The 58,706-nt window shown below is 44.5% G+C and overlaps 2 protein-coding genes across 2 annotated transcripts; one reads left to right on the forward strand and one right to left on the reverse strand.

Annotated features, from left to right (window-relative positions):
- Positions 1-8,831: 8,831 nt before the first annotated feature.
- WNT8B (Wnt family member 8B) lies at positions 8,832-27,181 on the forward strand. The gene is made up of 7 exons (XM_054729371.1): positions 8,832-8,900; positions 9,692-9,765; positions 23,677-23,710; positions 24,472-24,610; positions 25,415-25,540; positions 26,297-26,439; positions 26,636-27,181. Exons 1-7 carry the CDS (start codon positions 8,832-8,834, stop codon positions 27,179-27,181), a joined length of 1,131 nt encoding a protein of 376 aa, XP_054585346.1.
- A 3,841-nt stretch (positions 27,182-31,022) lies between these two features.
- SEC31B (SEC31 homolog B, COPII coat complex component) lies at positions 31,023-58,075 on the reverse strand. Its single transcript, XM_054729146.1, has 25 exons — positions 57,994-58,075; positions 57,500-57,623; positions 51,190-51,385; positions 50,885-50,980; positions 49,852-49,995; positions 49,347-49,489; positions 48,385-48,484; positions 48,093-48,254; positions 47,429-47,563; positions 44,585-44,815; positions 42,550-42,624; positions 42,200-42,298; positions 41,752-41,848; positions 41,074-41,252; positions 40,734-40,860; positions 40,215-40,360; positions 39,311-39,484; positions 38,520-38,681; positions 35,775-35,952; positions 34,546-34,860; positions 34,227-34,285; positions 33,555-33,701; positions 32,929-33,039; positions 32,404-32,475; positions 31,023-32,170 (listed from the first exon to the last, which is right to left on the reverse strand). The coding sequence occupies exons 1-25, from the start codon at positions 58,070-58,072 to the stop codon at positions 31,991-31,993; spliced, it is 3,531 nt and encodes a 1,176-aa protein (XP_054585121.1). The 5' UTR covers positions 58,073-58,075; the 3' UTR covers positions 31,023-31,990.
- Positions 58,076-58,706: the final 631 nt, after the last annotated feature.

Genomic DNA, 58,706 nt, shown 5'->3' on the forward strand with positions numbered 1-58,706 from the left:
CTAAAGGTGGAGTTATTGGGTCAAAATATATTATTAATATGATTAAAGTTTTAAATTCATGTTATCAAATTGCTCTCCAAAGGTTGAATTATTTTGCATTCCTACCAGCATATATAAAATGACCATTTGACGAAACAACACATTTATTAATATTGGATCTCATTATTTTACACCTTTGCCAATTTGATGAATAAAGGTGGTATCTCATTATTTAAACCTGCCCTTTTTCTTTTCTTTAAAAAAAATATGTATTTTATTGATTTTTTACAGAGAGGAAGGAAGAGGGAGAGAGAGTTAGAAACATCGATGAGAGAGAAACATCGATCAGCTGCCTCCTGCACACTCCCTACTGGGGATGTGCCTGCAACCAAGGTACATGCCCTTGACCGGAATCAAACCTTGGACCCTTGAGTCCGCAGGCCGACGCTCTATCCACTGAGCCAAACCTGTTAGGGCCTGCCCTTTTTCTTATAATCAGTAAAGCTGAGTATTTTTAAATTTTTAAAAAAATTTTTTAGAGTGATGATGGGAGAGGAAGAGAGAGAGAAACATCAAGAAACATCATCTTAGGGAAACCAAGATGGTGGCATAGGTAAATGCCTGTACTTGCTGCCTCCCACAACCACATCAAAATTACAACTAAAATACAGAACAACCATCATCCAGAACCGCTGGAAAGCTGGCTGAATGGAACTCCTATAACTAGAGAAGTAAAGAAAGCACACTGAGACTGGTAGGAGGTGCGGAGATCGGAAGGGACTGGTCCGGAACCCACATGTGCTGCTTTTTTAATCAGGAAGGAGATTGCCTCTGCAGAGGCACCTGGAGGAGCAAGGGGTCCCAGCCCCATACCAGACCCCCAGCCCAGGATCCCAGAGCTGGGAAAAGAAGTCCCCATAACTAGGGGCTGTAAAAACCAGTGCAGATTGGAGCTCAATGACACAGAGGCTGCTGGAGACCCAGCTGTTCCTCTTAAAAGGTGGGCACCACAAACTGAACTTATAAGGTCCTACTTCCTCTGAGCTCCAGCACCAGGGCAAGATTCTGGGGGACACATTTGTGTGGCATTGGGACAGGAATTTGAGGGCAGCTTTCTCTCAGACAGAGGTAATCACAGGGATCATTGTTCCTGTGCAGGGCTGACTGGCAGCCATTTCTGTTTGCTCCCCCACTGGTGATTACCTAAGACCCTGCCTCATCCAATTTACAACCCCACCCAAGCTGCCTGCAGTGGCTTTTGCATATGAATGGCCTGTCCTTGAAAGTCTAAAACAAGCTAAAGCTGGGGCAGGGAGCCCAAACCTATCAATAAAAGGCCCAAGACTTGGCACCAGCACCAGCCTGCCTTACTTCATAGCTGGGCATTGTCTGGGCACTTCCAAACCTGATACAAAGAGAATGAATCTGCAGATCTCTCTGTAGCTCCTGCTGGGTGGCCCCAGGCAGTGGCTGACCTTGTATCTCCTAGGAGACCCAAGAGCCAGTGTACTCAATGGTCAGTGTCAGACCATACCAGATTACAACTCTACATTTCCATAAGCAACACACTCAAGTGGAAGACTCAGTGAGCACCAAAGCCCCACTGAAGCAAGTCCTGCTCCATAGGGGTGTCTCCTGCATAGCAGCTCTCCCACTATAGTCGTAGCTGGTCCTCACAGCAAATTGCCCTGGAGGTCAATTCCTCCCAGTGACATCAACAGCAGCAAGTCTCAACTACCACAAGACTGTGCTTATAGCCCACAAAGGGATGCACCTAGAGTTCCCAGCTCGGGTGACTGGGGAGGCTGAGCCACTGGGCCCTATAGGACACCCACTAGACAAGGCCACTCTACCAACTCAAGGAGTCATAGCAGCTCTACCCAATACTTAGAAACAAACACAGGGAAGCAACCAAAATGTGGAGACAAAGAAACATATCACAAATGAAAGAAATGGAAGAAAGCAAACTACTGGATATAGAGTTCAAAATCACAGTTATAAGGTTACTCAAGAATCTTCTAGAAACCTCCAAGGGACTTAGTGAGACTTTCAAGGATCTTAGTGAGAAGGCCAAACACATGGAAAAAGACCAGTCAGAAATTAAGCATACACTGACTGAAATAAAGAATAATATACAGGGATTCAACAGCAGAATAGAGGATTCTGAGAATCAAATCAATGATGTGAAATATGAGAAAGCAAAAAACACCCAACCAGAAGAGCAAAAAGAAATAGGAATAAAAAATATGAAGATAGTGTAAGGAGCCTCTGGGACAACTTCAAGCGTGCCAACATTCATATTATGGGGGTGCCAGAAGAGGAGAGAGAGCAAGGTATTGAAAACCTATTTGAAGAAATAATGACAGAAAACTTCCCCTACCTGGTGAAAGAAATATACTTTACAAGTCCAGGAAGCACAGCAAGTCCCAAACAAGAGGAACCCAAAAAGGGCCACACCAAGACACATCATAATGAAAATGCCAAGGGCTAAAGACAAAGAGAGAATCTTAAAAACAGCATGAGAAAAAGCAGTTAGTTACCTACAAGGGAAGGCCCAGATGACTGTCAGCTGATTTCTCAACAGAAACTATGCAGGCCAGTGGGGAGGAACCAAGATGGCGGCAAAGGTAAACAACTAAACTGCCGCCTCGTACAACAATTTCAAAACTACAACTAAAAGACAAAACATCTACCACCCAGAACCACAGGAAAGCTGGCTGAGTGGAAGATTTACAACTAAGAAAGGAGCACAAACGCTGAAAAGCTGAGGTACGGAGGTGCGCGAATCGGGCTGGTGGCAGGCGACTGGGCGGGCGGCTTTTTTTCAACCCAAAGGGAGACAAGCTCCTGATCACTCTGAAATCCAGTTTCTGGAGACACGTGGGGGACCCAGACGCCTATGGGGAGAAGCTGGACTCTCGGCCATCGGGTCGGAAAGTGAGAGTGACTTTTTTGCGGAGGTGTGCCCAGCAATCATTGTTTACTGTGCTGGAGCGCGGGACGCAGGGACTTGGAAACACGGAAAGGCAGAGAAGGCTGATGGCAGCCATCGCCGTTTGCCACGCCCTAGCCTAGTGATGCCCTGAGACCCCACCCCACCCCACCCTGAGACCCACATTCTACAAACCCGCCAGGCTCCACACAGTGGCTTTTGCATATAAATGGCCTGTTCTGTGGAAGCTTACCAAATAAATTGCAGCTCCAGTCACACTGCTCCAAAACCGCCCAAGCAAAGAGGAGAAAACTGTAGTTCTTGCTGTAGCTCCTGCTGGGTGGCCTCAGACAGTAGCTGACCTGCACCCCATTGAAGATCCAGACACTCGTGTATCTAGTGGTCAGTGTGAGACAACACCAGATTTCAACCACTCTCATAAGGGACACATTCAAGAGGCAGACTCAGTGAGCACCAAAGCCCTACTGGAACAAGTCCTGCCCCATAAACGTGTCTCCAGCACAGCAATTCTTCTGTTATAGACACAGCAGGTCTTCACAGCCAATTGGCCTGGAGGTCAATTCCTCCCAGTGACACCAACAACAATCAAGACTTAACTACAACAAGGCTGTACACACAGTCTACAAAGGGGTACACCAAGAGTGTCCACCTCAGGTAACTGGGAGGCTGACCCGTTGAACCAATAGGACACCTAGTACACAAAGTTACCCTACCAACTCAGGGAAGCAGCAAAAATGAGGAGGCAAGGAAACAGATCACAAATGAAAGAAATGGAGGAGAACAAACGAATGGACATAGAGTTCAAAAACACGGTTATAAGGTTTTTCAAGAATTTCATGGAAAAGGCCGATAAATTTAGTGAGACCCTCGATGATATGAAAAAGGACCAACTAGAAATTAAACATACACTGACTGAAATAAAAAATATTATACAGAGACCCAACAGCAGACTAGAGGATCGCAAGAATAAAGTCAAAGATTTGGAATACAAAGAGGCAAAGGACACTCCTCCAGAGAAGTAAGAAGAGAAAAGAATTCAGAAAGTTGAAGATAGTGTAAGAAGCCTCTGGGACAACTTCAAGCGTATCAACATCAGAATTATGGGGGTGCCAGAAGAAGAAAGAGAGCAAGACGCTGAAAACCTATTTGAAGAAATAATGACCGAAAACTTCCCCCACCTGGTGAAAGCAATAGACTTACAAGTCCAGGAAGCACACAGAACCCCAAACAAAAGGAATCCAAAGAGGACCACACCAAGATACATCATAATTAAAATGCCAAGGGCAAAAGACAAAGAGAGAATCTTACAAGCAGCAAGAGAAAAACAGTTAGTTACCTACAAGGGAGCACCCATACGATTATCAGCTGATTTCTCAACAGAAACTATGCAGGCCAGACGGGAGTGGCAAGAAATATTCAAAGTGATGAATAGCAAGAACCTTCAACCAAGACTACTCTACCCAGCAAAGTTATTATTCAGAATTGAAGGGCAGATAAAGAGCTTCACAGATAAGAAAAAGCTAAAGGAGTTCATCACCACCAAACCAGTATTATATGAAATGCTGAAAGGTATTCTTTAAAAAGAGGAAAAAGAAAAAAAAAGTAAAGATAAAAATTATGAACAACAAATACATATCTATCAACAAGTGAATCTAAAAGTCAAGTGAATTAAAAATCTGAGGAACAGAATAAACTGGTGAACATAATAGAATCAGAGGCATAGAATGGGAGGGGATTGATAATTCTCAGGGGAAAGGAGTGTCTGTGTGGGGGGTACGGGAAGAGACTGGGCAAAAATCATACACCTATGGATGAGGACAGCGGGGGGAGGTAAGAGTAGAAGGGGGTGGGTGGGAACCGGGTGGAGGGGAGGTATGGGGGGAAAAAAGGAGAAACAATTGTAATAATCTGAACAATAAAGATTTATTAAATTAAAAAAAAAAGAAACTATGCAGGCCAGAAGGGAGTGGCGAGAAATATTCAAAATGATGAATAGCAAGGACCTACAACCAAGATTACTCTACCCAGCAAAGCTATCATTTAGAATTGAAGGTCAGATAAAGAGCTTCACAGACAAGAAAAAGCTAAAGGAGTTCATCACCACATAATTATTTCAGAATTATATGAAATATTGAAGGGTATTATTTCAGAAGAGAAAGAAGAAAAAGATAAAAAATATGAACAACAAAATGGCAACAAATACATACCTATCAACAATTGAATCTAAAAGTCAAAATAAACAAATAAGAAATCTAATGAACAGAATAAACTGGTGAATAAAATAGAATCAGAGGCAAGGAAATGGAATAGACTGATGATTCTCAGAGAGAAGGGGATGGGGGTGGAAAAAGATTAAACAAAGATCTTATATGCATATTTGCATTACCTATGGACACAGATAATAGGGTGGTGAAGGCCTGGGGTGGGGCAGGAACTGGGTGGAGGGAGGCAATGGGGGGAGAAAGATGGACATCTGTAATAATCTCAACAGGAAAGGAAGGAAGGAAAGAAGGAAGGAAGGAAGGAAGGAAGGAAGGAAGGAAGGAAGGAAGGAAGGAAGGAAGGAAGGAAGGAAGGAAGGACAAACCCTAACCGGTTTGGCTCAGTGGATAGAGCGTCAGCCTGCGGACTGAAGGGTCCCAGGTTCGATTCCGATCAAGGTCATATACCTTGGTTGCGGGCACATCCCCAGTAGAGGGGTGTGCAGGAGGCAGCTGATCGATGTTTCTCTCTCATCGATGTTTCTAACTCGCTATCTCTCTCCCTTCCTCTCAGTAAAAAAATCAATAAAAATATATTTGAAAAAAAAATACCTCACTGTTTCTCTTTCCAAACATTTAAAAGAAAGAAAGAAAGAAAGAAAGAAAGAAAGAAAGAAAGAAAGAAAGAAAGAAAGAAAGAAAGAAAGAAAGAAAGAAAGGAGGGAGGGAGGGAGGGAGGGAGGGAGGGAGGGAGGGAGGGAGGGAGGAAGGAAGGAAGGAAGGAAGGAAGGAAGGAAGGAAGGAAGGAAGGAAAGAAAGAAAGAAAGAAAGAAAGAAAGAAAGAAAGAAAGAAAGAAAGAAAGAAAGAAAGAAAGAAAGAAAGAAAGAAAGAAAAGAGGGGGAAGGAGGGAGGAAGGGAGAGAGGGAGGGAGGGAGGGAGGGAGAAAGATCATCTATTGGCTGCCCCCTGCACACCCCTACTGGGGATAGAGCTCACAACCCTGGCATGTACCCTGACTGGGAATTGAACCAGCGACCTCTTAGTGCATGGGGCAATGCCCAAGCGACCTCTTAGTGCATGGGGCAATGCCCAACCAACTGAGCCACACTGGCTAGGCAAAGCTGAATATTTTTATTCCTTCATTTTTGAAGAGCTTCTTCATATGAATTAGCCATTATAAAATTGGGTTGTTTTTTCATCCTAATGGTTTATAATAACTCTTTATATATTAAGGAAATTCACTTTTTAACATATATATTGAAAATATTTCTATTGATATTTTTATTTTGTTTCTAGAGAGGGTTTTTTTTTGGGGGGGGGGTGGGGGGATACCTGGTTAAATCTAAAAGGATTCTTTTACCTAAATATTAATTGTCCTCAGATCAACTTTAATAATAGATTTTTTAAGATACTTTGGAGAACAAGAGATTCAATATTAACAACTGAATCTTGACTACTTAATGAGCAAATATTCTACCATAGCAGCCTCTGTGATACTAAATAGCTATCTAATTCCATCCTCCTTTATTCACTACCACAGGTCGGACTTTGTATCTTCTCACCTGGATTTCTGCAACTGGCCCTAGCCTGTTCCTACCTGTAGTCTTATCTAAGCCATATGTCATCACTGCAAAAAAAAAAAAAATCCCCCCCCCCCAAAAGTCTGATATATAAATTGTATGGCACATATCTGCTTAATCCCCTTTGATGGTGCCCAGCTGCCTTCATGATAAAATCCAAACTCCCTAGCACAGGCCCTTCCCTACCAGCATCCCACCTGATTTCTTGGGCCTTCCTTCTATCTCCATGTCATACACATTCCAGCCATAACAGACTCATTATAGTTCTCCAAACATACCTGTTGCTTCATAGATTTGTAAAACCTACTGTTATTCCTTCCATGTGGAACCCCCTTCCTCTCTGTCACTACTGGTAACTCATTTGTTTTTTTTTGTTTTTTTAAGATTCAACCATGTCTTTGCATCTTAGGGGGCCGTTCTGCCTCTCTTCCGTTCCTTTAGGTATATGGCCTTTCTGCTTTCATAGTGCTTCTGGCATTTCTCTCTCTTAGCACTTTTGAGCATTTACTAGTCTGTGTCTTCCAAAAGACTACAAATGTGGTGACAGCCTCCTCTATCCCCATAATTCAGGGTCCTACACAGGGTCTGACACATCAGAGGCCATTAAGTTGTTGCCAGTTAAATACACAGACAAATGAACATTTCCATGTTTTCTCAGGAAAAAGTTAATATACCGCCATCAAAGTTTTACATAAGGATTAAACAAAATAGCAGAGGAGAGAAATAATAATTTAAAGAGTAGTATTACTTAAGAGTATTCAGTACTTGCTTTTCTGCCCTGTGCCTTAGGAATTTCCACATTTTTAGGTCTCAAATAATAATATCAAGCAAATATCTTCAGAAGATAAACTAGGGTAGAAAGAAGATTAAGAAACTTGGTCATAAATGTTTCAATATATCAGTTGTTGATACAAAACTCCAGGAGACCTAAGAACATCTTCTGTTCAAATATAGAAATATTAAATGTTATTGAATAATGTAATATAATTCATTTTTAGAGGAATAATGCAAAGTCGTTCCTTTTTACATGGAACCCTTGATTTGAGGATACCGAGAGGAAATTGCAGAGCTAGATTTTAGAAAAGACGAGAGGAGCTTAAGAAGATGAGATAAACTTCAAAATTGCTAAGAGACTAGATCTTAATTGTTCTCACAGTGAAGTTATACACCTTAAGTATATACAATTTTTATTTGTCAATTATACCTCAGTAAAGTTGGGGTGGCGGGGAGAGAATGACCTAAAGTTGTTTGTGTGGGAGTCAAAACTGCCCAAGCTCACCTTGCAATAAAGAATCCAAAATAGTCCTGCCAGAGTGGCTCAGTGGTTGAGCATCTACCTATGAACTGGAAGATCAAAGTGCAATTCCCAGTCAGAGCACATGCCTGGGTTGCAGGCTCAATCCCCAGTGTGGGGCATGCGGGAGGCAGCCAACCAGTGATTCTCTCTCATCATTGATATTTCTATCTTTCTCTCCCTTCCTCTCTGAAATCAATGAAAATATATTTAAAACAAACAAAAAAAAGAATCCAAAATAAAGTTTGGTCTAGAAGATTCCAAGTGGGTAACAAAGTTACCTGGTCAAATATTTAGGTGAATACCCCTAAATCATATGGCCTAAATAATCTAGATAATTAACTAATATAATCATTCTTATTTTCCAGGTCAGTTTGCCAGAGTGGGTTGTGAAGCAAGAAAAATAAGGATAAAGTGGAAAATACAGAGACAGACCATTGTCTCTGGGGAGCCCTGAGGAAAGGCAATGTGGATGCTAAAGTAGGAAATGTGGCTATGTGGAAGTAAGCTGGGGGCCCTCTGAGGACCCTGCACTGTGACTGAGGTGACCCATCCTCTCTACTGGGATAGAAGGGACAGCAACTCAGAGATGTGTGAGCTTGGACGCCTACTGGCTTCACCACCTGAGTTTAAGAGGATAGGAATATGGCTGTCTATTGAAATCTCATCCCTTCTTTGAATTTCAAGTTCTGTCTTCTTCAGAAAACCTTCCCTAAATCAGCCTATATGATTTATAGTCAGTTTGCAGTAATTTAATACCTTACTAAATTGCATCTGTACATTATCACCTTACTAGCTTATAAAGGTCTTCAGGGCAGAAATCATGTATTGGGGTTTTAAACATGTCCACAATGCCCAGGGTAGGATTGAGGATGTAATAGGTGTTCAACAAGTAAGTGTCTGATGGTAAAGTTGAAAGGAAGAAACCAAGTGGGTAACAAAGTTACCTGGTCAAATATTTAGGTGAATAGCCCTAAATCATCCCATTCTAACTTAGAGGAAGAATAGCAGAGATGGTTGGGTCCCATTCCCATATTCTCAAATCAGAGGGCTGGGGTGCACCTAGTACTTTTTTCTCTGAAGAGGGCTATCCTAAATGCAAATGACGTCTCAAAGCCCTACAAAGGACAACCGGGAAAGCACAGTCCCTCGTAAATCCCCTTGGGGACCAGGCTCTCCTCTCTGTGCCCGAGTCTGCACGGGAGTGTGCATGGTGGGGGAGGTTGAGGTGGGGTGGGAGGGCATTGGCAAGAGGGAGGAGAGAGACTCCACGCAGTGATTATGTGGAGGGGATTTGCTATGTCTCTTTCCTCCCCTCACCCCTCCTTCTTTGTGTCTTTTCTCCGTGTTCCTCTCTTTGTCCCCTTTTCCTCGTCCCCTTCTTCTGCATTTGTCTGGGAGGATCCTGGAGTGTTCCTTTGATCGACTCAATCTTTCTCTGGCACTTGAGTTCTGATTGGCTGAAGGACTTAGAGGGGGGAAAAACTTTAATTAAGTAGATAATCTCTTCTTTGGAAGTTTGGCAGCTCCATTTCACCTCCCCTTAACTCTGTTTGGGATCGCTTACACACCAAGGAAGTTGGGGTTCGAGGAGAATTCCATCCCACTACCAGGAGGAGAATACTTCCCATCTTAGCACTCTGTTTCCCCAGTTTTTAGAATTTTCTATCTCTGTTACTCCAGAGGATTGTGTTACTTATGAAGCCTTCTGTGCGCATCTTTCTTTTCATCTGTGTCCTCCAACTCAGCCATACCTGGTAAGTAACCTGGAACTTAGAATTAGGTAAATGCATGTAATATATGGGAAAGAGCTCATTTTCATTTCCAGGAATGTAGGACGCGTGGGGATCTCCCCTAGGAAAAAGTGTTCCAGGGAGTAGGGCTCTTCCAAATTTGTGGCTGATTTTAGTAAATCCTTAGACCCCTACCAATAAAAGAATTAAAAGGTAGGGGTTCCTATTTTTCTAAATTGCTATATCACAAATATTCTACATTTTGGGGTGGGGAAAGACAGTAGCCCTTTTTTAAAAAATCAAATCCTGATTTCGGCACTGTGGAGAAGAGGAAGGTGGTTCAAAGCAAGTTCTACTGTATGTTGAATCTGATCTTTGAGGTGAAGACAGAAATTCAATGGGACCTTATTTTGCACTGTCTGACTTGAATGTTTTCAGAATATTCTAAGTAATAGCTCATATCATCACTTCCCAGAGATTAAAAATTAACTACCGAGTTGGTACTGGGTTAACCAACATGTTTGAAATTAAATATTTTAGGAATCTAAGCTTTTCTACAAATTTGTTTAATTTATTCCATTTACAAATATTTCTAAATTGCTCAGAAAACAAGATAGCATATGTGAAAGTGTTTTGTAAACTATAAACCACCACACAAATGATAGGTGTGATCATCATTTGCACTTAGCTCTTGGAAAACAAATAAAGTATCTATACATGGAAAAGTTAATAAGCAAGCACGAAATAACATGCAGACTGTAAGATCTAGGAAATGCATGTTGCTAGGGTGTTTGGAGTTTCTCCTCAGTTAAGATGTGAGCTCAGTCTCTCTTCATCAGTTCTCATTTTGACCGCCTATTTAACCAAGTTACGAATCCAATTGCTACATAAACTGTTGAGGAAGCAAGAATAGGGGTTTCTTTGCTGAAATCAGCTTCCTGTGCTAATTGAGAGTGTATTCTTATCATAAATGAGTATAGCCATCACTATTAAAGAGTTGATAACAAGTATGCCAAATTAATACAATTTGCCGGTTAATGCAATAATTTGCAACATTTCTGATTATAAACTGAACCGCCAAATAATTGGTCAATTTTTAATTGGTATTTTAATTAAATATTTCATGTCCAAAAAAAAAATCTTCCTTCTCTCTCTGTCATGAGAACAAAAAGACAAAAGGGAGAGGAGACTAGTTCAGAGAATTTCTACTGATGTTCATGGTATTCTTCAGCTGATTCAGTATCAGCAAAAGAGAAACACGAGATTCCTTTCCCCAGTCACCAGGGCAGTGTGAAGAATTGTTCTATAAAAAATACCTTTACTGTGTGTTCCTTCCCTGCTGGAGGGGGTCATGTTCATTTCATTCCGATATTGACACTGCCACACTGAAAGGTGGCTGGGTTGCTTGTCTGTCCAAATTCAAGTGTCTGGATTCAAAAAGAAAGAAGAAAAAAAGAGATGTGAAAGAAAATTCTTATTTAAAAACAGGGTTTAAGAACCCCTTCTCATTTTCCCTGACTTGGAGGAGAAATGTACAAATCTGGATAATGTAATTCACTTTTTTAATTGCATTCCATAAGCCTCAATTTGAATATTTATACTTTGCTGAGTCTGGTTTTGGTAGCATTTGAAATGTGATTTTTAAATTTAACATTCAACCTCGATTATTCTTATAATGGGACTATCAGGGTTTTGCATAAGGTCATCTTTCCCTTTGTGCCATACAGAGAAATTTGACCAACCGCAGCCTTTCAGATGTTTCTCTTAGTACTTCATTATCAACCTTTTATGTGGGGACCTCAAAAGCATTTAACAAATAGAGAATCACAATTTCTGCTTGGCTGTTCAATTGTAGGCTGGCCTGAAATTACTGCCTAAAAGAGTTCATCAACAGAAAATCCTGGGCTTGAAAAGGAAAGGATAAAAATGACATGTGCCTACAATGTGCAGTGTTACTAGGTATCTTAGTGCAACATAACTGGGGGAAAGAGCATTCTCCATAGTTTTCTCTTGTCTGGACCCTTTTGAAAGAATTATCCTTTAGTAACTTGAGAAAAAAATTTTTTTTTAATTTGGTTTTTCTTAATTATTAATGGCTGAAAAAAATGAATGAATGAAAGGAAGAAAGGAAGAAATGAGTATGTGAAAGCATAATACAGCCAAGCAAACGGTGATGCTTATAATGGTGGCCAGAGATTAACTAATTTGACTACATTTATTCATCTGGAATGAATGGACCTAGAACATGTTTTTCCTTAACCGTTGACTTCATTTGATTCCAAATGATGTCTCATAATGATACTGGGTCTTTCCAGTTAATTCTCTCTCTCTCTCTCTCTCTCTCTCTCTCTCTCTCTCTCTCTCGCTCTCTCTCTCTCCCCCCGCCCTCAACAACGCAATAACCAAATCAGAAAGATGCACTGGGACACAGAGGTTAACCATGGCTCTGGTCGAATTCTTCAACAGAGATCACTACCCTTAGTTTTTCCAAAGGATTTAAACATGGTCAGTTTCTTTTCTGCAGAAGAGCAAGATTACCTGAAATCTTGTGTTTTAAAGCACTTTTTGAAATACATCATCCCTTGTTTCTCTACATTTATGTTTTTAGAGTAACCTGTCTATGGCTCTTGAAATTTCAACTGATGACAACATGTAAAACCCCTGATTAGCAAAGGCTTCAGTTATTAAGTGGGGGGTGTCTTTGAATCCATATTTTCATGAAGCATCATCATTAGCTATTCTCTGCATATATGTGCAACACTTTTTCAAATGTATATTATGACCAGTAAAATACACAGCTCATTTAAAATCATTGAATTCATGGTAATGTGTTGTCCCATTAAGTTTTTGTCGAGTTTTCCCTCTAACAGATACAAAAAGAACACGGACAATCAAGTGAGGACCCACTAAGCTTTGTCACACTAGAAAGGAAAGTTAGAGGAATAAAGTCGGGTGTGAAAAACTGCTTTGGAATATGGAAAATAATATGCCAATAAAAGAAGCACATACCTAATAGCTCCCCTAATCAATAAAGTTCATAGTCCACTACAAAAGGCGGGGATCGGTGGGGTAATTCTGAGCAGGATTAGGCTGGTAGCTGTGGTGTAGGAGGTTCTAAGGGCTTGAGACATGATCAGGGAAGCTCAGTTCCCAGTTTTGTCATTGATTTCCTCAACAACTTGAGACCTGAGTTTTTCCTTTCAGAGTTTCTATTTCTCCTGCTATAAGTAATAACAATAACAAACTATTATAATTGTTATTATTATTATTTACAAAGGCTATGTGGTCCTGAGAGGAGACACTTTGTTAAAGCTTTTCTTATGAAACCAGTTTGCATAAGTGATGAGGAGGATGCTCTACAGTGCATCTTTATTTGTGTGTGTGTGTGTGTGTGTGTGTGTGTGTGTGTGTGTGTGTGATAATATGACACAAAGAAGGATCTCCTTTTTGTGACATTATATAGAGGTAAATGGAATATACATAATCAGAAGAAAAGGAATTCCAACCCAACCTCTCTTCTCTTCTCTTCTCTCTCTCTTCTCTTCTCTTCTCTTCTCTTCTCTTCTCTTCTCTTCTCTCTCTCTCTCTCTCAGTTTAATCCCCCGCCCCGCCACTTTTACCCAGCTGGGACAATTGGTTTAGTGCTGCTCTATATTGGGTAATGCTAGTCTCTCTTGGAACTGTTAATAAAATCCCTTTTTTTCCTGGGCTCCATTTATCCTTTCTATTTCTATTAGAGGTAGAGGAGAACCCAGAGGGCTTAGAAAGAGAGGTCAGTACAATTTTATTTAGGGTAAACTCTCTTTTATTTCCCCAGAAAGCAGATTGTTCTTCCCAGGTAAAAGATCAGACTGGGTTAACAGTTGGGGGAAACTCTGAGCTTGGTTCCGGTAAATAACAGTCCCCCCACACCCCCTGCCTCCCATCTGAAATGTACCTACACTCCGAGGGCCTCTTAAAAAACACACAAAACTACCATCCACTCTGGGCAGACTCTCTTGTCTCATTATAAGCCAAATTTTTATGGTTTGCTTTTCTCAATCTTTATCGTAGGTCCTTGTTATTGATCATGTCATCTCTCTATATGCTTCTTAGGTCAGAGTTTTCTCCAGACCAAGAGAAATCAGACCATATGGGATTATTTAAATTCACTTTTCTTAATAGGTTGTTTTCCCAGCGTCAGCATGCCCCAGTAGCAGCACAGACTGAGGCTGTGCTTCAGGAGTCTCCGCAGACCCTGTAAGTGGGCCAATAGTTCAGTATTTCTATGCGGCTCCATAGATGAAATTCTTGTGTTTTCCAGGCCAAGCTTAAACCATCCTGCATGAGGACGAATTTATCCTTCATTCAAGACTTTAATTCTGTAATTCTCCCATATATGCAACTAGATAGAGATAGCAGTTATATTTTTAAATAAATATTTTTAATTAAAAACTGTAATTCTCTTTTGCTACCATCTCAGTCCTTTTCATTTACTCAGGCTCTTCAGGTTCACCATATCAGACTCTGAAGTTTCCATTCCGGGCCAATATCCAGGATAATAAATAGCAAACCAGTAGATGGGCCATATTATCCTGTCTGGCATTTCTTCATATTCATCCAAGGTGTCTGGTGGAGCTCATATTGCATAGACTATTGCTTCCGGAGTATTCTGTTGTTTAATTTTATAGTATTGAAATTTTCTTTAAAAACAAACAAACATAGAACAGTACATATAACAACCCCCAATAACTCAGCTTCAACAGTTATCAACCCTTGGCTAAACTTGCTTCATGTATACTTTCTGTAGCATTTTCAACTGCATGTATTCTCTTAGTCTAAATCTCCCAAATACTGTTGTGGTTCAAAATAGTAAGAAGAGGGACAGGAAAAGGAACCCCCTATCCCATGTTCGAGAGATCTAGTGCCAGTAATTAGAGATCTTGGGGAACACCATACAGATATGACCCCCATTGGGGCGAAAAGTCAAGAACACAAATTAGTAACAGGAGAATCTGTTACTAATTTGAGTTTGTTTCTGTTTGAGCTGTGGCTACTCAGACTGAGGTGAGGACATTTTTACCATCCACGGATTTAGTTCCATTAAGTAGTGAAAATGGTACCAAAGTGCCAAAGCCTGCCAAATTTCCTACCTTGCACTGTTCCCTGGTTGTTTTCTAGGGCAAGTCAGACACACCTACCTTCCTGCTCCTGACATAAACTGGCATTGCATCCATCAGTGCAATTGAGAACGTGAATATTTTCTAAAGTCTCCACTACAGGGACCAAGGTAACGAGGTCAGGAAACAAAACCAAATGCTCTGCCTCCATAATGGTCCTGGACGGGGTTCCTGCAATCCCAGGCTTTCTGGGAACAGTGGCTCTGAGCTGTTCCTTAGCGGCTTTCACTTAGAGACCTCGGAACAGAGAATGAGCACAGCCTATTCCCAGTTCGAGTCCTCATTTAAATGCTAAGCCCTGAAGTGCTTTTTTGTTGCTCAGTGTTTCTCAGCAGAGGTTGCTACAATACATAAAGAAGGAAGGAAATGAGGACAAGGAAAGACAGCCTATCTCTCTATAAATTATCCTGGAATACAAATGGCATTTCACTTTCAGGGAATAAGATTATCCCTTGAAAATTTGTGATTTGCCTGAGAAAGAATCTGCCTGAGATTGTTTGGCAGGAACCCATGATACACAGTTGTCCTGAGGGCTATTATGTGGTCTTTGCCAGTAATTATTTGTCAAGGACTGGATTTGAGATAATGTGGGATTTTGAATATAAAATTTAACATAAGACTACTACCAAATCTGACACATCTGTTTAACTTTTCTTAACTTGTTTATAAGACTTTTTTTAAAAATATGTTTTAGAGCACTGCCTTATAACTTAGAAAATTCACATTTATAAAACAAATTTCGAGAATTTTTTATAGGGCTGAATTCCCTTTGAAGAAACGGATGGAGTTTAAATAAGTGAAATAGCTATGGGGGTATGACCTAAACCTGTATATCTCTTCATTTTCCTTTTATACTCTTCTGGAAAAAATACTTCTACTTGGCCCGAATCTCCAGTGCATTTCTCTTTCCTTTCAATGCCATCCATACTCCTTCAATGAGTCTGTACTAGTTGCTTTAGTTTCATAACTGTTCGGGCACTGTAATCTGGCTTCTGTTCTGTTGCTCTACTGAAATAGAGCTCCCCTTTAATATCACCTTTGTTCCCTCTGGACAAATTTTTAAGTAGGAAGAAATTCGTCTTTGAAATTCTGAACCCTTCTCTTCCCTACAAGACTTCAGATTATCTTGTGGCTTCCACTTCCTAATCCTTCCCCTAGCTAAATAGGAAAGAGCCCGATTTCAATTACTTATACTTTACAACGGATAAGAATTAGTCACGCTGTTGTTCACCCTTGAAAAACATTTTTAAACTTAACTCTAATTATACGGTGAATTATAACTAGCTTAAATATCCTTGAGTATTGTCAGAGGGGGTAGTAAAAAATTTGGGACCCATGGGATATTATTTCACAATGCTTAGTAAGGCCTGCCTTCTCTGTAATTTGGTGTGTGTGTACATATTGGTGTGTGTGTGTGTGTGTGTGTGTGTGTGTGTGTGCATGTGTGTTCTGTGGGTCATATGCTATAGCAGATAGAGGGAATCACAAGGAAGCTTGCTCAGAAAGAGCTATGTTTGGGCTGTCCCAGGCTCAAGGCATCTTGTGCATTCAATGAGGTAAAAAGCTGGCTTTCAGACATTCATTCTAAGAAAAACTTGCTTCACTGGAACACCTTCTGGCTACAGCTCCAGGCAGCTCCCTACTCTGGTCGCTCTCCTTAATCTCTCTCCCTTCCCCCCCCCCCTTCTCCCTGTCTCTCTCTCAGCTAAATCTCCAGAGAGAGAGAGAGAGAGAGAGAGAGAGAGAGAGAGAGAGAGAGATGTCCATGTACATTCATTCACCATCACTTCTCCTTTCCCCTGGGCCAGCACCCCAAATTATAATTACACGGTCTCTCCTGAAGTAGGCCAACTAGAGCTTCATGACCCCGAGACTTTTTATGGACCTCAAGAAATGAGATTAAAGGGTAGAGAGAAGCCAACCCTATTATTCAAAGACTTGTGAGCAAAGTGGAGAGAGGGAGAACAAAGTTGGGGGGACGGGGAGTGGTCAGAAGGCACTGAAATGAAAGTCCTGGGCATTGAGAGGAAAATACCAAATTCTGGATATTCCTATGCAGAATCTTTGCTTTTTAAAAATATGTGAGGGGAAGAGAAAAGGGGAATCCTAACTGGAATTTAAGCTACACCAACCACTGGGATTTAAACGTACCCAGGCACACTTGGCAAACTAGTGGGGCTGGCCTGCAAGAATCTTGTTGCATAAGACTTAGTGCTCTCCTGGGAAGAAACTCCCATACTCAGGGAGAGGGAGTCTGGCATACAAAGTTGGCCTAGGCACAGGGTCCTGGTCATGCAAAGGGAGAAGGAAGTCTGAAGATAGCATGGTGCTTGGCACTCCTGGTCTAGTGCCCATCTGTGTCACAGGCTATATGGAATCAGGCACGTGTTCTCACCAGGGCAGCTAAACTCCCAACAATAAAATGTGATGTGCTACAGACCACCTCACGGGCTGGGCTAGTTTGGAGAATTACCCCCAAGCAGGGGTAAATGGTTGCAACATTGGATAGTGGCTTAAACCTCTCGCCCATCATTAGACATAACCGACAGAGAATGGGAACTTGCAATTTTTCATGAACTTTCTAAAGTGGTAAATAGTAATAAATAACGATTAAAGGTTCCTTCAAATGGTATCAAAGGAAGACAAGCATTGAAAATTAGAGGGCATGGATATATGGATAATAAATATTAGATCAAAAAAGACTGACAAGCAAACAAAAGAAAGTTGGAGGTTTTCCAAGAGCTAAAAGAAAAGTTGTGACATTTGTATTTGGGTTGATCTAAATCAACCTTCCTGCCCCAGATCCCTAGGATAAAAATTTACTGGTGATCAGACATATTATAGACTAGACAATTTAGGAGACAGTATAGCCCAAGAGAGAAGCTGCATAATGCTGAAAGTCGTGGGTGTTTGAGGAGCTATAGTGCCCTAGATCAAGAAACTTTGTATAGTGGTTTGATTATGGCTAGTTTATAGCCACTCTGGTGTTGGTCCCTAGAGCAGATACAAAGGGGAAATGATAAAAGGTGCACAGAGCTCTGCTTTGGCGGTTACCCATAGCCTCAAAACTACTAATGCATCTGTATCTGTTATCTGACAAGAGTTGAAAAGATATTTAGTAATGAAGAGACTAGCAAGGATTTAGTCTATACACAATAAAAGGAAAAGAACTTGCCGGAACCGGTTTGGTCAGTGGATAGAGCATCAGCCTGTGGACTGAAGGGTCCCGGGTTTGATTCCGGTCAAGGGCATGTACCTTGGTTGCGGGCACATCCCCAGTAGGGAGTGTGCAGGAGGCGGCTGATTGATGTTTCTCTCTCATCGATGTTTCTAACTCTCTCTCCCTCTCCCTTCCTCTCTGTAAAAAATCAATAAAATATATATATATATTAAAAAAATAAAATAAATAAAAGGAAAAGAACTTGTAAATGTTAATAGTAGGGGAGTTGTGGCAGAAAGTAAAGAGGACAAAAGGACTTGTCTACCCAGCCTTGATGGGAATGAGAGCAGAAGCTACTTACAGTGAAACATTATTGTGCGAGTTCAGAATGAAGGATGGAGAGAGAGTCCCGAATGCTCTTGCAAATTCTTACTATTGGTGAATTAACTTGGGAGAATGATGAGATAGCATTAGAAGCTTGTAGGAAAAAGTACAGACCAAAGAATGAATTAGACTCACGTCAGGATTGATGACAAGAGTATGGAGGCAGTCTAAGAATGTAAAATAGCCTGGCTGGTGTGGCTCAGTGGTTAAGCGTTGAACTATAAACCAGGAGCTTGCGGTTCTAGTCCCAGTCAGGGCACATGCCCAGTGGAGGATGTACAGGAGGCAGCTGATCAATGATTCTGATCACTGATGTTTCTATCTCTCTCTTCCTCTCCCTTCCTCTCTTAAATCAATAAAAATATATATTTTTAAAAAGAATGTAAAATAATAGTAATGGCATTAAAGCATCTGTGGGTGGAAGTAGTTAGCATGATTCTCAGAGGACTGATGGCCCCTAGACAAAGACTCAGAACCCTTGTAGATGCATATTCCACCCACCAAAAAATGTTTTATTCCTGGTATGGGGAATATGGGCATAAGCAAGTCAGCTGTAATTGCCAGGAAAACATTCTACACTACCAAGAAAAACTGCAGGGAAGGAAAGAGATCTATGATTTTAGTGCTCAGCACAGAAACCCAGCCCCTCAGGGCAGTGACCAGTGAGAGCTTTGAGAGCTACCAAACCTGGAAGATGCTCCATCCAGATACGAAAGAAAGAGGAGAATGTTCACCAAGTTATTACTGTTGTAGATGGAGCATCCATTTTCTAGAAGATTGAAGTAATAATTGTTGGATTTCTCTGGTAACTAATGCTGTTAAGCATCATATCATGCACTTTTTGGCCATTTGTTTACCTTCTTTGAAGAAATGTCTCTTAAGATCCTTTGACCATTTTTTACTTGGGCTATCAATGCTCTTTGTATATTCTGAATGTAAGTGTCTAATCAGATATATGACTTACAAATATTTTCATTCAGTGGGTTGTCTTTTTACTTCCCTTTTTGGTGCCTTTTGAAGCACAAAACTTTTTAATTTTGATGAAGTCCAGTTTATCAATGTTTGCTTTGGTCACTTGTGTTTTTGGTATCAGATTTACAAACAAACAAACAAAACATTGCTTGACCTCAGATCACAAAAACTTAATATCTGTATTTTCTTCTAAGAGTTTTATAGTTTTAGCGCCTACATTTAGGTCTATGATCTATTTTGAGTTATTTCTTGTATATGGCGTGAGATATGGGACCAAATTCATTCTTTTGCATGTGGATATCCAGTTAGTTGTTCCAGCACCATTGGTTGAAAATACTAAGACTAGGCAAGATTTAAGAGAACAGTATGAGCAAAGGCTTAGAGGCATGCATTTATGGTGTTCAGGAATAGCAACTGGTTTGGTTTGACTAGAGGATTGGACAAGTAGGGATATTTCATGGGAAATTAAGCTGAAAAGCCATATATATGGTTAGATTATGGAGTGCCATGAGTGAAAGAGTTGAAAAACTAAGGAAGATACCTGAGCAGGATATCAGAATCAGGCTTTCAGAAGATTGATCTAGCTGCAGACTATACTCGATTGGAATGGGGTAAAAATTATAACAAAAAGGCCAATTAGTAGGGCTTCTACAATGGTCTAAGTTGGAGGCCACAAATAAGATATGACAGTGAGAATCCCTGAAACAGTGAGAGAGAACAAAGGGAGCTGGTAAGTGAAAAGTATAATGGAGGTAAAATACATGCAAGACTTACTAACTGATTAGATAGTGAAAATGGATTGAGAGAGATGTGGGGAAATAGTGGCTCTATTAACAAAACATAGTCAAGTCAGGAGAAGTGTCAAGTTCAACAGGGAATATTAATTGGCTTTTATTTATTTATATATTTTAAAATACATTTTTACATTGATTTCAGAGAAGAAGGGAGAGGAAGAGAGAGATAGAAACATCAATGATGAGAGAGAATCATTGACCGGTTGCTTCCTGCACACCCCACACTGGGGATCAATCCCACAATCTGGGCATATGCCCTGACCAGGAATTGAACCGTGACCTCCTGGTTCATAAGTCGATGCTCAACCACTGAGCCACACTGGCTGGGCATAAGTTGGCATTTAGACATACTGTCTTCATAATTTGAAACGTTCCCAGTGGAGAAGTTTAGCATTCATTTGGTAATGCAGCTCTGGATCTCAAGATGCAAGTCAGGGCTGGAGGTACAGAGTTGGGAGACATTGCATAATCATGGTAGTTAAGACCATGGGCATGAATAAGGGTTTTTCTCCTATTCCCCTATCTCTGTAGATAGTTGCCCTTCTGTGTTTCAGGTGTACAACATAATGATTTGATGTGTGTGTATATTGAGAAATTATCATTACAATAAGTCTAGTTAACATCTATCACGACGAGTCGTTTCTTAATACTGGCTATTTTGGATATGAGTAAGTCAGCCACAGTGGTTCAAATATGTCTGCAAATAACTCAGGGGTTTCCAACACAAGTCAACTTACGGGAATGCTGTCCAACTAAGGCTGACAGTCGTGTCTCATGGCAGTTGCTCAATTAAATCTGATTAATCAATTGAACTAGACCAGCATGTCATACAAATCTTTACATATTTCGGGGCCTTTGAGGAAAGAAGAATCCTCTAGTATTCTGCGCAACATTCCCTGCGATTTCAACCTAGCATCCTCTCACAGGGAGTCTCTTTACCCAGGCTCATGGCAAAGCTTTCTCCTTTGTCTGCCACTTGATATTTGTTTTGTTGCTTTCTTTCCTGACAGCTGTCTGTTCTGGGGGATGGGAACTAGCCTCCGTCTTGCCTGGTAATGTCCAAGAGTCTTTGGCAGTTACCGAACATAAAAAACACCCCCCTGAGCCAGAGCACGCAGAGGGCCTGGCTGACTCCTCTGACACCACTCTTTCAGGATCAGAAAAGTATCTGCAAACCCATAATGGCTTTAGCAATTATGAATTCATTTAAGTTGTTTTGAATTTATTTTTTTTCTTTGCCGGTACCACCACCCCCAAGACAGTAGTACTTTTCAGTAAACTTAATTTTGCCTGCCAAGCTTTAAAGTTTTGGGGTTTTTTTGTTTTCTCATTTATCTCTCTTTAATTTACCAAAATGAGAATTGAAAAGACTGACAAAATATGGAGTTGCAATGTGAACATACTAGTAAGAGCAGTGACAGACAATAAATTGTTAATAAAAATAAGTGCAGAGGTAAGAGAGAAAGAGAGAATGACCTAACTAACTTAACGACACAGGGAGAACAGCAGTCATAGGAGATCTCCATCAAATCAGGATCTTTCACCTTCATGTTTAAACACATTTACTCCTGTATTTTTCACATACCCTTTTCCCCTTATCAAGCTTTAAAGTTTTGTTGACTATGTAGTCTTTTATGATTTTCTAAAAATCTATTACATTTCTTTCCAAATCTTTTTCATCTTCTCTCACATGGCAGCCTCCCAGTTTATAATACTGTATTTGTATTTTTTTATGAAGAGAGTCGGCTAAGCTCTTTTCACTTCTGATGATGGCCAGCATCTTAATGGCCTTCACAATTGCAGGGTACACCAACTTTCATGGAACAATACATAATGATTCCCATGTTACTTTCTTCCATTATAATGGGAAAAGGGCAATAATAGGTAATATATTGGGGTTAATTTTCAAATGCTTATCCTGAAGTCCATTTGCCAGGTTATATATGTATGCATTGAATTTTTAATTTTTATATAAGTATAGACTGGCAGAAGATTGCAAAGAAATGTGCAGAGAAGTCCTACATAAGCCTCTGTCAGTGGTAACATCTGACAACTATCCTATATTATTTACCAAGTTCTATAGTACAATATTTATAAAGTTTATTCAGACCACCAGTTTTACATTCACTCATTGTGTTATGCATAGCTCAATGCAATTTTGCCACATGTATAGCTTTGCATAATCACATCGCAATCAAGACACTTAATTCTACCATCACAAGACTCTCTGGTGTTATTCCTTTGTAGCCACATGCACCCCTCCTCTTTAACCCCTGGGAATCACTGATCTATTCTCCAGCTCTATGATTATGTATTCCACAATTATTACATAAGTGAAACCATGCAGTATGTATCCTGTTGAGATTGGCTTTGATCACTCAGTATAATTTCCTTGAGAGTCATTCAAGTTGTCGCATGTATCAGTTGTTTATTCCTTTTCATTCCTGAGTAGTAATCCATTGTATGGATGTACCACCGTGATTTTGATACTTTTATTGATTTTCTTTTAGAGAGAGGAAGGGAGAGAGAAAGAGGGAAAAACCATTAATGTGATAAGCGAAACATCGATCAGCTGCCTCTTGCATGTGCCCTACTATAGATGGAGCCCACAACCTGGGCATGTGCCCTGACTGGAGAATCGAACCAACAACCTTTTGGTGCATGGGACAATGCCCAACCAACTGAGCCACACCAGCCAGGCCTTGTACCACAGTTATTATAACCACTCACTCTTTGAAAAACATTTAAACACTTTCACATTTTGGGTTATTACGAATAAAGTGCTATAAGCATCCAAGCATAAGATCCTGAGTAAAAATAAGTCCTCATTTCTCAAGGATAAATGCCCAAGAGTGGAACTGCTGAGTCATATGACAAGTCTATTTTTAGTTTTGAAAGGAACAGCCTAGCTATTTTCTAGAGTCAGATTATTTATTTTTGGACTTTAATTACAATTCAATCCCTAGAAAGATATTCCACTATTTACATCTTTCTGATTAGAAACTATCCTCCTCAGAATCCCGATAGTCCTGGATTCAAATCCTGACTCAATAATTTATTAGCTGGGCGACCTTAAATACTTTTTTGAGTCCCAGATTCCCGATTTGTAAAATTGGGATAATAATGCCTGCAATAGTAAGGATTTAACAAAATCAACATGTAAAATACTGAGAGTAGAGCATCTGTTTCACAGTAATGAGTTAATGCTAACTCTATTCCCACCCATGGCAAAATAATGATCAAACATTACTCCCAACACTTCTGGTATTTGAAAAGGAGCATAATACATGTTGTTTTTTATTAAATAAGTTGTCTTGAGTAGACTCCTTATGCATAATTTTTCCTTCGCAAACCATTTTCCCTTTCTTCCCATCAATTGTATTTTCTAAAGTAATCCTCACAGCTCTTGGCAGCAGAAATGAGTTGGTGCATCTCCATTACACTCTGTGGTCTTGTTCTCTTCTAGGTCAGTGAACAATTTTCTGATGACTGGTCCAAAGGTAAGAAAAATATTCCTCTGATTTGTTTAGATATCACTAATCCTAGCTTCTTAACTGAAGACTACACATGTAATTTATTTTCATTATATCCACGCTTTTTAGTGTGCTGAACCTATTACCGACAAAAACTGGGGCACAAAGGGGGTTAGTGACACAACCCAAACCACACAGCATCTAGTGTCAGAGCCAAGGCAAGAACTCACGAGTATCGATTCTAAATTTACAGCAGAATTTCTAAAGCCAGAAAAGTCGACTGCCTTTCACAGTGTCAGGCTGCAGCCACACAACCTTCTCAGTGGGGGGATGCAGTTTTTACAGTGCTGCTATTGTACTGCATTCTCTCTAAGGACATTTCCAGTTCCAAAATAGTATTTCTAAGATGGGATGAGAACAAGTGAAAATTCATGAATTATGTGATTTGGGATCCCTCTGGAGAGGCAGAATAGTATAGTGAATCAAGTCAGGTCTAGGGTCTGATAAACTGAACTTTATTCCTACTACTATAATTTGCTAGCTGTGGGATCTTGGGCAAATTGCTTTACTTCACCTCTCTGAGCCTCAGATTCCTAATCTAGAAAATGGTTCCTATTTGACAAGGTTATTTGTGATGTTAACTGAGACAGCACATTTAAAGTGCTCACTCTGTCATTATTTTGGAGGGATGGGAAAGTGGGCAGGAAGAGAGGGGCTTGGCCACTTTAGGGCAAGTGTCTCCAAGTCCAGCTTTTGTAAGTCTGAACTTTGACCCTGTGTCCCCGAAGGCTTACTTGATCTACTCCAGCAGCGTGGCAGCTGGTGCCCAGAGCGGTATTGAAGAATGCAAATACCAGTTTGCCTGGGACCGCTGGAACTGCCCCGAGAGAGCCCTGCAGCTGTCCAGCCATGGCGGCCTGCGCAGTGGTAAGGAAAGCCTCGGCCACAGCTCCCTGGACCCCCTGGCCACAGGTTAGAGCCCCACTCTCCAGGGATGGCCCCTGCCTCCCTATACCCTAATTCCTCACCTGGTCTTTACTCGCAGGTGATCTCCCTCTCTGGGATCTTCTCTGTTCCATCTCTAGCTCCTTTTCCCTACCTAAGAGCTTTTCTCTTTCTTCCCCCAAACCCTCACTGTTCAACAAAAGGACCTTGTCAATTGGCGAATGGCTCCCTCACAATATAAATAACATCAGGAGGTAGGTAGGGTCATAATCCCTCATTCCTCTCGGCCCCTTCCTTCAGCAGGCTCAGCAGAGAGGTACAAGGCAAGTGGGAAGAGACTTGGAGGCCAGATTTCCCTGGAGAAGAGGGAGTGGCCATGCCAGTAAATAGAAGAGCTGGCAGTCAGAGGTTCTTTCAGAACTAGGTGGCCCATGCCTCTTAGACCTCAATGTTCCAGGGAAGTGGGATGGGTTCTTGATAGCCTGGCCTTCAGATTCATCTCTTCTTCAGGCTCTTTCCCACCGAAATCCTTTACAACCACGTATGTCAACAAAAATCTAGCCACCTAATCACAACGTGTATGACTGGAAAAGATGGGAGGGGAGAAGGGAAGGGCTGAGACCAGGGCTGGAGTAGACCCTGGAGAGAGTAAGGAACATTAGGTGGGGAACTAGGGTAGAGCTGGGAGAGGAGGACAATGATTGTATTAAAGGGAGGTGGCATGGCTGGTATTTCTTTGGATTGCGACTCCTCCCTCTAACTCACCCAATTTCTGGTTCCTGCCAGCTAACCGGGAGACAGCATTCGTACATGCCATCAGTTCTGCTGGCGTCATGTACACTCTGACTCGAAACTGCAGCCTTGGGGATTTTGACAACTGTGGCTGTGATGACTCCCGCAACGGGCAGCTGGGTGAGTAATGATATTGGGGTGGGTAGGGCAGGCCAGTAGAGTTCACTTAAAGAATGAAAAGCTTGGTGGGTAGCTGGGTGGGGTGAAGAGGAATTGTATTCTTCTAAATCTGAGGAAAATCAGGGTGAACCAGTTTAAGCCCAAACCCTAATGTGTCAAACCAGGTTAAATGCCGCATGGGCCCTCCGTCACCTACTGAGTAAGTTTCCTTAATTTAACAAATAATGATAAAGGAACAACATTCCCCAGGCAGTCAATCGGTCACTCTCTCCAACATAGTGGGGACATCCTTCCTTCCATACTGTCTGTCTGTCTCTGTCTCCTTTCCACTCTGCCTCCACTGTCCTAATCCTCCCTGCCCTGCGGCTCAACTTCCAACTTAGTTGTTCCGTATTATTTCAATTGCTCCCCTCTCTCCCTCTCAATGCTCGCGCGTTCCTCACCTTTCTAACAGCCATTTCGTCCTTTCTGGAAGTCAGTCGCTGGCGGGCACATGCACACTCTGCCCAAAGGCCAGAAACTGTGAAGATGGGCGCGCAGGCACCTTGCAGAGAATCCACTCGGCAACTACTTACGTCATGGAGTCCTGAGCAGATGATAGGCTGAACGTGGGCGCTCAAAAGCGGCAAAAAAACGAGTCTAGGCTGAAACTAATCTGGAAACAAGGCACTCACCCAACCTTAATCTCTCTTTATCTCAGATTCCCAATTAGAAATAGCTGCTCAACGACCTTCCCTCTCCCCTGCTCTTTTCCAGGGGGTCAAGGCTGGCTGTGGGGAGGCTGCAGTGACAACGTGGGCTTCGGAGAGGCAATATCCAAGCAGTTCGTTGATGCCCTGGAGACAGGACAGGATGCCCGGGCAGCCATGAACTTGCACAACAATGAGGCCGGCCGCAAGGTGAGTCTTGCAGCCCCTCGGGTTGGCAGCTGGCTCCATCCATTACCACCCGTAAGTGAGGACAACCCCTCACTTCATTTAAGTTTGGAAAAACGAGGTACTGAGGCGTAGGAGGGACTAGACGCCTCGCAACTCCCCCAGAGGCAGAGACTCCCCACGCGCTAAATCCCTGGCCCGCTCACTCCTCTCCCCGCAGGCGGTGAAGGGCACCATGAAACGCACGTGTAAGTGCCACGGCGTGTCTGGCAGCTGCACCACGCAGACCTGCTGGCTGCAGCTGCCGGAGTTCCGCGAGGTGGGCGCGCACCTGAAGGAGAAGTACCACGCAGCTCTCAAGGTGGACCTGCTGCAAGGTGCCGGCAACAGCGCGGCAGGACGCGGCGCCATCGCCGACACCTTTCGCTCCATCTCCACGCGGGAGCTGGTGCACTTGGAGGACTCCCCAGACTACTGCCTGGAGAACAAAACGCTAGGCCTGCTGGGCACGGAGGGCCGAGAGTGCCTGCGGCGCGGGCGGTCCCTAGGCCGCTGGGAGCGCCGCAGCTGCCGCCGGCTCTGCGGGGACTGCGGGCTGGCGGTGGAGGAGCGGCGCGCCGAGACCGTGTCCAGCTGCAACTGCAAGTTCCACTGGTGCTGCGCGGTGCGCTGCGAGCAGTGCCGCCGGCGCGTCACCAAGTACTTCTGCAGCCGCGCGGAGCGGCCGCGGGGGGGCGCTGCGCACAAACCCGCGAGAAAACCCTAAGGGTCTCCTCTCCCGCTCCTTTCCCCACTTGTCCTCGGCTTCTTTTAGAGACCCCAGTAATAGAGGAACCTAGAGATGCGGATCCCGAGAGAGACGCTGCAATCTCCGGAGATGTCACTTTCCAACCTGTTTCCCCAGTTCCGGGGCGCTCTCTGGGAGCTGTCTGAAGGGTCCTCACGGCCCACACTTACTCTGAGAACTTTCTGAGGTTTGAGCTATTGATCTTCTTTGGACGAGGAGGAGCATAGGTGGTCCTCCTCCCCTTCCTAGTTGCCTAACGTTGGACCTCGCCTGTGGAGCCTTAGGGACAGGAAGACCCCTGCTCAAATATCCAGGGCCCACGGGGGCTGGGGGTGGGGGTGGGGGGAGCCATGGCTTCTCTCTTTTGTCCATTTTGCTCACCACCCCCCACCCCCCATTTTCGCTGCCAGGTCTCTATCACGGCTGCATTTTCCTTCTGCAGAGCCACCCCCCAGGAATCTCTAATGCTTTCTCTCCCCTTCTCCCTTACCCTCTTTCCCTCAAGAGAAAGAGAAACTGTGAGAAAACTGACCCAGGAAAAAGCACGTTAGGGGACTGGTTCTTGAGGCCAGGGGTGAAGGTGGGGAAAGTGGGTGACCTAGAGTGCTGCCTTGCTGAAAACCAAGGGTGCTCCTCATCCTGTGATACCGTGTCTAATGGACTTTGCCAGTGGGACAGTGACCTTCCTGAAATCACCAAGGTGCTCCAGACACATACCCACAATGTCTAGGAACTATGTAAGGTCAGATGGCCGGTCATTTCCTACCCTTTAAAGTACCCTCCTTGCCCCTAACCCATTGCCCCCTAGCAACCATCTCTACCCCTTCTCCTTCCCCACAGGATCCTTGTTCCTCTGAGCCAATGCTGAGCTCAGTAAAGCCAGTTCCCCATTAAGGAGCACCTCTAAAGGCAGGTATAAGAAGGGAGGAGCTGGGACCCTTCCTTTTCACTAACCTGGTTCTCCAACAGGCAGGATTCAGGGCCTTGGATACTTTCCTTTAATAAGTAAACTTTCTGCAATGCAACTAGTACTAACAGGAAGCTCAGTACCTTGGATTTTTTATTTATTGCTGTCGCTGTGATATGTGCCCTTTTTCCCAGGGATTGGACTTATTCTTGGGGATACAGGGGAAGGCAGTGGAAGATAACAACCTCTAGGCCCTGCCCTTGGTCCCACCTTGCCAGAATACCATCCTCTGTAGAGCCTCACTTCCCTGATGGCCTAAATAGTTATTCTGGCCTGACTGAGGCTAATCTGCCAAGGATCAGTCAGTCAGCCACATAAATCTTCCACGAATACGTTCACCCAGAAGTGAGAGCTTGCTGCTGTGGTGCTTGAGTCTCCTGGTTCTTGTCCCAGAAGCGGTACAGCAGGGACTTGCTTAGGAAAGAGGCTATGGGAAGGGAAGAGCCAATCGCCGACAGACACTCTGCAGCCCCAGGAGCTTCCCAGCCACCTCTCTTCCTTTAGGCCGGCCATGGGCTGCTCTTCAGGAGCAGCATTGGTCAGATGCTAGACAACCTCACCCCGCTTCTCCCAAGGCAGGGGAAAGCACAGAGACGGTGTGGCCCCAAGTAGGTAACAGGGGCCAAGGCTCTAGGGGCCAACCTGTGAGTGTGAGGGCTCCCATATTCCAAACTGAGACAGTGGCCAGATCAGACCCCAAGGCCCTGGCCTCATTCCTGTACCTCTTCTGGGCCAACTAACACTTATGAGAAGAGAGGTTCCCCTTCCTTCCTTATAGGGGACACACTTCCCTTCAGGGTCCCCTAGTGCTTCATTCCCAGCTGCATCAGCAAAACGCCTTTGCTTCTTCCCTCAGCTTTGATCTGGATCTCTTGAGTCTCCCAACTTGCCCTTCTTCCTTCATCAAGCAGCAGCATATAGCAACCTGGCTATCCCACTTGGCCGAGTTATTTGATAGTGTACAGTAAGAAACCTGGCAAGGCAACTAGAAAATATAAAAAAGCACGATGTTGTAAAGGAAAGCTGCATTCTCCAGGGGAGTCTCTCAGCATAAAAGTAAGAGAACTTTTGTACTTCATGTTTGATAACTTCAGGTCAATACTCAAAACATGTCATACTGCCAGAAAGTTCTTTCACAGGTTGTTTTGTATTCCCAAATGGATATATTTGATGCCAGATACATTCAAGTTCTATAAAGAAAACACTGCTGAGTTACCTTACATTTGTATTGCTTCTCTTCCCCCCACACACCCCCATACACTTTTTGCATTAGCCATTCATTCATTCAACAAACACCAGAGTGGAAACAGAGTGGTAAACACTACACTGCCCTCCCTGCATTCATGGAGTTTAGATTCTCTCTTCGACTCAATCACCAGGGCTGTGTTGCCCTTACAAATGTGGGCAACTCCAGAATGGTTGCTTGGGAAAACACCTTCCCGTCAGCCAGTCAAACCTTTTGTTTTATAGATTTAAACTGATGCTGAGAACGATGTCTGGCTAGTTCCACCAGCTAGTAAGTTACCATGGGGTGGGTAGTGAAACCCAGGCCCCTTCTCTCTTGTGTGCTCTTTAGGACAGAAACAGAGGGAGGTCCTGAGAAGTGACAAGGACTCTGGGGGTGGGGGGGTGGAGGTGGTGTAAAACACTGTCTCCTTCCTGTCCCTAGCCCGAAAGCCTACACACAGGCAGGGCTTTCTTTTCTTGAAAAGAATCTGAGCCTCAATTGGCCTTAGCAGCAGGTTAGGGCAGAGACAGAGACAGGGTCACGCTCAGCGCTGGTGGTGCTGGTGGTGGTGGGAGGGGAGGGCAGGACAGGGCACTCGCCTATTGTGGGTCTGGATTGGATGCTTCCACTCATTCATTTCCTTTTAATTAACCCGCATTCCTGGAGGAGAAATATTTATGTTGGCTCCCATAGAGGCAATCCGCAGACTGGAAAGAAGGGGGAAGAAAGCCTGCCTTAGCAAAACAATGCCTCTAAAGAGCTCAAGAAGAGAAAATAAGAGAACAAAATGCCATTAAAATAGCCTTCTACCCCCACTGGAGTCAATGAAAACTTCATTTCACATGCTAATCCCCCACTCCGCCCCTTCTCTTCTCACAACACCTCTTCCGAAAGTGTTTGGGAAAAGTCTTCGCAGTCAGTACACAGCTCCCTGCAGCTCAGACTTCTCCTTGTGTTAGTTCAGGGCCCCAAGTGGGGCTCTCGCTCCAACAGCGGCTCCCCCCACCCTCTTTAATTTAAACAAAGACTTCGGAGTTCATCAACCTCCCACTGAAATTCACAGCTGCTGAACAAACTAATCCCCTCTCCCGGCCTTTCTTCCTTTCAATGGGCTCTTGGCTTCAAAGACACTTTGGGAAAGAACTTTGCTGGGGCTCACACTGCTTCATCAATAGAAGTTAGTGCAAGTATTATCTGAAGAGCAAGTGGCTTTACAAACAAATACTGCCTAACAATCCCTTCCTCCCAAACACACACATCTAGCCCGCAGACATGATGGGATCTACAACAGGATTAGAGATAGTACCCCCTGGCTTCACACCCAGTCCCTTTGTGCAGCTGAGCTCAGCCCTGAAGTGGTGTGGGGAAAACCCTGGAGCTGATCGTCAGGCACGGATGGAGATACACACATGCACACGTGTGCGCGCACACACACACACACACAGCAGAGTGGCCACAAATGCTGCAAGGAGAGAGTATTTCAGTGACACCCTACTTTCTTCAACTCTCTTGATTCCCCAGCTGACCCAAAGCCTCTCCCCTGCATTATTGAGGTGCAGGAACAGAGGACTACGAAGAGAGGTAAGAGCGAAATAGGACCCAGGAGACAATTATTGGGAGATGACTGAGGAAACCAAATCAAAGCAGTTTTATTGCACATTAAGTACATCAGTGCTTCAAATGCAGCATCCAACCATGGAAGTGCAGCCCGAGAAGGCAGCCCTGAGACATGTGGAGGCTGAGGGAGAGAGGGCCTCCCACCCTCGAGGAGCAGTGCTAAGAAGAGAGGCTTTTGTTAATATGGCTCCTATCCCAGAGCTGGGCTCAAACTCACAGAATGAATGGTCTAGCCCTCCTTGGACCAGGGTTCACACAGATCAATGAGGAGCCATTTCCCATAGGCAGTGGTCCCTCTGCTTCTATCTCAAGGCCAAGATAGCTCCCAGCAAAAGGCAGTGCACCCCTTCCACCTAACCTCACCCACCCTGAATAATGCTGGCAGATGTTCCTTTAGAAAAGGGCCAACGTTCCTTCTCTTGGTTCTGCTCAGCACCCATCCCTCATGTCTATGACTTGTTCAGAGGATGAACAGTCAACTCTACTCCAGCCAGTGGGGCTCAGAGAAATACAGACCTGGAAATATGAAGTCAGAGGCCAGGAGAAGGTAAGATTAGGCCCATGACCCACAGAAGGAGAAAAACAAAAGACCCCAAAAATGGGTACAGCAGAGGTAGACTTGGATCCTGCTCATCCTCTTAGAAGCCACTTAAACAGAATATCCCTAGGGAGCAGACACGCTGCCCCACGTCCTGCCCCAGGTCCTGTCCCAGAGAACAGTATTAGGTGAAGTACAGAATTGGCCCTATGCTCTGCCTCAGAGGCCGAGCAAGCCTTGGGCAGATCGAGGGCCAGGCACACAGGATAGAAAGCAGGCACTCTGCCAGTTTGGAGCCAAGCCTACAGCATCATATACCTGGCAACAAGAATGAAGGCTGGGAAACACACACAGAATCTATTCTGAAACTCCCTTCTCCGCAGGGAGAACAGTTAAGTGACAGCAGCAGTGACCTCCTGGGAAGAGAGGCTGCCTGGCTTAGACGTGCAGCTTATGAGCAATGGTGAGGACAGCCTTCAGGATGGGCATGAAGCTGGAGACCTCGCTGAAGCGGCTGCAGCCCACCACTTGGGCATGCACTGCGAGGCCCTGCTCAAAGCTTCCTGCGTCCACACATCGGGCAACCTCGTGGAGCCCAGCCAGGACTTGAGGCGAGAGCTGTGGAGGGATTGGCCCTTCGGTTAGTAAGCCCACACCAGCCCCTACCCTGTAGCATGGAAAGGATAAGAGAGGACTGAATTCGGGAGCAAGTCCAGGCAAGGTGGATGTATTTTGTGGGAACCCAGGTCAGTGAGACCTAAGGGGAGAGGACAGAGGACACTGGAGCTCCCTTTGGCCATGGGTGATGGTGGGAGGGCAGGAGGCAGAGGAGCACCACCGAGTGTACTTACTGTGCCCTCACAGAGCTTCTCATAGAGACATTCTAGGCGCTGGGCTGCCTCATCCAGCTTCCGTTTTGTCTTCTACAGGGAGGAAAATGGATTCTGATTTTAGCCCCTAAACCTCCCACTACACAGGACTATAAAGAATCACAGTAGAGTAGAGCCAGAATGGCTAAAGGCTACTTCTTTCATTTTGAAGGAGGAAATGGAAGCCCAAAGAGGGTAAGTGACTTGCTCAAGCCAACACAGCCAGTGAATGCAGGGCAAGTTTCCTTACTCCTGGTTTCACTCTCATTCGAGTACTTCCTGCTGCCTTTCTAAGAGTTTAGTCCCGATGCTGCTGGGTCCTGCTGACTTCAGAACAGACAAGTGGCCCTCCCCCCGCCCCCAACCCCCTGCATGAGATCAAATAAGCATAAGATGTCAAGGGACAGTGAGAAAAGAGCTGATCACACAAGAGCTGCTCTAGAGCTCAGGGATCCCGGAACCAGCTAAGGGTATGAGGAGGGCAGCGTGGGGAAGGTTCAGACTTACTAAGTCAGTGGCAGCCTGGGAGCAACGTTGTAGAAGTGCCTCAAAGCTGGTTTTCAAGGGCTGATGCTCTGGGGGCAGCTCCTTCCTGTACGTCTTCTTTGGTGGCCATTGCTGAGGAAGAAGCGGAGAGAGGACAGATGGGCAAGCTGTCTTTCTCGTAGCTTCCCTAAGAACTAGTCCTCAGTGACTCAGCAACACACTGTTCTCCCTGGAGCATAGCAGAGTTGGGGAGGGGGCACCCTCTACAGTAACAACATTTGGTGCCTGCCCCTCCCCATTCCCCAGCTCATAGTTCGACTCTACCTTTAGGAATGAGGCCCATCTACCAAGCCCCTGCTTTCCTTTTCCTTTTTTAAAAAAGACTTTTAAAATTAATTTTTAGAGAGAGAGGACGGGAGAGGTAAAGAAACATCAATGTGATAGTGGAACATCGATCAGCTTCCTCCTGCATGCCCCCTACTGGGGATCGAGCCCACAACCTGGGCACGTGCCCTGATCAGGAATCGAGCTGGCAACGTTTTGGTGCATGGGATGATGCCCAAACAACTGAGCCACACCCGCCAGGGCACTCCCTGCTTTTCTATTCCCAAGGAGGGCTGGAAGCAGGGGAGGGAACACACTGTCACCTGCAGGCCGAGTTCTCCTGGTGCTCCAGGGGGAGCATGACCCACACCAGGGACGGGGGGTTGTGAGGAAAGGACCCCTCGTGGCTCAGAGGTGAGGTTCATAACTGGAGCGGTAATTGGTGCTGGGGACGTAAATGTCTCTGGCAACTAAAGAGAGAGAAAGAGAGGCACATGAGTCTAAGCTGAGAGACTCCCTAGGCCCGTGGTCGGCAAACTGCAGCTCATGAGCCACATGCAGCTCTTTGGCCCCTTGAGTGTGGCTCTTCCACAAAATACCACGGCCTGGGCGAGTCTATTTTGAAGAAGTGGTGTTAGAAGAAGTTTAAGTTTAAAAAATTTGGCTCTCATAAGAAATTTCAATCGTTGTACTGTTGATATTTGGCTCTGTTGACTAATGAGTTTGCCGACCACTGCCCTAGGCCTTAATTTGAGAGAGTGGTAGAAATGATGAGTGAACAGCGGACAGAATAGTGAGTGGGAAACCGGGAAGTGGGAAGACTGGTGTACAATGTAAGAAGGAAAGAGGAGGGAGCTGAGGGAAGAAGAGTGAGTGGGGAAAGAGAGAGCAGAATGCATGCCTGAGAATGGGAAGGACTGGGCTGAATTCTGTAAGGAACTAAAATGTGGGTCACTGGTAAATGTATGAGGGGGTGGGTAAGGAGGTGCACTGACCTGTCTCCTCTGCAGGTTTGCCCTGGGAGCTGGAGCATTTTTTAAGGAATCTTGAGGTCCTGTATAATACAAAGATAGAAGTATTTTGGGGCATGGTCAGGAACACTGGAAATTCTGTCTGAAGACCATCAAAATTATTTTAGTTGGAGTCCACCTCACCTCCCTCTGAAGACCATTTATACTCTCAGTTGGCATGCTCCAACCAAAGGAGCCCCAGTTCATTGGTTTGAGGAAGAGATCCCTAAGGTGGTAGTGGGAGGGGTAGAGAGGGGAGGGAGGCAATGGCTGAGAAAAAGAAAGCCATGGAAAGAAGACTGACCTGGGTGAGGAACCAAGATGCCAGTGGTTTGAATGGTGCTAGAGCATGAAGCGCCTGGTCCTCCTGGAGGGTGTGCTGCAGGGAAGCTGACAGGAGGGCCTGGGGGCTGGGAACTCACAGGGCTGAGATCTGGTGGTCTCATCGGAAGGAAAGGAATCAGTCGAGCAGTCTCAGGCAGGGGGGCAGAGTCAGGCTGCATGATGCCTGAGGGTGCCATCGGTGGAGGGGGACCAGGAAGAGGCCATGTTCCAGGGAATCCCATGGGGTTAGGAGCTTGCGCCCTTTGCCCTCGTAACAGCTGTGGCTGAGATAAAGCTGAAGTGCAACAGAATTTCAATTTGAGAGAGACTCAGAGCATATGAGGGGAGACTAAGCAGCAATAATAATTTTTTAATACACATTTAATTATATTAATACTAGAGACCTGGTGCACGAATTCGTGCACGGGTGGGGTCCCTTGGCCTGCCCTGTGGGATCCTGCTGAAACTGGCTCTCCGACATCCTCTGAGGGGTCCCAGATTGCGAGAGGGTGCAGGCCAGGCCGAGGGATCCCAACAGTGCATGATCAGAATCGGGGAGGGATGCGGGAGGTTGGCCAGCCAGAGAGGGACCATGGGAGGGCTCCAGGGCATGTCTGGCCCATCTTGCTCAGTCTCAATCAGCCAGACCCCAGCAGCAAGCTAACCAACCAGTCAGAGCATCTGCCCCCTGGTGGTCAGTGCACATCATAGCGACTGGTTGACCAGTCGACTGTCTGCCCCCTGGTGGTCAGTACATGTCATAGCGAGCGGTTGAGCAGCCTTAGCATATCATTAGCATATCATGCTTTGATTGGTTGAACGGCCGACTAGTTGACCGTACACTTAGCATATTAGGCTTTTATTATATAGGATAATTAATTTTATTAATAATAAAAATGGTTGATTAATACCCATGCATATGGATATCTACCATGTACAAAGTACTTTTGACTGTATTCCTTATTTGACCCTCAAAACAATCCTGTGGGGTTGAAATGAACAACATAACAACTACTCTTACTTTTCAAAAGAAACAGTATATTGCTAAGCATATTGCCCACAGGTACAAAGCCAGTAAGTGACAGTACTGGGAATTCTGACTTCGAATTCCAAGCTCCTCTCACTACATAGACACACTACCTCTTACTTCCACGCTGACCATGCCAATTGTTTTCTTCTATGTTCTACTCAGACGGATCACTCACTCACCAGGCGTTACCCCAGGGCCCAGGGGCAAAGGCTGGGCAACCTGGGGCTCAGGTACCCTGTAGTCTCTTATATTCTGCATTCTGGAGCCTTGATAAGGGCCAGAATGGGAAGGTACCAAGGGCATCACTAGTGATGACTGGGGTGTGAAAATCCTTGGCCTTGTAGATGGAGTGGGAACCTGTGAAGAGAATAAAGGATTAACACCTTGGAAAGGGGGGAAAAGGTAAGTAACTGAAAAACAGAAAACTATAGAAAAAAATGAAACAAAAAGCTAGTTCTTAAAAAAAAGTCAACAAAATTGATAAATCTCTATAAAAACCAACAATGATAAGGAGAAAAGACACAAGTCATCAAGATCAGGAATGACTGATCTTGATGGCTTCAAATTATACTACAAAGTGACAATAATCAAAACAGTATGGTATTGGCCATAAAACAGACACACAGACCAATGAAGCAGAATTGAGAGCCAAGAAATAAACACGTCTATATGGGCAAATAATTTTTACATAGACAAGCTTTTTCTAACATTTATGTGGGAAGGGCAAGGTTCTAGAATACCCAAGAAATTTTGAAAAAGAAAAATAAAGTGGGGGTGTTATTCTTCCTCATGTCAAGGCGTATTACATAGAGGTAGTAATTAAGAGAGTGGTACTGGTAGCGGGATAAATTCATAGATCAATGGAACAGAATAGAAAACTAAGAAATAAATCTATATGAATATGCCCAATGAATTTTTTACAAAGGAGCAAAATAAATTCAATGGAGACTGGACAGCTTTTTCTATAAATGCAAATCCACTGGCAAGAAAATGAAGCTTAACCTAAATTTCACACCTTAAATAAAAATTAACTCAAAGTAACATGGACGTAAATGTAAAATATAAAACTTCTAGAAAGAACATAGGAGAAAATTTGGGGGACCTTGGACTAGGCAAAGAGTTCATAATCTTGACACAAAAAGCAAGATCTGTAGAAGAAAAACAATAAATTGAACTCTATAAAATTAAAAACTTTTGCTTTGTGAAGGATCCTATTAAAAAGATGAAAAGACAAGTTCTTACATGGTTACACACACACACACACACACACACACACACACACGAGTACATATAAAACTGGTGAAATATGAATCTCAAATCTGTATCTATGGATTGTACTAATGTCAATTTCTTGGTTTTGTTATTGCACTGTGGTTGTTGAAGGATGCTGGCATGGGGTGGGGTGGGGTTTGGATACATGAGACTTCCCAGTTCATTCCTATGTCACTTCTGCCTAATACCTGTATTTACAATCTCATTGGATTTTGTTCTCCAGCCCCTCCAGTAGGCTCCTGGTATCATAAGTTAACAGCACCCTATCCATCTGGCCTGAAACTAGGAGCCAGTCCCCCTTCACACATTCCTCTTAACTATCATTAATTTATGTTAATTCTATGTCCTAATATCTCAAATCCAACCTCACTCTCTAGCTTTAGATTATTTCATGTCCTCATTATTTCTTTCTATATAGCCTCCTAACTGCCTCTAGCTTTGCCCTTCCTAAACACAGAGCTAGTTATTGCCCTGCATAAGACTATTCAATAGCTCCTGATTGCTATCAATTTCAGAGTCAAGTCTAAGTCTTTAGTTCAGATTGCCAGGTCCTTCCTGTATAACTCCTGTTTCCCCAGCTTTCTCTAAGCCTACTCCAATGCCACAAAGACCTGTTTTGCAATGTCATTAAAATATTAGCAGTTCCTCATATGGGCTTTGCTCACTGTCCTTTCAATGCTTTTGTACATGCTGTTCCCACTGCCTAAAATAGCCTTCACCTAACTCTTCCTTTGCCAAAATAACTTTTAATCTTCAAGACTGAGATCAAACAGCCGTGACCGGTGTGCTAAGTGGTCAGAGCATTGACCTCCATGGTTATAGTGTTGGCTCGCTCACTGAAGGGTCTTGGGTTCAATTCCCAGTCAAGGGCACATAAGTGGGTTGCAGGTTCGATCCCCAGCCCAGGTCAGGTGTGTGTGTGAGTCAACCAACCAATGTCTCTCGCACATCGCTGTTTCTACCCCGACTTCCACTCTCTCTAAAAATTAATGGGGAGCCCTAGCCAGTTTGGTTCAGTGGATAGAGCACCAGCCCGTGGACTGAAGGGTCCCGGGTTCGATTTCAGTCAAGGGCACATGCCTGGGTTGCAAGCTCACTCCCCAGTGTGGGGTGTGCAGGAGGCAGCCTATCAATGATTCTCTTTCATCATTGATGTTTCTATCTCTCCCTCTCCCTTCCTCTCTGAAATCAATAAAAATATATTTAAAAAAATAAAAAGTTAATGGGGAAAAATATACTCAGGTGAGGATTAACAACAACAAAAAAGACTGAGATCAAACATCATACTCATTCTGAAATATTCCCTAAAATTCCCATTCCCCACAGAGTAAATTGCTTTCTTCTGTGTGATCTCATGACACCTTATCATACCCCAATTATGGCATTTACAAATTTTACTTATTTTTTACATATCTATCTTTCCACTAGACTATAAGCTAATTAAGGGCAAGGATCATGGCTTGTGCACCTTTCAAAGAGCCAAGCAATTGTTCAATAAACAGTTATTAGAAAAATAACTGAATCTGTGCTTTATGAAGTCAGGAGTTTTCATCATTTCTGTTCACTAATATATTCCAAGTGCCTAGAACCATACCTGGCACTTGGTAGACATTAATTGGTATTTTTGAATGAATGAACAAACAAGGTGTTACCTGGTGAGAAGTCTGGAATCCCAATTTGCAAGATAACGTCTCTTTAGAGTGGGGAGTAGCTCCCACAATGACTCGGGGAAAGGGGAAAGGAGGAGACTGCTGGCCCAAGACATCAGCACCCTGGGCATGAAAAAGCCGATCTCTCAGCTGCTGAATTGGTGGCTATAAAGTCATAATAATGAAGAAGTGAATTAAGTAAAATTAAAACAAGCAAACATCCTCTCTTACAAGCCTGGCCCCATATAGCATTCAAATGTCAGCTGACTCTTGACATTCTAGCCACTTTAGATGACTCACAGATAGCTCCAATCCTTGCCAAGCCTCCCTCCTTGCTTTCTTTTTGCCTAGATCACCCTATATCTACTTCTCTTTGAAGGTCCAGCTCAACAATTTTAATCACTCAGTGTGGAGAGTGGCTACAGCATTTGGACAGGTTCAAGCCTCAGACTAATGAAAGGGCACGGTCCTCTCGTGGCAAAGCCACGTGCAAGTCCAGCTTGGAGGGCAAAGCCCTCCCAGCACAATTATAGCCAAAGGCTATGGTTGTAAGCTTGACCTTATGGTCCAAACCTGTGGTCCCAGGTGGCACTATTGAGTTAGTGACATCTGATTCTCCACCACCCCTGCCCCCCCCCCCCCCCCCCCGCAGAGATTGTGAGCTTCCTGAGGGACTAGATCTTATTTATCCTGGGAGCTTCAGCATTTAGCATAGTGCCGAGAACATGGAATTGCTCAGCCGGTGCTAGATGACTGAATTAAATGGTTTGCTCTTTCCCCATGACCCCACTCACCTGAGCACAGTCATTGGGTAAGTAGCTCATGGCAGTGGACAGGTTGCCCTGGGCTGCCAGGAGGTTGGCATACTGAGTGACCCTGTAGGTTGTGGCAGGGCCTGGGCTCACCCCATCAGGACCCCGCAGTCGTTCCAAGCTCCTGTTCAGAACAATTACCTTCTCCATCAGGTCCTAGAGGAACAAGGATGAGGAAGTCAGGCCTCTTCAAAGCACATCCTGCTCTCTAAGCCCAGGCAGCTCACCCAGGGACTTCCCACTATGAGAAGGAGAGCATCTGGCCATAGCCAGATGGAGACAGAAGGTGCTGATATACAAGAGACATGACAGTTAAAGAAGGGCCACTTGGCCTCATCTCTCAAGCTCTTAGCACTGGGCTCAAGTGGGGCCATCGGGATCTTAGATTCTCGTACATCTCTGCCTATTTTCTTTGCTTTCTTGACCCTTTATGCTAGGCCATCAGCAATTTCAGACTCAGTTATAGTATTGTTTTATGTGTGACTTTGTCTCCCTGTGAGTCTGTGACCCCCATCTTCTCTGGTTGCCTGCGGAGTGTCTGGTACAATTTAGATCCACAGAATTTTTCATAGCAGTTAATAGGAGGCCCAGGCTCACAATTACTCAAATACAGAATAAACTTATATAACCAAATCTGAAGTAGGAAAACATTATGGAGATTAATACCTAAGCAGCTTCTGCTCAGTCTCCCTGACTGAGGAGGGAAAGAGGGACAGCTCATCCTTGGGAGAAGGTCCCAGACATGAAGGGCCCTTCTATTTTCCCCTATACCCTGACTCCAGTCTGGGTACCCAGAGGACTCGCTCTGATGTCCCTGCACATCCCTACCACTAGCCTCTCCTTAGGGTCTGTAATGAAGGGACCGTGCCCTGCAGAAAAGGGGTACCTGTAGAGCCATGGGGGATGAAGCCTGGTGGCATTTTGCCCAGCACTCCACCAGCCTCTCCACATTCCCTGAGCACACATAACAGAGTCTGGCTTCGGAGGTGAGTGCCCTGTCGCCCTCCTGCTCCATTCGACTACCCAGCATGTCTGCAGAGAGATGGAAACTTCTTTAATGTCACAGCTTTCCTTTGCTCCTCCTCCTTTCCCTATTTGGAAATGGGTGGCAGATCATGAGCTATGGGACAAGTAGCCACAGTGGCTTTGGATAACACTGAGGCTCACCCTGCTCTACAATGAAGGGCAAAGCTCTTGCTTCAAGATGGGACAAGAAAAACAGGACAACAAATGCAAGTAGGGGCATGCACTATCGTCCTTGCCTCCCAGCTGAACCAGACCTTGGCTCTGATAACATGGCCTGGCCTCCCAGAGCTCGGGCTGCTCTTCTGCCTCCTCCATCAGCAGGCCCACGGACTCCACACTCAGGTCACACCTCTCCATTCTAAAGCCTAGGGCCACCTACCACAGAGCCCAGGGAATGTCTCTGGCCCTGAGTATGTCAGCAGCAAAGCCAGTGCCTCTCTCCAGTTCTGCAGGCTACAGGAGCACACCATATCCTTCCAATTCTTCCGCACAACACAGGCTAGCAGCTGTAATGGGCAGGGAGGGAAGGAGGTCATCAACCACTCATCCAGCACAGGCAGCAGGAGCAGGCTTCCTGTTTGACCACGTACGAGGGGCTCGGGGTTAGAGTGGGAAAAGAGTTTGGCAGATCCTCTGAACACCAGTCCCAAAGTGTGGACATCCACCTCACAAAGTCCAAGAAATGCCCTCCTCTCCTCTCCTGCACAGTGGGCAGTTACCAAGGAGATTCTGGTTTTCTTCTTGGCCAAGTAGCGTTCCTGTGTTTGCTTCAGCAGGTCTGCGCCCCCAGCCTGGGCCAGGATAATGGCATCAGCAAAGCGCTCTTCTTTCAGACACAGCTCCACAGCAGGGCCCAGTTCACCGAGCAGGAGAGCCTGGCTCAGGAGTCCATCTGTGTCTGAGGGCAGAGGCATCCCTCCATGTTAACCTGCCCTTGAACCATAGCTTCCCATCACCTGCAGAGCCCACAGCACGCCTCCTATGTCTGTATCATTCAGTTTCCTTAGCCCCAAACAAACTCCCAAGTTTCATTCCTCAACAACAAAATATAGTGGGGTGTCCTAGTTACTCTCTAAGGAGAGAACCCAAGATGAGGAAGTAACTCATGTGGCAGTATCACAGGTGATGTCTGATTGCTCAGCAAGGACAGGGTCACAGTCCTTAAAGCAAGAACAGAGAAGGATTGAGAAAATATCTTAGTAGAAAGCTTTCCATAGGAAGGACCCATCCAGGAAAATCAACAGCCGAAGAGTGCTCTAACCACAGAACCACCCAGCATTTGTGATGGTGGGAGGGAGGCAGGAGGCAAGGGACAAGAAAGCAATGTCCTCAAGTCTGAGAACTCTGAGCCCACCTACTCCCATGCAGAGGGTTTCTCTCCCTCAGGGTCATGGTACCTTCTGTGATGGGGATCTCCCATGGAGTCATGTTCTGAGGGACCAGCTCATCAAAGAAAGCTGAGGAGGCAGAGACTTCTGTGGTGTGTTTGGAGGCCTGAACAAGGAAGGACAGAGGTGGCTACTTAGGAAATGAACCCCAAAGACAAAGAGCTGGCTGAGTAGCTCTCTGGGAGCACTAATATATTTGACCTTCAACGGGTAAAGCTAAAAGAAGCAGATAAGGTTTGGGAAGGGCTCAAGTTCATGATTAAAACACAGCTCACTCCCAGCCCAAAAGCTTATGAACTCTGTGTCTCACTAACACAGGGGAAGGAGTCTGAAGACTTCTACAGAAGCTGAGCACATCATGAGAGCAAAGCAGGGGGCCAGGAAGGGGGAAATGCCCTAAAAGCAGGTCTCCTGTGCTACTGTAGGTCTGGCTGGCTGGGCTGGGCTCCTACCACACCTGGCTGCAGAAGGCTTGTTGTCTGGTACTGCTGAGGTTATCTCCCTTCGGCTGAGGGCTCTTACCCAGCCCTGAGTCTCTCTTCAACCACACGGCCACCTGCATGGAGAGACTTGTGAGTACCACTCTCCCCAGCACAAGGTCAAACAAGCATTATGCTTTCTTTCCACCTCCAAACCCCACCAACTAGAGTAAGATCCTTGAGCTATTTTCCTGGGAAACAGCCTAACTCCAGGAGGTTAAGTTTGTATATGCATTAGTGAAGCTCAGGAAGAGGTATTCTGAGATAGTTTCCACTGATAGGATTCTCTGCATATAAAGTACATGATTCTGATGTGAAAGCAGCTTACCTTCTTCTGAAGCTCATCTTTACTGTATCCTAATAGCTTTAGAAATTGCATTCTGGAGTCTTGCTCCAAGGTCACCTAAGGAACCACAGGACACAGAAGTCTCCATTATATAAATGTAAATAACCCTCTCCTGCTAAAATTGGACATCTGTGCCAGCGTACCCTCAAATATAGTTCTTTGTAGTAGCAGCAGTGCCGCTAAGGCCAACACCATCTCTCCCTTTTGCTTCCTCAGATTTGATTCCTGCTGGGCTGTAGGCATAGTGTTAACAAAACCATTTTCCTCTTTCCTTTTTCCTTTTTCCAGAAAACTGAACCTTCACTTGACTTCCTACATTTGTTACCTTGGTAACCTGATAATAGTAAAATATGAGCTATGTTACTAGGCAACATTGCTTGTGATTGGTAATTGCATTTGGACTGGAACTATATAGACTATAAATAATCACTGTGGGCACCATGTTCTAGGCTTCCCTGATTGCAAGGACTCTTGTAACTAATAGATCCCTTGCAGAGATTCTAGAAGCTACACTTTTGGAGTGGGTACAAGAGATACTGGCTCTTGAGGGCTTGAGACTTCTAAGCCAGGACAACTTACATACCTGCCTGGTATACATCTTAACTCCTTGCACCTGTTCTACCTTCTGGGGAACTGAAGAGAACTCTGCACTGCTGCATGGATGCTGCAAGAATGGCCTCAGGAGGGAACACCTGATGCTGCCCTGCCGACAGGCTGTGGTTTCTATCTTACATCTTTCTGAGGAGATGACACCAAGTGAGTCTTCTGAGTCTAAATGGCAGGCTGAGAAGACTCCTGCTGGAAGGTGCATGGATATAGTAAACAAAGTCAGTTTACCCACTCAGTGTACCAGATACTGAGGGCCAAGCCTTCCTGAAGCCATACCCTAACCTGGGTTCGCTGGTCTGGGTCCTTCATTGATCTTATACTGAATCATGAATTCTGACTACCATTTTTTTTCATACCCTCTCAAGGCCCCTTCTTCTTCCATGCCCTTCCCTTGGAAATGTTCATCTGCGCTCAGCTTCAGGACCATTCTGTTGGACAGCTCTTGGGTAGCTTTTCAACCAGTCTCCCCTCTGTCCTATGGACACCCCGGCCTGAGTAAATAAAGGCTGAACTCCTGATCACTCCCTCTATTCTCTTTCCCATCCCACCATTCCTGGAGCTATTATCTGTATCCTGTTTATAACAAAAGCTTCCTTTCTCTTTTCTTCCCACATGTTTTGTAGCTTCACTCTATAGTTGATGATCTTTCTCAAATCCCTTTCTCCTTCCCAGATTCTGGGTGTCTACCTTCACTAAGTTCTATGTCTGAAGCACAGACCCCACAACCTTCTTAGATCCCCTGGGACAAAGCCCTGTCCTTATTGCATTCTTCTCTACAATCCCAAACATCTGAATAACCCTCTCACTGTCTGTCTGGTCAGTTATTTATCTTTCTTTCGTTAGCCCTCTCCTCTCATTTGCTCACTTCCTTTGATCTATAGCACTCCTCCTGGTGTCATAAGCAACTTGAAGTTAAAGCAGATCTGTAATTGAAGCCATGCCTCCAGAGCAGAGCGGGACTTGAGCCCTGAGTCCCACCACAATGACTTGCCTTGGGTTACTTGAAACAAACTCAAAGCCTTCTTATAATGATATATCCTTTCAGCTAATCTTCCCCCTTCCTTGCCCTTCCCATCTTTTCCCTTCGTATCATCTTATCTGCCCTTTGGCATGGCCCTGTGAAAGTCTTCACCTCAGCTCCAGTAAAGCATCCAGGACAGGAGCAATAGTAGCAAAAAGGGCAAATGTCACTTGTACCCCTCACCTTTCCTAGTGCAAATCGTCTTTGAGCCTCTCTCTGGTAAAGGGTGAAGATTTTGTGTCCGGAGGGTGGGTGTCATGTAGAAAAAAACCTACTAGGAGTCAGGGCCTCTGAAATCTGGGTCACAGTGTGGTTATGCATCTCCTGGTGTTGCAGTACCCAGCTTTGGGGAAACACCGCTGAGCATCCAGCCTTCAGGCTTCCTACCTTCAGGAACTGCCAGAGCATCTTTTCGCTTTGCACTGACGCTCGCTGGATCTTGTTCTGACAATAATTGAGGAGATTTCCTGATCTCAGGGCCTCCTGCAGCTCAGCTGATCGCATCAGGAATTCGGATTCTGTGGTGACTTGACTGATGAAGACTAGCCGAAGGCAAGGCTGTGGCACCTGATGGGCAGGGGTACTGGGAAGGCCAAAAGTAACCAGCTTCCCCCCAAACTGTGAGGAAAAACAAGAAAGGTAACAGTCATGCCTTTGAGCTAAAAATTAACACCAAGTCAGGATCACAGGACAGGCCTATATTGGTCAACCCTAGGATAGGAAATCAATGATAAGAAAACTCTTGGGGATGGAATAGAATCAGGAATCGAGTAGCAAATGTGCCCCCATATCAAAACCAGCTCTGCATTTTTAGTACCATCAGCTTAAAACTTCAGCACATGGTACTCATCTTCTCCTCATCTGTCCTGGCACCACCCTTCTCCCAGTCACCTGGACCAAACACCTTGGCATCATCAGTCTTTATACAACAACAGCCAAGCAACAACAAAGTCTTACCTCTTCTTGTTCAATGTCTCTTGTGAAGGTCCCTCTGTCCCATTCCCAGTGCTAGCACACCAGAATGCTGGAATAGGTTACTAGCCTCTGGGCTTTTCCTTCCTCCAATCCAAGCATTAGCCTGCAACCCTGTATCTGTTGCTACTCATGGGCTTGGAATGGTTTTATACAGCCACAGGAGAGACCTGAAGCTGCTCTGCTCATTGCACACAAAATCCTTCAAAACCATGGCCAGACCTGCCTCTGCAGCACCTCTCTCCCTGCTCATTTATGTGACTGCGCCACATCCCCCAAGTCCCCAGTTCCTTCCTGCTCTGTGCTCTCACCCACCACAACGCCTCAACCTGAGCATCCTTCTCACCAAATTAGGTACTTTATATAAAGCTCTCAGGATAAATACAAGCTTAGTAAAGGCCCTTTACTCTAGCAGTTCTCCAACTTGGCTCCATATTAAAATGACCTGGGGAGCTGTTCAGAGTTGCCAGGCTCTCCCCCAAACAATAAAATCAGAATCTCTGGGGGTGGGACCAGGCATCAGTATTTTTAAATCCTTCAGGTTATTCCAATTACAGCCAAGGCTGACAACTCCTACTTTATTCCCTAGCCATTCACTATTTCCCTTCCTCCGACCCCCTCCTTAATGAACTTTCCCAGGCAGAATTCCTCTCTTGACTCCTACAGCACAAAATTTAGACTTTGAGTAGTGCTAAACAAAACCATCCGAATTTGGATTGGTATAGTACTGAAGAGTTTGACAAAGTGCTTACATATATTTTTAGTTGAGCTTCATGTCAATTCACTAACGTAAGCCAGGCAGCTATCACTATCCCTGTGTTACAGATAAGAACACTGAAGCCCTGAGTGAAGTGACCTGCCCAAGGTTACACAGCTGATAAGCGACAGATCAATAATAATTCAGGTCTCGTGACCTCAGAATCCTTCACTTCGCTGCCTCTTGGGTGTGTTGGTCTTACCTCCCTAATAAAACTGTTGGCTCTGAAAACAAGAGCCTCTACTCTTATCCCTCTGCTTTTAATTCAAGCCTAGTATTTAAAGCATCGGGCTAGCTGTTTTAGGGCCTGGCTACTCCTCAGGCCAGCAGCAAGGGCATCACCTTGGGAACCTGTTGGAAAATCGGAATCTTAGCCCCGACCCCAGACCGAATGAACCAGAATTCGAATTTTAATAAGAGCCCCACGTGATTTGTATGCACATTAAAGTTTGAGAAGCACTGCTTTAGGGATAAAAATGAAGAAGATGCCAAGACCGGTTTGGCTCAATGGATAGAGCGTCAGCCTGTGGACTGAGGGGTCCCAGGTTCGATTCCAGTCAAGGGCATGTACCTTGTTTGCGGGCACATCTCCGGTGGGGGGTGTGCAGGAGGCAGCTGATCGATGTTTCTCTCTCATCAATGTTTCTGACTATCTCTCTCCCTTCCTCTCTGTAAAAAAATCAATAAAATATATTTTTAAAAAAAAATGAAGAAGATGCGGTCCCTATCCATTAGGGATCTATTACTTAGTAGGGTCCTGAGACATGCATCTACATAAGTTTGGTACAGTTAGAATGTATCACTACAGGAGTATAAGTCTGTGAGGTTACAGAAGTGAGGTTAAGTGTGACGAGGGTTAAAGATGGGCCTCCCAAAGGGGGTGGTATTTAAGTGAGGGACCTTGAAAGGCTGTACCAGGACTCAATAGCCTGAGAGAGAAGCTGAAGGATGGGGTACAGGTGGAGGCAGCAGAGTTGGGGAATTATTCGTGGGACATAAGAGAGTCATATTTATTTGGACCATAGAAAACACATAAGAATAAGATGGGAATAAAAACTGGAAGGATAAATGGGGCTCTGTGTACACTTGGCTTTGAGCCAATAAGGTAATGGGGGTCAAAGGTCAAGGGTTTTGAGCAGAGGAGTGACAGGATGAAATCTTTTTTCTTTTTTTTTTTTTTTCTTTCCTGCTTTGTATTCTAACCCTTGCATAGCTGGACTCACTACCAGTCCAGACACATAAAGATTAGATAAAAATCAGGTGGCATCCCAGGCAGTTCTCCATAACCAGGAGGCCTAAAGCAATCAATTCCTTTTACACAGGACTGACAGCAAGCAGGTGAAGGGGCAGAGAGGGAAACCTGAGCAGTAAAGCGGGGCCTACTCTGAGACACAGGTGGATGGAAAAAGTACCTTCTACAGAATGTGGCTCCATGCTGGGCACACGGTAGGCTTCACAAGCCCTCACACACACAACCTCGCACATACACACACTGCACTTACAGCAAATGAAACGCCTGCTGGCCTTCTCATCCATTTGGGGGTTTTTTTCAGAGGAGGTATCAATGACGCTTGAGTCACTTGCTCTGGCATCTGCAGTGGTGGGAGAGGCTGGCCTTTGCTGAAGGAGGAAGAGATCTGGGGGCAAAAGGACACCCACATCACCAGCTTGAAATGGCCTAGCCAGAAACTCCACCTACAAACTCCATTTGGGGAGAAATCCTTGAGATACCTAATCTAGCCCACAAAGATGAGACTCCCATATTCTAATAGTGATTGTGGGATTCCAATGAAGTAGGCTTTTGGAAAGCCTACTGGTTCTAAGGTATACAGAGGAATGTGACACAAAATGGATATGTAGGAGCCAGGGAGGTAAGACAATTCATACTTCCAAAATAATGTCCCAGCATGAGGTCCAATGTCCCTGAAATACCACAGGGAACATCCAAGAACAAAAGTGAAGGTGAAGGGCTCTTTTGCATTGTGGCAAGACTGACTTCCTCCCAGGAAGATGGGCACTGGAGCAAAAGTGCAGCCCTCCCAAACCCAGGGCCCTGCCCTCCTACTCTTCAATATCCCCACTTCTTCCCAGGCCATATGTCCTGCTCTCTCCCCACAAAGAGAGACAGCCCCTTCCCTCCAGCATTTTCCACTAAGCCCTTCAAACCTTGTCAACCTGTCTCATCTGCTGGACTTCCCAGCTCCTACCCATCACAGAGTACAAACTGATCCAGCCGTCAAAGGAGGCAGCAGAGAATACTGGAGGGTTCCGAGGGCACCACTGCACATCAAAGCACCAGCTGCTCTGTGTGGGTAGCTTATATGCCACCTAATATGAGGGAACACAGCATTAGGGAAACTCTGACATAGATAAGGTAGCCCAGAATGCATAGCTGCTGCTGGGTTTCCCCTACCATCTCATCTCCCATCCCAGAACGCCCACAGACGGACCAGCCTACCTCGCTGCTCACGAGGTTCCAGCACAAGACCTGGTTGTCCTTGGCACTACTGAGCAGTAGCTCAGCATCAGCCTGGCTCCATGACACTGACAAGATGCCCCTAAAAAGGAAGGAGGAACAAGCATTGGCCGAAATCCTACTATGAATAGGGTACTTTATATATCTCTGATAAATCTCATCCCTACAAAATGAGCAGCCTGATTTTATTTTACAAATGAGAAAAAAGGGGTTTTAAAAAATTAAGGACTTTTCAGCCGTCAAGCAGCCAGAATCCAAGTCAATTCTAAGAGCCTATGCACTGTGCCCAGTCTCACTCTGCCTTCCATAGACCACTGCAGGATGGCTTTCTTCTTTCCCCTGATTGTAGAGTAGGGACTATGAATCAGCATGAATCAGAGAAGCACCCATCCTATAGGTGCTTTTTAGCTCAGGAGGGTAGTGAAGCCTAACCCTCAAAAGTTCCCAAGAAGGTAAAAAGGCAACATGGCCTTTTACACTAGTTACAAAGAACAGACTGCGGGGCTGCTATCTCTGCTATGGGCCCCAGAACTCAGCTTCAGAGGCAGGCCTGTGTGCAGGACAGACAGACAGGAGCCAAGGTTCTATTATGGAGAAGTCTTGGCGAAGGCAACCTCATCACTAAAGAAATGAACATTACCAGATGGGAGCCTGGGGACTCTCCCAGGGGGCTAAACACTGGCTCCAATATTTCTCATTTCCCTATCTCCACTCCCATCTCTAGAAGTTAGATGGCATCTCAGGCTCTTGTCCATGACCTCTGGGTCTAAAGGAACTCTGCTTGGTTGGGGCTGGAGCTAGGACTGGGTGACTGTGTGCTCACTGGGATGGCTTTGAAGACAGGGAGGATGTTTGGTAGCTAAAGTGAGGCATTCATTGCCCCCTACCCAGGTCATTATGCCCCAGCTCTCCACCAAGGATGCATTTGAAGTTTGAGACACTACCTGCTATGGCTCTCCAGCACCTTCAGGGGCGAGGAGGCGAAGCGCAAGTCCCACAACTGAATCACTGGGAGACGATCATCTTCTGAGCATAGCACCAATTGAGTGGCTATGTCTGGGTGCCAGGCCAGGCCTGAGCAGTTCATCTGTGAACAAAGCAGACTCCAATGGGTAACATAACCTGCCCCTTCTAGTGTGAACCTTTTCTGCCCAATTGGGATGGGACCACTCCGAGGGCAGGTTTTGTGTCTCTTCTAGGTGACTGAGAACACCACAGCCATCAGGAAATAAGTGATGACCATGAATAAGTAAGGACCCTTAGAAGCGCCCATTATCAGGTCTGTTTAGGTCCCTAAGCTTTCACTCTCAAAAGGAAATCTGCTAGGTTTACCTGAATCCACATGTGTAACAGCTGCAAACAGAACCCTGGGCTGGGGAGGAGCAGCTGCAATGACTACGCCTGAGAGAGAAGCCACAGCCCAAGCCTATATTTTGCTTCATGACTCACCCTGCTGCTGTGATCACTGACTTTGATGATAGGTTCATTCTTCCTGAGATCCCACACAACTGCCTTGCCGCTGGGGTGAGCAGAAGACAAAATGTGTTGAACTTGCCGGTTCCAAGAGAGTGCCTTGATGTCTTCTGGGGGCTGCTGAGGCAGGATGGGGGTAGCAGGTGAAGGACAACTTGCTATCCCCCCCCCAACCAAAAGGCAATTGCTGTTCCACTGCTCCCAACAACCCACAGAAAGCCTAATGGTAGATATCGGGCTACCCAAACCGAGACAGTCTCAGGGAGCTGGAGTTGAATTTTCCAGAGAGGTTCCTTTAGGGTGCTGGAGTAGAAGCTGAGACAATGGTAGGCACACTTGGGTTTCACTCCTATCCCAAGGTGCTCCTGAGAGGATAGAGTCAAGATTTTAAAATAACCCTAAGGGATAGAAGGAGGAAGTGAGGAAGGAAGGGGAACATAAAAACCCAATATTCCCAGAGAGAGCGAGGCAGGAAAAAAAAGCCATTGCTACTTTTAGGGCACAGATGCTATCAAATTCATTCTTAACTTACCTCATGCTACTGTAAAAGTCAGGAAGCAAAAAAGACAGGCCAAGCTATAGACTGACAGATAGGTACACTGAGAGACAGAAATACACGAGACCCCTGACTGCATGGGAAAACCAGATACAGAGACAAGGCTGACCCTCCCCACAAAAGGATCAGGGTATATCTGGGAGTCCCCTCTGCACCAAGCCTGCTTAACCTTGCCTAAGCTATACAACCTCTTCTCTCAATGTCTTACTCCAACCTGTAAGACAGTTAATGACCACAAACCACCCATCCAAACACACACACACACACACACACACACTCCCCTCTCCTCCATCCCTGATAAATATGGCTGGTAGCACATTGTCTGTGGAGCTTTATTGCCCTCCAGTGGTAAAGCCTAAAATCTCCTATGCTCTGGCTGCCTCCAAGAATGCAAGACTCTTCCCTGGGAAAGTCAGCTGCACACTGTAAGCAGCAGCCCCGGAGCCTCCTCACCTGTGACTTGGATCCTGGGGTCATGGGCACACTCAGGTTATTCAAATCCCAAATGAAGATTTCAGAATCACTCGCCCCTGAGGCCAGGAGGTTGCCCTGTACAAAGAACAGGTCTTTGAAGACCACCATCTCATAAAGAGATGGGAGGAGGAGACGGGGAGAGACCCATATGTGAGGCTTCCAAAGCCTCCCCCAAAACAGCCTGGGAAGGGTTCAGAGTTACAGACTGAAAGTCAGAAGTGAATGCTTCCATTCAGAGCTACTGCTTGAGGGCTTGGCCATGTCTGACCAAATGAAATGTATACCTGAAAAGGGTTAAAGTCAAGGGCTCTGACAGCCCCCGTGTGCTTCTGTCTCTGGGCAATCACAGGCTCCTTTCCTGAAGACAGGATGTGGGTCACATTGTATAGTGTGAGCATGCCGTTGTCCCCGCCGCCTGCGATAACTCCGGTGCCTTCCAGGTTCCCATTGCCAAAGCTCCCCCAGATCAGCTTGTGAAACCTAGAGAGAGGAGGAACTAGCATCAGCACCGGTTCAGATCCATATCAGCAAGTAGCTCTGCCAGACGCTGCCATTATGCAGGCGTTCCCACCCCTAGCTGGGGCCGGCCTGTCTTCCTCATATCCCAGACCCAGAATGAAGGACTCCTCTGCTGGGTCCTGCCCTTTCTCTGAAAAATATTCCCTCTATGTTACACTAGAAGCCAGGAAGCCACTGCCTCAGAGTTGTGTGGGGATAGTTTTTTTAAAAGTTAATATTAAACAGGCCTAATGATAAATACTTCAAATAGGTCACTTCACCTTATCCTCGCAACTCAAATAACAACAACTAATATTTATTGAATACTTCCTATGCACCAGGCACTGTCTTAAGTGCTTTACATGTATTAACTGATTGAATATTCAACAACCCCATAAGGTGTTATTATTGATTCTACTTTCAATTGAGGAAACAGGCCAGAGAAGTTATGAAACTTCTGCATGTACAGCTAGTAATTTTATCCCCATTTTACAGCTAGGAAGTAGCAGAACCAAGGTTCAAAGTCAAGCCCATTTTATTTTAATGCCTGAGATCTATACTGTCTTCTGTTTAGAGGAAGACCAAACTTTTCTGTCCCTGACTAGAAGCAGATTCCCTAGACCAAGAATTGATGTCCCCTCTTCCCTCTCAAACTGGATGTGAGGAAAAAACCCAAGGACTTCATGCCTTTCCCGTGTGGCTAGCTCACTGAAGCATTGTATGGCTGCCATGGGCCAGCCCTAGAGACACAGAAGCATGAAGAATAATCACACCTTCTGGGAAACACTTTTCTGGTTTCCTGAGGATGCTTCTAACAAGATACTGCCAGTGTCTTACAAAAAAAAAAAAAAAAGGATGGACCCTGGGTCCCCTGCAGACAGGTGCGGGTCTTCTGCAAAGCCCCTAAAGAAGGCATGTGAAACCCCTCAAAGCTTCCTAAGTGGTCTGTCCATTTCCCAGCTGCTAGCCAAGGATATTTCCACAGCCCTTCCGAGAAATCAGATTTCACACTGAATGGTGTCCTAAGATCCCTCACTGAAATAAAATGCTCCCTCACCTTAGGAACAGTCAGCAAAGAAAGTGAGTGGGATGACCAGGCAGGAACCTGTTTGGCCAGTCATAAGAGCAGAGCCAACCTGCCAGAAGTGAAGACTAGGTTAGCACCTGAAGCAAAACAGCAGAGCTATGATAATAGTAGTGTGGTTACCAGAGGGGAAGGGAATGGGGAGAAGATAAAGAGGGTAAAGGATCAAATTATATGGTGACAGGAGACTAGACTTTGGGTGGTGAGCACACAGTGCAATATACAGATGATATATTATTAATATATGTCACCCCAATAGATTGAAAAACCAACAAATAAAAAAGCATCAGAGGTGACACAAATGGTGGTCTAAAGCTACTGTCAGAAAGGCTATGCTTTCTAAGGTTGTCTGATCTTAATAGGGCAGAAGAATGTGCTTTACTAGTATACTGGGGCTAGAGGTCAGTGTAGCAGTGGGCAAGTCAACAGAGTGACTAGAGAAGCCCATAACAGGTCACACAGGAACCAGAGTGGGTATGGTAGTGAAAAACTCACATGGGAATGGTAGAAGAGGTGCAGTGACCTCATTGTGGTCAGAGCACATGACATACAGACCAGAGTAGAAGGTACCAGAGACCTCAAGGTGTGGGGGGGTCACCAAAGGGTTTGAGAAGAGAACCCAGTTCCTCTACAGTGGCTGAAATGCAGACAAAATGATTTTCTTTCTGTAAGCATGCAGACAGATGGTACATTCTATTTTGTTAGCCTCTTAATGAGTGAGGGTGAAGCTGGAGCCTGAATGGGACGTGATGGAAACACCTGGGATGATTCAAGCAAGGACAGGGATTGATCATTCAGTAGGCTCAAGGAGTGTCGATCAGCTCTGCTCTGCAAATGGACAGGGGACAAGAGATAGCTGTGTGTGTGTGTGTGTGTGTGTGTGTGTGTATGTGTGTGTGTGTGTGTGTGTGTGTGTAGAGAAAGAGAGCACATGCGAGCATGTGAGCAAATGTGACAAAATGTTAACAACCGATGAACTAAGTGAAGGTACACAAGTGTTTAGTGTATTAGTCTGCAACTTGTCTATGTTAGAATACTTTTTTAAAAAAAGGATAAAAAAAAAGAGAGAGAGAGATGGCCTTGGCCTGAAAATAGAAACTAAGCGATTTAAGAGGAAGAAAAGTTTGTATGGCAAGGTAGGAAAACATAAGAATAGAAGTGTAATTCTCTGCTAAAGAGGTTCCCAGGATAATGATGGCAACAATGGAGACATTAGGACATCACAGAATGATAGGTGGCATCTAAACATAGGTTCTTTGATTCTTACTCAGACCTTATGAAGCAGAATTTTCAGAGACAGGACTTTAGAACCTACATTTTCAGCAAGACCCTCCAGGTAATTCTAACCAGCAGCCAGGGTTGAGGTTGAGAACGACTGTAGCAGATGCACACCAGCCTAGAACAATCAGGGAAGACATTGAACTTCATAAAGATAGAACCAGCCCTAACAACCAGCTCATTGCTATGCTTCTAGTGAAAAGCAAAACACAGGGCTGAAGAGAATAAACTGAAGCATGTGAAAGCAGAACGTCACACCAGCTAAGCTCCTCTGAGGCCAAGCTTTAGTGATTAGGAATATGTGCTGTATAAATTCTTGCTATGATTTATGTACTTCTTTTGTTTTGGAGTTTGCTTTCATTTGCTTAGAAAGGTTCCTTTTGAAAAATCTCAGCCTTGTGCAAGTGAACTAAAGTGAAAATGAGTTTGTCCACATCCAGTCCAAAATAGCCGAAGAACTCCAAGTTTCCTTAAAAAGTCACACTGAGTGTTGAAGGCAGTGCTCCAAACTAGAGAATGAAGACAGTGGAGTGGAGCAATGGCTGTCTGAGAAAAGAATACTTTTCTGAATGCATTGTATGTGACAGCCTACTATGTGCCTACTATACATCTTAGATTTACAGCAGAGAAAACAGGGCCAGAGAACTTAAATAACATGTCCAAGAGGATAGTAGATGGCAAAACTGGGATTTGAACCCAGGTATGTCCAACAGCAAAGCACATGCTCTCTCTATTCTGTGATCTTGGTGTCTTCTAGAGAGAAGGCAAGTCTTAGAAACTGGAAAACTAAGAGAAGTATACAAAGTGATCTTTTTCTGCTTTGTGTTGTCCCTTACACAGGCACCCAAAGAGAGATCAAAATGCTCCCAAAGAAGATAGAATCGAGGTGGAAGTACTGGAAGATAGAGGACCTGCTTTCTCCATGTGAAGAGGCTGGGTCATACAGAGATTACGGAGGCTTCTCAAGAGATCTAGAACCTCAGAGTAGACAGAGGTGGAGAGCAGATCACACACTGGCCTCTGACATCATTCAGCCATAGCAGCTATGTCCTCAGTTCAAAAATCAATACATAAACAATGTATTATTCTCCCAGAAACCTTTCCTCTCGAGTGAGATTCATCTAACCAGTCAAATATCACTTGCTTCAGTGCACATGCTAATCCACATTGATTCTGATTGCATCCAGTGACATTTATCAGTCTATATATAGCTTGAGGTTGTCCCTTATCTACATCCATACCAGTATTTCAGAACACTTCTCTTCAGTCAGATATTTCTAAATGGATATTTCTCTGATGCATCATGGATTGAGGAGAAGGGGATTTTCAGGATTCAAATGTGGTTGAGGCATGGGCCTGGTAAACAGGGCAGGCAAAGGACAGAAGAAGATTTTGAAAAGTATGTGTTTAGTTAATAATGAATAGACATAAGGAGGAGTTTTTAAAAAGGTTGGAGGGAGGAAGGAGACTAAGCCAAAAAAAGAACACAAGACCTGAATTTTGAGCTCAGCAGGTTCTTAGAAGTCGTCTTGTAAAGCCTCTTCTTTATACATAAGTGAGGAAACCTGAGACCACTGACAGAGCTCTATTTGCCCAAAGGCACACAGCTCTCATTAAGGCTGCAACCCAACACGACTGTGCTTTCCACTAAACCAGCGGACACCAACCGGTGATCGGCAGACCACTGGTGGTCTGTGAGGTCCGAAAGGTTGGCGACTGCTGCACTAAACCATGCAGAAGATGACACAAAGGAAAAGAAAGAAGAAAGCATAAAGCAAAGGATGGGTAGCTTCCTATCTACCCTGATCATCTTGGTCAATAGTTTGTGATACTGACTTTTGAGTAAGTGACCTAACCCAGGCTGGAACAGTAAGAAGTGGGTGTCTTAGGCTTTATGCTGTCTAAGATGACTTCTTCAGAAAGGACCTAACAGGACTGTGTCAAAGGTAATCCCTTAGGTCTTTGGGAATGAGAACCAATCTTTGGAAACAATTATAGCGCAATTAACTGCACTATTTATGTTGGTTATAGCCCACAAATCCCTGCAGGGTGGAGCAGGACATGAGGTAAAGTTCATAATGCCCACGTTCAGTACCAACATTTCAAACAGGGTCCCTTCAACCTAGTTGGCTGCAAAACAAACAGACCATCACCCTTGAAAAGCTCTTAGACTAACTGAAGACTAATATAACTAACTGAAGTGATAGTCAGAATGCTCAGTTTGATAACCCAGGAATTTCTTATTTCACTCCTTCATTCAACAAATATTTATTAAGCACCTAATACCAAGCATTGTTCTAGGTGCTAGAGATACAGCAGTGAATTAAACATACAAAAACCTCTGCCCACATGGATCTTAGGATTTAAGATCCTAAGCAATTATATTGCCCCTTTTTTAGGAACTCTTAACTTAAGGAGCCACAACTGTGCTGAAGCTGCTGCTTGGCCTGTCAAGAATAAGACCCCTTACCCACTGCCCCATTTCTTACCTCCCGGAATAGAAACATTATTGAATTAGCTCATCCCTGTCAGAAGCCTTTTCTGAAATGCTTGCTTAGAGGCTAAGAATATCTCATCATTATTGGTAAACCCTCTAGTGCCTGCTCTTCAAAAGGTACAAATACTGGCAATACAAAGATATATAAAAAACTGCAAAATACAGATACTGTCATAAAGTGATACAGGGGTTCAAGAAAAAGGAAACAATAACTAATCTTCATTATTAGATTAAACCATGAAAATAAAGAAGAGGGCACCCCTTTCTAAACATCTTAACCAATCTCTCAGATGGACCCAAAAATTCACAAGAGGATGGAACACTGTATTCTAAACTGGGATGGATGGGCAAGATAATTCTCTGGGCTGTAAAAAAAAGATTTATATTTTTAATCTAAGAAATTATATAAATTACACTTTTAAAAATTACACTTTAGTAATAGTACAATAATAAATGTACATTATTTATATTAAATATATAATTTTATATTGAATGACTTGAATAGAGTAATTCACATTTTTCCAATGGTACAAAAATGTGGAGACCATTGCTTCATACTGTAAGCCTCATCTTTACAAAACCTATAGTAAAAGAGCAATTGAATAATGGAAAGAAGGTAGGCTTTGGAATTAAACAGGTGGAGACTTAAATCCTAGCTTCTCAGAGTTTTGGTTCCCTCCTATGTGAAATGGGGATAATGTTATTTATTGCTTAGGCTCATTTCAAGGAATGAATAAGATATACAGAGGCTCTTGCATAGTGCCTGGCATGTATACATGTGCTCACTGAATGCTAGTAAGTGAATGCCAGAGCCATGCAATCTATGAGTCCCAATCAGTCCCTGACAGCAGTGAGGAGAGGATCATTCGTTCTCCTCCCTTTGGCAGAAGAGGGGGATATTGTGTAAGGTATTTATCTTCACAAGAGCCAAGGGAGGAAGGAGTCAACGTCTTTGGATTCAGAGAGATCAGATACTCATAGGTCCAGGCCTGTGGGAGGCATCTCTATCACATGATTCTGCCTAACACTGCTGCTCCTGACCAGAAAGGAGTGGGTGCTTTTAAAATAGTTTTGCAAAATAAACCCAGAGTTAACTTCTCTCCAACTTGGTGAGGATCCTTCTCCCCTCACTTGTCTCCTCATGAACCCTGAGAAGCACACACTACTCCCAGGCTTCCCCATCAGGGTCTACATCAGGATCTGCCCTGCATACCCATCAGCACTTCAGACATAGTACCTGCTTGAGGCAGAAAGGACTCCCTTGCGTTTCAAGTCCAAAGAAAGGTCCCTGAAATCAACCTCAAAGATTTCCAATGTGCCATTTGTGCTAAAGGAGGCATCTAGCTGCTGGGCAGATGTTCCTAGGCACAAGAAAAATTAGGAAGAGGCAGCGTATGAGCAACAAAATATGCATGGATTTGGGGTATATTTATATAAGGGAGTGGAGAGGAGGAGAAACAAGAAAAGACTGAGTATACCCTTTTTCAAATGGCAACTGCAAAGAAAGGTCCTTTTTCAAATGGTAACTGCAAAAAAGCATGAGGTGCCTAGCCTTGAGCCATAGTCCAAGGCTACCCTCAGGTACCAAAAACAGCTAACATCCCCTTGCTTTGCTGTGAGCCAACCCCATCATTCTAAAGCTTTCTCTGATGTTCAATAAAGAATTCTGCATATTAAGCTTCCCTGGACCTATGTACTTCCCCTGGCTCCTAGTCCACAGTATCACCATACCTGTGGCCAGATACACAGGGTACTGGCTGGCTGGGCTCCACACTTGGACGGCTGGCCTCTCAATTTCCTTCAACTTCATGGTCTGACCTGTAGGTGGCAGAAATCTGACATGGCCCTCAGCTCACTGAAAATAGAAACCAGCAAGCTTAAGGGCCTGATCCAGGGAGCACCTGTGAACACAAGATCCTGTTTCACTCTCAACATCACGGGATGGGGCATCTCAGGGCAACACAGAGTGACAAACACATGACCATTTGCATGTCTGTAAAGACAGTTCAATTAGTAAAATCTAATGCTTTAAATCCAAAAATCATGGTTGCCACAGGCCCCATGGTGATGACAACCATCAAACCAGATAATCTCTCAGTGACTTTATCAATTCCCTTGGCTTTAAATATCATCCATATGTTGATGACTCCAAAATTTATATGACCGCCGAAACCGGTTTGGCTCAGTGGATAGAGCATCGGCCTGCAGACTGAAAGGTCCCAGGTTCGATTCCGGTCAAGGGCATGTACCTTGGTTGCGGGTGCATCCCCGGTGGGGGGGGTGCAGGAGGCAGCTGGTCAATGTTTCTCTCTCATCGATGTTTCTAGCTCTCTATCCCTCTCCCTTCCTCTCTGTAAAAAATCAATAAAACATATTTTAAAAAAAAAGAAAACCCTATCTTCTCTATATTAAAACAAAAACAAAATTTATATGACCAATACAAA

This window comes from Eptesicus fuscus, chromosome 17 (assembly GCF_027574615.1).
Source record: "Eptesicus fuscus isolate TK198812 chromosome 17, DD_ASM_mEF_20220401, whole genome shotgun sequence".
Taxonomy (NCBI): domain Eukaryota; kingdom Metazoa; phylum Chordata; class Mammalia; order Chiroptera; family Vespertilionidae; genus Eptesicus; species Eptesicus fuscus.

Excerpts from the sequence above, each read along its gene's own strand:
- WNT8B (XM_054729371.1), top strand. The coding sequence starts at position 8,832 with ATGTATTGGGGTTTTAAACATGTCCACAATGCCCAGGGTAGGATTGAG. Across the intron at positions 8,901-9,691 it reads ATGTAATAGGTGTTCAACAA|AGGATTGTGTTACTTATGAA; the intron begins GTAAGTGTCTGA and ends CTGTTACTCCAG. Across the intron at positions 25,541-26,296 it reads CTCCCGCAACGGGCAGCTGG|GGGGTCAAGGCTGGCTGTGG; the intron begins GTGAGTAATGAT and ends GCTCTTTTCCAG.
- SEC31B (XM_054729146.1), bottom strand. The coding sequence starts at position 58,072 with ATGAAGTTGAAGGAAATTGAGAGGCCAGCCGTCCAAGTGTGGAGCCCA. Across the intron at positions 51,386-57,499 it reads GTCCTTTCTGCCTCAAGCAG|GTTTCACAAGCTGATCTGGG; the intron begins GTACTATGTCTG and ends TCCTCTCTCTAG. Across the intron at positions 40,861-41,073 it reads AGAAAACCAGAATCTCCTTG|CTGCTAGCCTGTGTTGTGCG; the intron begins GTAACTGCCCAC and ends TGCCCATTACAG.